The sequence below is a fragment of the Cervus canadensis genome, chromosome 3 (genome assembly GCF_019320065.1).
Source record: "Cervus canadensis isolate Bull #8, Minnesota chromosome 3, ASM1932006v1, whole genome shotgun sequence".
Classification (NCBI taxonomy): domain Eukaryota; kingdom Metazoa; phylum Chordata; class Mammalia; order Artiodactyla; family Cervidae; genus Cervus; species Cervus canadensis.
Genome location: NC_057388.1, coordinates 56,207,465 through 56,267,504, shown reverse-complemented (window position 1 = coordinate 56,267,504; position 60,040 = coordinate 56,207,465). Strand labels below are relative to the sequence as shown.

The 60,040-nt window shown below is 38.5% G+C and overlaps 2 protein-coding genes across 3 annotated transcripts; one reads left to right on the top strand and one right to left on the bottom strand.

Moving 5' to 3' along the window:
* Positions 1-33,828: 33,828 nt before the first annotated feature.
* On the bottom strand, positions 33,829-41,863 carry THAP5 (THAP domain containing 5). The gene is made up of 3 exons (XM_043463184.1): positions 41,636-41,863; positions 38,244-38,436; positions 33,829-37,741 (listed from the first exon to the last, which is right to left on the bottom strand). Exons 1-3 carry the CDS (start codon positions 41,713-41,715, stop codon positions 36,827-36,829), a joined length of 1,188 nt encoding a protein of 395 aa, XP_043319119.1. The 5' UTR covers positions 41,716-41,863; the 3' UTR covers positions 33,829-36,826.
* A 150-nt stretch (positions 41,864-42,013) lies between these two features.
* DNAJB9 (DnaJ heat shock protein family (Hsp40) member B9) lies at positions 42,014-46,651 on the top strand. 2 transcript variants are annotated; one of them, XM_043463182.1, is made up of 3 exons: positions 42,014-42,196; positions 44,013-44,239; positions 45,138-46,651. In XM_043463182.1, exons 2-3 carry the CDS (start codon positions 44,023-44,025, stop codon positions 45,590-45,592), a joined length of 672 nt encoding a protein of 223 aa, XP_043319117.1. In that variant the 5' UTR covers positions 42,014-42,196; positions 44,013-44,022; the 3' UTR covers positions 45,593-46,651. The 2 variants fall into 2 exon arrangements, with proteins under 2 accessions (XP_043319117.1, XP_043319118.1); XM_043463183.1 differs by lacking the exon at positions 42,014-42,196 and adding an exon at positions 42,224-43,056.
* Positions 46,652-60,040: the final 13,389 nt, after the last annotated feature.

The following is a 60,040-nucleotide window of genomic DNA, read 5'->3' as shown; positions in this document are numbered from 1 at the left end:
GACAAGGTGCCAAGAATATACAATGGAGAGAGAATAGTCTCCTCAATAAATGTTGCTGGGAAAACTGAAAAAAACCACATGCAAAAGAATGAAATGGGACGCTTATATTGTACCATGTGCAAAAATAAGCTCAAAATGAATTAAAGACGGATTCAAGATCTGAAACTGTAAAACTTTTAAAAGAAAACATAAGGAGCAAGATGCTTGACAGAGGTCTAGGCAAACATTTTTTTGGATTTGTCACCAAAGGCAAAAGCAATAAAAGCAAAAATAAACAAGTGGGACTTCATCGAAATCAGAAAGCTTCTGTACTGAGAAAGAAACCAGCAATAAGATGAAAACTTTCAGGATGAAGAAAATATTTGCCTATATTTATATATGTCTAATAAGGGGTTAATATCCAAAATCTACAAAGTACTCACACAGCTCAATAGCAAAAACTCAAACAACTCAATTAAAAAATGAACAGAAGTAAACAGACATTTTTCCAAAGGAGACATACAAATCACTAACAGTTATATGAAAAGTTCTCAACATCACTAATTATCAGGGAAATGAAACCAAAAACATAATTAAATATTGCCTCACACTGTTAGAATGGCTTTCATAAAAAAAGAATAACAAATGTTAAGGATGTCGAGAAAAAAGAACTCTTGTGCATTGTTGAAGGGAATGTAAATTGACATATCCACTATGGAAAATAGTATGCAGTTTCCTTAAAAATAAAAATGGAACTATTAGATGCAGCAATCTAATTACTGATTTTTAATATCTAAAGAAACAGAAAACAAGATCTTAAAGAGGTATTTGTACTCCCATGCTCGTTGCAGCATTATTCAGTGACAGTCAAGATATAAAACAACCTAAGTGTCCATCAACATATGAATGGATAAAGATGTATCATATATATATATATTTATATGTATGTACATTTCCTTGGTGGCTCAGAGGGTGAAAACGTCTGCCTGCAATGCAGGAGACCTGGGTTCCATCCCTGGGTTGGGAAGATCCTCTGGAGAAGGAAATGGCAGCCCACTCCAGTATTCTTGCCTGGAAAATCCCATGGACAGAGAAGCCTGATGGGCTACAGTCCATGGGGTCACAAAGAGTCGGACACGAGTGAGCGACTTCACTTCACTTCACTTCACATTTACAGGGACTAGGATGGTGGGGAAAATAGAGATGTTGGTCAGAGGGTACATATTTGAAGTTATGTGAGTGTGAATAAGTTTAGAGATCCAAGGCACAGGTATGATGACTATACTTAATACTGTATTAAACAGTGGAAATATGCTGAGTGTAAATTCAGGTGTACTTGCCACACCCAAAACACGGTAACTATGATATTAATACTAGCTTGATTATAGTAATCATTTCACTATGTATATGTATATCAAATTGCATGTTATATACCTTAAATATATTTAACTTTTATTTTAAACATATTTTAATTATAGCATTAACTTTTAACTTCTGTCATTTAAAAAATACTATCAATACAAACTTTTTCAAAAGGAAGAGACAAACATGTTCTTTATTTTGACACTAGATGGCAGCCAAAAGTAACAATTTGTATCTGCTTTTCAAAGCTTTGTTACTTGAGTTTGAAGCTTAATTTATTTTTGAAAAGGGGATGGGGTTGAGAAAAAAAGAAAATGAAATAACAGTTTTATAGGGCTTTTGAAACTGTGGTAGATTCTCAGGGTTTTTTATTTTTTATTATTAAAAGGGATATTTCAGAGTAACTTTTCCTGTGGGAAGTCGACTGAGAAGATATTATTAACATATAACTCTTTAGGTATAAGAGCAAAAATAATACTGAAAGCAAATATTTGGGCTTAGGTCATAGATATTTTCATGCTTTATTTAAATAACAGTTGCTGTTGTTCAGTCGCCCAGTCGTGTCTGACTCTGCCACACCATGGACTTCAGCACGCCAGGCCTCCAGGTCCCTCACTATCTCCCAGAGTTTGCCCAAGTTCATGCTCATTGCATCGGTGATGCTGTCCAGCCCTCTCATCCTCTGATGCCCTTTCTTCTGCCCTAAATCTTTCCCAGAATCAGGGACTTTTCCAACAAATTGTTTGCATCAGATAACCAAAACACTGGAGCTTCAGCTTCAGCATCAGTCCTTCCAGTGAATAATCAGGGCTGATCTCCTTTAAGATTGACTGGTTTGATCTCCTTGCTGTCCAAGGGACTTTCAGGACTCTTCTCCAGCATCACAGTTCAAAGGCATCAACTTTGGTGTTCTGCCTTCTTTATGGTCCAGGTCTCACAACCATTAGCTGCAACTAATTTTTGAACCCATATTATGTTGATTCTTGCAAATAATTTGTAGAATAACAGTTGTTTTTTATAGAGGATTGAGATTTAGGTGACCTATTATTATTTTTTAATCAATGCAACTTGCGTAGTATTTGAATGTCTTTAACACAGGATTTCAGGAAAATTCCCTACATCTTAAATCCTGAAAAGGCTGGAGCATAGGAGGAAAAGTATCTTACTGACCTTCCCTTTCAATGACAGCCTTTGATTAGCTCAGGGAAACTTTTATTCTTCTGACTTGTAAATAGTGTGATGAAGTATTTCTCCAAATTCTATGCTATATGATTTATAATGGCTGAAACCTATATCAACCAAAAATAAAAAAATAAATTAGGAAAGAGAAAGCAAATTAATTTTATCCTCTCTGGCCCAAGGTTGAATATGTGGTGTCCACTGGGTGCCAAGGAAAGAGAAGTGCTCATGAGGATTATTGATGTGAAAGCTTGTTTTGTGTTGTTTTAATAATATCAAGCATTCTCAGAAGTTATAAATAGAACACAAATAGCTTCTTTTTCTGAACCATTTCAGGGTAAGCTGCTGACTTGATGCCCCATCTTCCTAATATTTTAGTGTGAATTTCCCACAAATAAGACTTTTATCTCCCATAAGTCATTATACAACCTTAATACAAAATCAGAAAATTGATGTTGGTTCATTATTACAATCTAATCCACAGATCCCATTTAATTATCATATTTCTTCAGTCTCTTTCACTCTGGAGCAGTTCTTCAGTTTTTCCTTGCCTTCCATGAACTTAACACAAACAAGAATATTTTTGTAATTTGCCCCTCAGTTTGCGTTTGTCTCATGATTTAGTCCAGTTCAGAGGCTCAGTCATGTCCAACTCTTGTGACTCCATGGACTTGCAGCACACTGGGCTTCCCTGTCTATCACCAACTCCCGGACCTTGCTCAAGCTCACGTCCATCAGGTTGGTGATGCCATCCAATCATCTCATCCTCTGACATCCCCTTCTCCTCCTGTCTTCAGTCTTTCCCAGAATCAGGGTCTTTTCCAATGAGTCAGTTCTTCACATCAGGTGGCCAAAGTATTGGAGTTTCAGCTTCAACATCAGTCCTTCCAGTGAACCCTCAGGACTGATTTCCTTTAGGATAGACTGGTTGGATCTCCTTGCAGTCCAAGGGACTCTCAAGAGTCTTCTCCAACACCACAGTTCAAAAGCATCAGTTCTGCGGTGCTCAGCTTTATTTATAGTCCAACTCTCACATCCATACATGACCACTGGAAAAACCATAGCTTTGACTAGACAGACCTTTGTTGGTAAAGTAATGTCTCTGCTTTTTAACATGCTATCTAGGATGGTCATTACTTTCTTGCCAAGGACCAAGTGTCTTTAATTTCACGGCTGTAGTCACCATCTGCAGTGATTTTAGAGCCCCCCCAATAATGTCTGTCGCTGTTTTCATTGTTTCCCCATCTATTTGCCATGAAGTGATGGGACTGGATGCCATAATCTTCGTTTTCTGAATGTTGAGTTTTAAGCCACTCTCCTCTTTCACTTTCATCAGGAAGCTCTTTAGTCTTTCTGCCATCTGCATATCTGAGGTTATTGATATTTCTCCTGGCAATCTTTATTCCAGCTTTTGCTTTATCCAGCCCACCGTTTCTCGTGATGCACTCTGCATATAAGTTAAATAAGCAGGGTGACAGTATACAGCCTTGACGTACTCCTTTTCCTATTTGGAACCAGTCTGTTTTTCCATGTCCAATTCTGACTGTTACTTCTTGACCTGCATACAGGTTTCTCAGTAGGCAGGTCAGGTGGTCTGGTATTCCCATCTCTTGAAGAATTTTCCACAGTTTGTTGTGATCCACACAGTCAAAGGCTTTGGCGTAGTTGATAAAGCAGAAGTAGATGTTTTTCTGGAACTCTCTTGCTTTTTCAATGATCCAGCAGATGTTGGCAATTTGATCTCTGGCTCCTCTAACTTTTCTGAAACCAGCTTGAACATCTGGAAGTTCATGGTTCACATACTGTTGAAACCTGACTTGGAGAATTTTGAGCATTACTTTGCTAGCATGTGAGATGAGTGCAATTGTGTGGTGTTCTGAGGATTCTTTGGCATTGCCTTTCTTTGGGATTGTAATGAAAACTGACCTTTTCCAGTCCTGTGGCCACTGCTGAGTTTTCCAAATTTGCTGGCATATTGAGTGCAGCACCTTCACAGCAGCATCTTTTAGGATTTGAAGATGATGATTATATCAGATTCAGATTACCTATCTTTGGTAGTAATATCACAGAAATGACGTTGTTTTCTCATTATATCTCATGAGGTGGTCCTTAGTATTAATTTGTCCCATTAGTGATGATATTCACTTTGATCACTTAATAAAGGTAGTGTCAGAATTCCTCACTGTGAAGTTCTTTTTTCTCTTTGTTATAAGTATTTTGTGCCAAAGTATTTTGAACCTATGTGTCATCCTATTCCTCATCAAACACTGGCTAACTATCATGAAAATATGTTCACTATCACCGTTGCAGAGAAGTAAATTCTGACTCTATGTTGAAACTGTTTCTTTGACTTGGTTTTCATTGCTTTTGTTATTATAATCATGCATAACAGTCTGCCTCAGAGGACTCTGCCCCTCAGCCTGACTGTAAACAGAAGTGCCTTTGTTCAACTCATGGAGAGATAATCTGACTCTGTCCACCTGTGAATAGCTACAACAGAAAGAAGAGATTAACTAACTTCTTCCAATCCTAGAGATGTTTTGGAAAAGTTAAGACTCTTTCACTTTACCTCCGTACTCCCTCTTCCTCTGTAGGCTGCCTTTTGACTTTAGTTCCTTATATCTTCTCTCTCTCTGACTCTATAGAAGAATCTGGCATCCAGCCCCGACAAGATGGTTACTCTGAGACATTAGTCTGCCATCTTCTTCAGCCAGCTTTAGGAATAAAGTCATATTCCTTGCCCCAACATCTCAGTCTCTTGGATTCATTGGCCTGTAATGGAGCAAGCTTGGACTTGGTAACACCACTAGCATTCAAGTAAAAGCAAATAAGATAACAGAAGTTTTTATCATAAGATTTTTTTGAAGTTTGATAAAAGTCTCTTGATGATGAAGGTGAAAGTCAACATTGTTAGAGGGCTTTATTAGTACTGCTTTTTGGAGTGCAATTTGGAGATAATAAAATAAGCTTTAAAGGTATACATTTCTTGGTATAGTAATTCTATTATATGTTGGTCCTTTAAAAAAATGTGTCTGTCAATGCAGGAATTCTATGAGTTAACTGAAAACAAAGAGAAGTATATGTTTTAACTTAGAAGAAGACCTCCATATTATTAAGTAGGGGAAAAGAAAGTTGGATCCCTTCTCCATATCTCACGCTGTATGCAAATATCTAGTCTTTCAGAGGATCCTGTGAAAATATATCCTGAATCCAACTACTTCTTATCATCTTCATTATTCAGTTCAGTTCAGTTCAGTCGCTCAGTCATGTCTGACTCTTTGCAGCCCCATGGACTGCAGCACGCCAGGCTTCCCTGTCCATCACCAACTCCCAGAGCTTGCTCAAACTCATGTCCATTGAGTTGGTGATGCCATCTGTTGGGGGAGTGTGTAATTTTCTCGGTTCTGTCTCACCACAGCAAAAATTTGAAGCTACGGAGGAATCCCTGTTAAGCTCAGTTTTATTAGGAAAAACAAAGGATAGTACACCCTCGAGGAATGAGGGTGGGTCAGCCCAAAAGACAAGAGAAGAGAGGCTTCAATCCTTCTAGGCTTCCTCTTTTTTTACATTTGTCTCTTCCCCCCTGGGCCTGCCCTATGTAAACGGGGCTAGCCAGGAGGGCTGTTTGTTTTACCTGAGGTCCTCACTCCTGTCCTTAGACCTTCCTTTGTTCTATTTTCACTGGCTTTTCCCTTTTTGTCTTTTAGCCACCACCATTTTGGACTCCTTTTTCCTATTGTAACTACCTAACACATCCAACATTTCATCCTCTTTTGTCTCCTTCTCCTCCTGCCTTCAATCTTTCCCAGCTTCAGGGTCTTTTCTAATGAGTCAGTTCTTCCCATCAGGTGGCTAAAGTATTGGAGTTTCATCTTCAGCATCAGTCCTTCCAATGAATCTTTAGGATTGATTTCCTTTAGGATTGATTGCTTTGATTCCCTTGCAGTCTCAAGAGTCTTCTCCAACACCTCAGTTCAAAATCCTCACTATTATCCTGTGCCATTCAGGGCCCAGCAATAAATACGTGGCGCCTTAAAATCAGGTAATTTGAGGAGTATATATTGAAGAGACTGTTTAAAGATATGAGTAGAATTTAGGAAACTCCACAAGGGTTAGTATAAAATCTGGGACTTAGCAGCAGTGCAGAACCCTATCACTATAGTCTAAAGGGGCGACTGATGGGAGATGTTACAGAACCAGGAGAGAGCAGATATTTGGAGAGGGCTGCCTGGGAAGAGCTATGGTAGAACAACAGCCCAACTCCTGTGACCTTGAGGGAGTGAATCTGGGGAATAAGAACCATACTCACCCTCCTCCTGCTCTCCAGTTTCCGCCTGTGTCTCCTACTGACTGAATCAAACCAGCCTTTTGGGCACAAAATACATGAAGGATTGAAAGGGATCTGGAGATGCAAACAGAAAATATCCAGCACACATCCTAATTCAAAGCATAGTCTTCTAACTGCTCCTAACTGTTCTCAGGGCTTTCTTACTTGCCCCTATTGCCATTTAAGGAGTAGGTAAAGGAATCTTTTTTTTTTTTCTTTGTCAAAGAATACTCAAACTATAGCACAATTGCACTCATCTCACATGCTAGCAAAGTAATGCTCAAAATTCTCCAAGCCAGACTTCAACAATACGTGAACCGCGAACTTCCAGGTGTTCAAGTTGACTTTAGAAAAGGCAGAGGAACCAGAGATCAAATTGCCAACATTCACTGGATCATCAACAAAGCAAGAGACTTCTGGAAAAGCATCTATTTCTGCTTTATTGGCTGTGCCAAAGCCTTTGGCTGTGTGCACCACAATGAACTGTGGAAAATTCTTCAAGAGATGGGAATACCAGACCACCTGACCTGCCTCTTGAGAAATCTGTATGCAGGTCAGGATGCAACAGTTAGAATTGGACACGGAACAACAGACTGGTTCCAAATAGGAAAAGGAGTATGTGAAGGCTGTATTTAACTTGCTTATTTAACTTATATGCAGAGTACATCATGAGAAATGCTGGGCTGGATGAAGCACAAGCTAGAATCAAGATTGCTGGGAGAAATATCAATAACCTCAGATATGCAGATGACACCACCTTTATGGCAGAAAGCAAATAAGAACTAAAGAGCCTCTTGATGAAAGTGAAAGAGGAGAGTGAAAAAGTTGGCTTAAAACTCAACATTCAGAAAACTAAGATCATGGCATCTGGTTCCATCACTTCATGGCAAATACATGGGGAAACAGTGGAAATAGTGCGAGACTTTATTTTGGGGGGGCTTTAAAATCACTGCAGATGGTGATTGTAGCCATGGAATTAAAAGATGCTTGGTCCTTGGCAGGAAAGTTATGACCAGCCTAGATAGCATATTAAAAAACAGCAACATCACTTTGTCAACAAAGTCCATCTAGTCAAGGCTATGGATTTTTCCAGTAGTCATGTATAGATGTGATAGTTGGACTATAAAGAAAGCTGAGCAATGAAGAGTTGATGCTTTTGAACTGTGGTGTTAGAGAAGACTTGCGAGTCCCTTAGCCTGCAAGGAGATCCAACCAGTCCATCCTAAAGGAGATCAGTCCTGGATGTTCATTGGAAGGACTGATGTTGAAGCAGAAACTCCAATACTTTGGCTACCTGATGTGAAGAACTGACTCATTTGAAAAGACCCTGATGCTGGGAAAGATTGAAGGCAGGAGGAGAAGGGGACAACAGAGGATGAGAAGGTTGGATGGCATCACTGACTCAATGCACATGAGTTTGAGTAAACTCCGGGAGTTGGGGATGGACAGGGAGGCCTGGTGTGCTGCAGTCCATGGGGTCACAATGAGTCAGACACGACTGAGTGACAGAACTGTACTGAAAGGAATCCTTATTTCTCTGCTCAGAATTTTTTAAAGGTGTCTCATCACAGAATAAAATCCAAAGGTATTGGCCATCTCTCCAACGTCATTTCCAACCATTCTTCTCAAGGTCAATCTCACTGATCTTCTGCTATTCCTTGAATTTACCCATCAAGTTCCAGCCTCAGGATTTTAGACTTGCTATTCCTGCCTGTAATATTCTCTCTCCAGATATTTCCATGGTTTTTGAAAGTTTTTTCAATTAAAAAGATATTTTACTTATAAGACTTCCCTGGTGGTTCAGACGGTAAAGCGTCTGCCTACAATGCCTACAATTTGGGAGACCCGGGTTCAATCCCTGGGTCAAGAAGATCTCCTGGAGAAGGAAATGACAACCCACTTCAGTATTCTTGCCTGGAAAATCCCATGGATGGTGGAACCTGGTAGGCTACAGTCCATGGGGTTGCAAAGAGTCAGACATGACTGAGCGACTTCACTTTCACTTTACTTATAAAAGTTTTTAAATTTTTACATAATTTTAAAGATTTCTTTCTAGTTGCAGTTATTACAAAATATTGGCTATATTCACTGTTTTGTTCAATATATCCTTGAGTGTGTCTTACATCCAATAGTTTGTACCTCCCACTCCTTTCCCTCTCCCCAGCTCCCCACTGATAACCACTAGTGTGTTCTTCTCTCTTTGGATTGAATGTAAGCCTTAAAAGGGGAGGAATTGTTTTTCTGGTTTGTTTACTGTGGCAAACACAGAATACAGAATAGTTCACAGCAATACATGCTCATCGAGTATCTGTTAATAAAGGAATGGATGAATTAATGAATCCTCCAGAGCACAAGTCTAAGCAAGAGTTTTTGCAATGAATACAAATAATCCACAATATACTTTTTGATATATACCTAAATAACTAAAAATAATAGCTTTTAAATTAAAGTTTTTATTGAATTACAATGTAATTATGTCACAAAGCAATTTGGTTTGTTCAATGGGTAAAATATTTTTATATCTTAGTAACCTCAAGGGATAGAATAGCTTTTCTATCATTTTTCCAACAATGGTTGCTAAATACAAACCACTCTACTATTGACAAGGGATTTTGTGTATCCAGAGAAATCAACACTTTTTAAAATGGTCATTATTATTAACTGATTTATGAATTCATATAGATTTCGAGCTTTCAGATAGAAGTAACTTGTTTATAAGCCATTTTCTTTAAAAAGTCTGCTCTGTAGCCAATGACTTTTGTTAAAACCATAGAAAAGATTTAAAAAATTGACCTTCTGAGCTAATAAGAAGGCTGGAAGTTTAACTCATGCAACTCAGTTTCCTTTCAGTGGGCATATAAGCACCATTTTATTTTCTTCATTAATCTGAACAATTTTGATAGTACCACTGTAAAGCTAAATGAAAAGGGCTCACTTTTTAGAAGCATGGCATCCATATGAGGCTCAGAGTGATTTTTAATATGCCCCAAGGAGATGATTCTTTAATGGCAACTATTTCTCTACACTATTTTTGTTTAATGAGAATGATCTTGCTTGAGCAAGAAAGGAATCAATGACTTTAGATAGTGACTGTGTTTTCTGTTGCTATACAATTATTCTTCATTAAAGAATAAAAAGGAAGATTAAAATCTCACAAGAAACATATTCAATTACTTTACATACAGTTTTCAATTAAGTTCTCAACAAGCCAAATAAGGTATTAGGCTTTTACTAAAAGTAATTTATGATCCAGAATGTTCTTTTCAAAGCACTAGAGATTTGATTAAACTTAGCACTCATTTTTGTTTGTTATGTTCATCTTTGTTGCATTGCTTATGATCCTCTCTGCTAAAGCAGCTTGCAAAGCTCAGAGTAACTTTTAAGTTGCAGAGGGCTCCACATGTATCCAACATAAAGCCTTTTAAACTGGAAAAGGTCATTTATTCCAATGCCAAAGAAAGGCAGTGCCAAAGAATGTTCAAACTACCAAACAATTGGGCTCATTTTGCATGCTAAAGTAAGGTTATGCTCAAAATCCTTCAAGCAGGGCTTCAGCAGTATGTGAACCAAGAACTTCTAGATGTACAAGCTGTATTTAGAAAGGCAGAGGAACCAGAGATCATATTGCCAACATTCGTTGGATTATAGAGAAAGCAAGAGAATTCCAGAAAAACACGTTCTTCTGCTTCATTGACTACATGAAAGACTTTGACTGCGTGGATCACAACAAACTGTGGAAAATTCTTTAAGATATAGGAATACCAGACCATCTTAACTGTCTCCAGAGAAACCTATATTTGGGTTAAGAAGCAAAGGTTAGAACCTCACATGGAACAACAGACTGGTTCAAAATGGGGAAAGGAGTATGAAAAGGCTGGATACTGTCACCCTGTTTATTTAACTTAATATTCGGAGTGCATCATGTGAAATGATTAATCACAATCTGGAATCAAGATTACTGGGAGAAATATCAACAACCTCAGATATGCAGATGATACCCCTCTAAAGGCAGAAAGTGAAAAGGAACTAAAATCCTCTTGGTGAGGGTGAAAGAGGAGAATGAAAAAGTTGGCTTGAAACTCAGCATTCAAAAAACTAAGATCATGGCATCTGGTCCCATCACTTCATGGCAAATAGAAGGGGAAAAAGTGGAAACAGTGACAGGTTTTCTTTTCTTGGGCTCTAAAATCACTGTGGATGGTGAATGCAGCCATGAAATTAAAAGATGCTTGCTCCTTGGAAGAAAAGTTATGACCAACCTAGATAGCATATCAAAAAGCAAAGACATCACTTTGTCAACATAGGCTCGCATAGTCAAAGCTATGGTTTTTCAGTAGTCATGTATGGATGTGAGAGCTGAACCATAAAGAAGGCTGAGTGCTAAAGAATTGATGCTTTTGAATTGTGGTGCTGGAGAAGACTCTTGAGAGTCCCTTTGACAGCAAGGAGACCAAACCAGTCAATCCTAAAGGATATTAACCCTGAAGATTCATTGAAAGGATTGATGCTAAGGCTGAAGCTTCAATTTTTTGGCCACCTGATGGGAAGAGCTGACTTATTGGAAGACACTGATGCTGGGAAAGATTGAAGGCAAAAGCAGAAGGGGGCAGCAGAGGATGAGATAATTAGATAGCATCACTCACTTAATGGTTATGAATCTGGGCAAACTCCAGGAGATAGTGAAGGGCAGAGAAGCCTGGAATGCTCTAGTCCATGGGATTGCAAACAGGTGGACATGACTTAGCAACTAAACAACAGCAAGAGAGATTCTTTCAGAAGCAAATGCCCTATCACAGATTCATTCAATCACAAGATATGTTACAAAGCATTCTAAAATCTGAGCTAGCTTAGTACGTTTACCAGCCACAACCTCACAGCTCAATCCTTGCCTTGCTACTCAAACATTTCCTTATACATGAAGATGTTTTTATTTTCTCTTCAAGATAATACTGAATAATCTAACCTGTTCATTATAGCACCTTGAATGTAAAAATAAGTCAGAATTAACTGAAGACCAGAAAGTGTCAATCACCTTAAACTGAAATAGCTGTGTTGGCAAGAACTTTAATAATTTTTAGAAATTATAGTCTCTTTCTTGCACTGTGGAGAGGAACAAACTTTCTTAGGATATACTACTTAATATGGCATATTTGCTGATGGCATTTTTCCGGATTCTTTCTCACCTAGTCTGAAATATTACAGCCATATTTATGAGGCCTGATAATAGAGATGTTTGCCTCTATTTATACAAGTCATTTTTCTGGTTATCTTCTTCTGTGTTACAATCCCAAACTTAGTGGTTTAAAACAACAAACATTTTGTGTACTTCACAATTTCATTGGTCAGGTATTCAGGTATGGCTTAACTTCTGTTCCAATGTCACTGACTTAAGTCACTTAGTATTGAATTCAGCTGGTGGATAGGCTGGTCTGGAGGGTTCAAGATGGCTTCACTTCATGTCTGGTGCCTTGGTAGGTATGGCTACAACAGAGGCTCAGACTATTGACTGGAGCATCTTCACATAGCTTCTAGAGCATAATAAACTCAGAGAAATCTGCCTTCTTACATGGTAACACATTTCCCCAAGAATGAGTGTTGCAAGAGGCCCAGACAGTAGCAGGACTTTTTATAACCTACCTTTCAACCTTCCAGAACATCACTTCTATCACATTTTATTCATCAAGCTAGTCATTAAGACTAGCCCAAAATCAAAGAAGAAAAGGAATGGGCTCTTTCCTCTGTCTCTTGATGGGAGTGTGGCATGCTTGTATAGGGAGAGAAGAAATTGATGGCAGCCCTCTACCATCATGATGGTACTGGAATCATGACTATGGACCAACACCAAGCAGCTCATCACCAAATGACTACTTTACCAAAAAAAAAAAAAAGTATCTTTAAAATACTGCAATCTGTAGCAGCCAGGATCTATAAGTTTCAATTCTAGGCCTGGACTATCTACTAGTATTTTTAATAAAAAATTATTCCAGTCATGGATATCCAAGACATATATGATCTGGATTTCATTATTAGTATCTTTTCATCCCAGTGATAGTTTTGAGCCTTTGTTAAATAAAATTTTGTAAGATATTCCAGGTAAACATACACATAGGAAAGCCCAATACATTGCAAACCAGAGTTAACAGTAAATCATGACACTTGAGCCAGCATGGGACATACTTCATTACTGGGTCTTATTTTCCTACATGAAAAGAATATTAAAGATGGTCCTTGACTCAAGGGTTGCTTAATAACTGGAACAAAAGAAGGATAGATATCACTACAGGTCCTATAGACATTAAAAAGGTAATTTTGTAAACACCTATATGCCAATAAATTTGACAACTTAAATGAAGTGAGGTCTTTGAAAAACATAATTTACCAAAACTAGTACAAGATCACAAAGAAAATCTGAATACCTTTGTGTCTATTTAAAAAATTGAATTTGTTTTCAAAAACTTTTTCACAAAGGAAACTCCAGGTCCAGGTTATTTTGCTGGTAAAGTCTATCAAGTATTTAAGGAAGAAAATGAGACAATTCACCATCAAAATGAACAATCTTCTAAATAAAGGACATTAAAAGAATGTGTAAAAACAAAGTAAAATTAAAAAGTGTTTAAAAATAAGTGTGAAACAAACTTCCCATAGGTTCTCTATAAATCCCACATTGGAAATGCAGTAAAACAAGTTTAGGAGGAAAAGATAATCAAAACAAACTTGCTAGAGACATATCTCAGAAAAAACAATTCCAATGTGTATTTTGTTTCATTTTGTCTTACTTAAAAAATATAAACTGCCAGAGTTTATGTGGAATTTGATGCTACATTTAAAAAAAAACACCAACAACAGGCATATTGCTAAGAAAGACAAAGCAGTTGAATTGAATTACTCCATAAAATGAATTGATATAAAATTTAGGAAGATCAGTAAATGAAGTGTGGTGTGTTACTCATGTTATGATGTGACATTAAGAAAATCCATATTGAATCTAGAACTTGTTATACAGAGTGAAGTAAGTCAGAAAGAGAAAAACAAAAATAGTATATTAACGCATATGTATATATATGTATATATATATGGAATATAGGAAAATGGTATTGATGAACCTATTTGCAGGGAAGGAATGGAGATGCAGATGTAGAGAACAGACTTGTGGACACAGTGAGGGAAGGTGAGAGCGGGGCAGATGGAGAAAATAGCATCGACATATTTGTATCACCATACGTAAAACTGATAGCTGGTGAGAAGTTGCTATATAACACAGGGAACCCAGCTTGGTGCTCTGTGATGATCTCAAGGGGTGGGGTTGGGGGATGAGTTGGAGGCTCAGTGGGGAGGGGATATATGTATAATTATGGCTGATTTGTGTTGTGGTAAGGGAGAAACGAACACAACATTATAAACCTCAAATTATAAAATAAATTAAAAAAAAAAGAAAATCCATATTGCATTAAAGTGTAGTGAAAACCACTTTTCATGTCTAAATAGATGAGTATGGTTCCCAAAACAATCATAAACAGTAAATATGTGTTGCCTTGAGGGAGTTAGCAGCAAACATCCTATGGCAATAAGATCAAAGGTCAGTTTCTAAGTCTCAAAGTATACTTATTTCACTCCCTGTTCAATCATGAAAATTGTGACTAGTTAAAATATTTAAAAATACTTCTAGAAATAATATATCTGTGAAGGTACAGAATAAAATGCAGCTGGAGCTTAAACTTTATAAAATAAAATCCAAATCAAGAGAGAAATCATTCAGGATGAAGATAACTGTCTAGAAAAATATGAAAGGCTTGCCTTAAAAATCTCCATTTAGGGAGTTCCCTGGTTTCCCAGTGGTTTGGACTTGGTGCTTTCCCTGCAATGGCCCATGTTCAATCCCTGGTCAGAGAAGTTAGATCCTGCAAGTTTCTCAGTGTGGCCAAAAATAAAGTTTTGTTCTTCAATTAGAATTTAGATAAGTCCAACATAAGGAAGATTTAGGAGTAGCCAATAAGTCACCTATAGTATCATTGGGTTTTAGACTTTCAAATTTTATTTATGTTGTAAACATTGTATATAATGCCATTGAAAACAGAAGTCTTGGAGTAAATAATTTGTGACTTTCTGAGTGATGCCTCAAATTTTTCAGTTTCAATTGATAGTTACATTTTTAAACTATCTTAAACTTCTTTACCCCAATTTAAATCTTTTCTAAGATTTTCATCTCTTTGACATTCTAATTTCTATAGCCTCTTCTCCATTTGTTTTTAAAAGGTAAATCTGAGATATACATCATAGCAAAAAAAAAAAAAAAAAAAAAAAAAAGCCAAGACTGAGTTACCTAATAGGCTTTGAGATTGAGTAACTTAAAATTTCTATTAAGTTCTATGGTATTTAAAAGGTAACTAGATCCAAGTATAATGCAATATATTTTATCAATCATCTATCATTCAAATACTGCCACAAGAGATGGCATATTATCTTTCCCTGCAATTTAATTGAGGATTTATTAGGTGCTGAAGGTGTTCAGATTATGATACCCCAAAATATACACTTTGACTAAGGATTGTTTTGAGCTGCAGACAATTGAAAGGAAGCAGATACATTAAAAAAAACTGCCTACTTTCTTTCTGCTAGGAAGGGCAGGATGATTCTTAATCACCAGAGACAACTCCAGAACGCTTACCAGCCTCAGAGGAATCTATAAAACAAAACTTACTTAAAGAGTCTTTACCTGCCATTATTCTCTCTTAGAAGAGGTGACTTTTTAAAATTTTATTTTCTATTGGGGTATAGCCAATTAATAACATTGTGATAGTTTCAGGTGGAGAGTGAAGGGACTCAGCCATACAAAAATTATCCATTCTCCCTTAAACTTCCCTCCCATTCAGGATGCCACATAACATTGAGCAGAGTTCTGTGTGCCAAACAGTAGGTCCTTGCTGGTTGTCCATTTTAAACATAGCAGTGTGTACATGTCTGCTCCCAAATCCCTAACTAACCCTTTCCCCCGTTGCTTCTCCCTCAACCATTAGTTAGTTCTTTAAGTTTGGTAGTCTGTTTCTGTTTTGTAAATAAGTTCATTTGTATCACTTTTTAGATTCCACATATAAGGGATGCCATATGATATTTCTCCTTCTCTGTTTGACTGACTTCACCAACATGACACTCTAGGTCTATCCATGTTGCTGCAAATGGCATTATTTCATTCTTTTAATGCCTGAGTAATATTCCATTGTTTATATATATATGCCATATCTGTTCACAGACAGAAGAGTGGATCAAAGTCGTCTAGTGAAAGCTATGGTTTTTCCAGTACTCATGTATGGATGTGAGAGTTGGACTACAAAGAAAGCTGAACGCTGAAGAATTGATGCCTTTGAACTGAGGTATTGGAGAAGAAGCTTGAGAGTCACTTGGACTGCAAGGAGATCAAACCAGTCAATCCTAAAGGAAATCAGTCCTGAATATTCATTGGAAGGACTGATGCTGAAGCTGAAACTCCAATAATTTGGCCACCTGATGCGAAGAACTGACTCACTGGAAAAGACCCTGATGTTGGGAAAATTTGAAGGCAGGAGGAGAAGGGGACGACAGAGAATGAGATGGTTGGATGGCATCACCGACTCAATGGACATGAGTTTAAGTAAACTCTGGGAGTTGGTGATGGACAGGAAAGCCTGGCATGCTGCAGTCCATGGGGTCGCAAAGAGTCAAACACGACTGAGCGACTGAAATGAACTGAACTGAACTGAACTGAACTGTCGATGGACATTTAGGTTGCTTCTATGTCTTGGCTATTGTAAACAGTGCTGCAATGAACATTGGGGTGGATGTATACTTTCGTGTCATGCTCTTCTCTGGGTATATGCCGAGGAGTGGGATTGCAGGGTCATACGGTAGCCCTATTTTCAGTTTTTCAAGGAACCTCCCTAATGTTCTCCATAGTGGCTGTACCAGTTTACATTCCCATCAATAGTATAGGAGCCTTCCTTTCTCTCCACACCCTCTCCAACATTTATTGTTTGTGAATTTTTTGATGATAGCCATTCTGACTGTTGTGAGGAGATAACTCATTGTGGTTTTGACTTGCATTTAAAAGTTGACATTTAAACCTGTTCTTCAGTGATACATAGGGCCAACCAAACCCCTTCTCTCCACTCCTTCCCCAAAATAGTTGGAATAATTCTCCCACTCATTAGCATATGAAATTATGCAGCCTATAAAAAGCAACAACCACATTCCACTGCCACCTGACTTACCCTCTGTGATGACCCACACCTTGTCTGCTCTGAATCTGAACAAATCCACTTCTTACCTATCACTGTGTCTATCATTGAATTGTTTCTGTGATGAGACATCAAGAACCTGAGCTTATTAGGTCCTGAAACCAGGTATCGAGTGTTTTGGCTGGGTTAGAGTGACAGCCAGGTGGGTTCAAGTCCCAAGCAGGCTTTTGGTCAGGTTCAAGTCCCACCACATGCGTTCAAGTCCCAATCTGAGGTAAATGGTTTCAATATCAAATTACTTCCCTTTAACACCATACACAAAAATAGACTCAAAATGGATTAAAGATCTAAATGTAAGACCAGGAACTATAAAACTCCTAGAGGAGAACATAGGCAAAACACTCTCCGACATAAATCACAGCAGGATCCTCTATGACCCACCTCCCAGAATATTGGACATAAAAGCAAAAATAAAAAAATGGGACCTAATGAAACTTAAAAGCTTTTGCACAACAAAGAAAACTATAAGCAAGATGAAAAGACAGCCTTTGGAATGGGAGAAAATAATAGCAAACGAAGAAACAGACAAAGGATTAATCTCAAAAATATACAAGCAACTCCTGCAGCTCAATTCCAGAAAAATAAATGACCCAATCTAAAAATGGACCAAAGAACTAAACAGACATTTCTCCAAAGAAGAAATACAGATGGCTAGCAAACACATGAAAAGATGCTCAACATCACTCATTATCAGAGAAATGCAAATCAAAACCACAAAGAGGTACCATTACAAGCCAGTCAGGATGGCTGCTATCCAAAAGTCTACAAGCAATAAATGCTGGAGAGGGTGTGGAGAAAAGGGAATCCTCTTACACTGTTGGTGGGAATGCAAACTAGTGCAGCCACTATGGAGAACAGTGTGGAGATTCCTTAAAAAACTGGAAATAGAACTGCCATATGACCCAGCAATACCACTTCTGGGCATATACACCGAGGAAACCAGATCTGAAAGAGACACATGTACCCCAATGTTCATTGCAGCACTGTTTATAATAGCCAGGACATGGAAGTAACCTAGATGCCCATCAGCAGATGAATGGATAAGAAAGCTATGGTACATATACACAATGGAATATTACTTAGCCATTAAAAAGGATACATTTGAATCAGTTCTAGTGAGATGGATGAAACTGGAGCCCATTATACAGAGTGAAGTAAGCCAGAAAGATAAACACCAATATAGTATACTAATGCATATATATGGAATTTTAAAAGATGGTAACTATAACCCTATATGCAGGACAGGAAAAGAGACAGATGTATAGAACAGAATTTTGGACTCTGTGGGAGAAGGTGAGGGTGGGATGATCTGAGAGAATAGCATTGAAACATGTATATTATCAAGTGTGAAACAGATCACCAGTCCGGTTGGATGCATGAGACAAGTGCTCAGGGCTGGTGCACTGGGAAGACCCAGAGGGATGGATGGGGAGGGAGGTGGGAGCGGGGATCGGGATGGGGAACACGTGTAAATCCATGGCTGATTCATGTCAATATATGGCAAAAACTACTACAATATTTAAAGTAATTAGCCTCCAACTAATAAAAATAAATGGAAAAAAAAAAACAAATTACTTCCCTTTGCTTTTTTATCATTTCCTGAATTAATGATACTAAACAGGTGAACTGAAAGTTGATATGCTGCAGGATGTTTCAAACCTCCATAGCACCAAATTTTAACAAGGCAAAATAAATATCTCTTTAACATATAGAACTGCCAGAACTTACACAGGACTGGGGAAACAGACTCTGGGAGGGCACAAACAGAACCTTGTATGCATCAGGACCCAGGAGAAAGGAGTGGTGATGCCACAGAGACTGACCCAGACTTACCCGTGAGTGTCCAGGAGTCTCTGGCAGAGTTGTGGGTCAGTGGTGGCCTGCTGCAGGGTTGGGGGCACTGAGTGTAGCAGTGCCTGGATGGGATCTTCATTACCTCCACCATAGTCTGGCCCCAGGTAAATAACATGGAGGGAACACAGCCCCACCCATCAACAGAAAATTGGATTAAAGATTTACTGAGCATGGCCCTGCCCATCAGGACAAGACCCAGTTTCCCCCTTAGTCAGTCTCTCCTATCAGAAAGCTTCCATAAGCCTCTTATCCTTCTCCATTAGAAGGCAAACAGACTGAAAGTCACATAGAAAACTAACCAGTATAATCACATGGACCACAGCCTTGTCTAACTCAATGAAACTATGATCCATGCCATGTAAGGCCACCCAAGATGGATGGGTCATGATGGAGAGTTCTGACAAAACATGGTCCACTGGAGAAGGGAATGGCAAAACACTTCAGTATTCTTTCCTTGAGAACCCCGTGGACAGTATGAAAAGGCAGTAAGATAGGACACTAAAAGATGAACTTTCCATGTTGGTAGGTGCCCAATATGCTACTGGAGATCAGTGGAGAAATAACTCCAGAAAGAATGAAGAGATGGAGCCAAAACAAAAACAACACCCAGTTGTGCATGTGACTGTGATGGAAAAAAGTCCAATGCTGTAAAGAGCAATATTGCATTGGAACCTGGAATATGTTAGGTCCATGAAACAAGGCAAATTGGAAGTGGTCAAATAGGAGATGGCAAGAGTGAATGTCGACATTTTAGGTATCAGCAAACTAAAATGGACTGGAATGGGTGAATTTAACTCAGATGACCATTATACCTACTACTGTGGGCAAGAATCCCTTAGAAGAAATGGAGTGGCCACCATACTCAACAAGAGTCCGAAATACAGTACTTGAATGCAATCTCAAAAATGACAGAATGATCTCTGTTCATTTCCAAAGCAAACCATTCAATATCATATTAATCCAAGTCTATGTCCTGGCCAGCAATGCTGAAGAAGTTGAAGTTGAATGGTTCTATGAAGACCTATAAAACCTTCTAGAACTAACACCCCAAAAAGATGTCCTTTTCATTATAGGGGACTGGAATGCAAAAGGAGGAAGTCAAGAAATACCTAGAGTAATGGGCAAATTTGGCCTTGGAGTACAGAATGTAGCAGGGCAAAGGCTAACAGAGTTTTGCCAAGAGAACACACTGGTCATAGCAAACACCCTCTTCCAACAACACAAGAGAAGACCCTACACATGGACATCACCAGATGGTCAATACCGAATTTAGATTGATTATATTCTTTGCAGCCAGAGATGGAGAATCTCTATACAGTCAGCGAAAACAAGACTGGGAGCTGACTGTGGCTCAGAACACAAACTCCTTATTGGCAAATTCAAACTTAAATTGTAGAAAGTAAAGAAAACCACTAGACCATTCAGGTATGACCTAACCAAATCCCTTATGACTATACAGTGGAAGTGAGAAATCGATTTAAGGGATTAGATCTGATGGAGTGCCTGAAGAACTATGGACAGAGGTTCATGACATTGTACAGGAGGCAGTGATCAAGACCATCCCCAAGAAAAAGAAATGCAAAAAGGCAAAATGGTTGTCTGTGGAGGCCTTACAAATAGCTATGAAAAGAAGAGAAGTGAAAGGCAAAGGAGAAAAGGAAAGATATACCCATTTGAATGTGGAGTTCCAAAGAATAGCAAAGAGAGATAAGAAAGCCTTCCTCAGTGATCAGTGCAAAGAAATAGAGGGAAACAATATAATGGGAAAGACTAGAGATCTCTTCAAGAAAATTAGAGATACCAAGGGAACACTTCATGCAAAGATGGGCACAATAAAGGACAGGAATGATATGGTCCTAACAGAAGCCAAATATATTAAGAAGAGGTGGCAAGAATACACAGAACTATTCAAAAAAGATCTTCACGACCCAGATAATCAGGATGGTGTGATCACTCACCTAGAGCCAGACATCCTGGAATGTGAAGTCAAGTGGGCCTTAGGAAGCATCACTAGGATCAAAGCTAGTGGAGGTGATAGAATTCCAGTTGAGCTATTTCAAATCCTAAAAGATGATGCTGTGAAAGTGCTGCACTCAATATGCCAGCAAATTTGGATTACTCAGCAGTGGCCACAGGACTGGAAAAGGTCAGTTTCCATTCCAATCCCAAAGAAAGGCAATGTCAAAGAATGTTCAAACTACCACACAATTGCAATCATCTCATGGTAGCAAAGTAATGCTCAAAATTCTCCAAGCCAGAATTCAACAGTACATGAACCGTGAACTTCCAGATATTCAAGCTGGATTTAGAAAAGGCAGAGGAACCAGAGATCAAATTGCTAACATCCGTTGGATCATCGAAAAAGCAAGAGGGTTCCAGAAAAACATCTATTTTTGCTTTATTGACTATGCCAAAGCCTTTGGCTGTGTGCATCACAATAAACTGTGGAAAATTCTTCAAGAGATGGGAATACCAGACCACCTGACCTGCCTCTAGAAATCTGTATGCAGGTCAGGATGCAACAGTTAGAAGTGGACATGGAACAACAGACTAGTTCCAAATCGGGAAAGGAGTACATCAAGGCTGTATATTTGTCACCCTACGTATTTAACTTATATGCAGAGTACATCATGAGAAACTCTGGGCTGGATGAAACACAAGCTGGAATCAAGATTGCCGGGAGAAATATCAGTAACCTCAGGTATGCAGATGACACCACCCTTATGACAGAAAATGAGGAAGAACAAAAGGGCCTCCTGATGAAAATGAAAGAGGAGAGTGAAAAAGTTGGCTTAAAGCTCAACATTCAGAAAACTATGATCATGGCATCTGGTCCCATTACTTCATGGCAAATAGATGGAGAATCAGTGGAAACAGTGACAGACTTTATTTTTTGTGTGCCCAAAATCACTGCAGATGATGACTGCAGCCATGAAATTAAAAGATCCTTGCTCCTTGGAAGAAAAGCTATGACCAACCTAGACAGCTTATTAAAAAGCAGAGACATTACTTAGCCAACAAAGGTCTGTCTAGTCAAAGCTATGGTTTTTCCAGTGGTCATGTATGGACGTGAGAGTTGGACTATAAGGAAAGCTGAGCGTCAAAAAATTGATGCTTTTGAACTGTTGGAGAAGACTGTTGAGAGTCTCTTGGACTACAAGGAGATCCAACCAGTTCATCCTAAAGGAAATCAGTCCTGAAAATTCATTGGAAGGACTGATGCTGAAGCTGAAGCTCCAATACGTTGGCCACACGATGAGAAGAGCTGACTCATTGGAAAAGACCCTGATGCTCAGAAAGCTTGAAGGTGGAAGGAGAAGAGGACGACAGAGGATGAAATGGTTGCATGGCATCACCAACTCAATGGACATGAGTTTGAATAAACTCTGGGAGTTGGCGATGGATAGGGAGGCCTGGCGTGCTGCAGTCCATGGGGTCGCAAAGATTGGGACAGTACTGAGCAACTGAACTGAACTGAATTAACATATTACTTGATGTTCCAAAAAGGAATGGATGAATGCTTTCTTATTTAATGACTTTCTGGGGATTATTTGAATAATTGCAATGCTGTCTTTTCCCTTCCCTCTTAACTTCCCCCCAAATATCTTCTCATAGTTTAATATCACATCACTGAATTGACTGATTTATTTTTCTGTGGTTGAGATATGTTCTAGTCTCATATCAGTGACTGTATTTTTACCTAGATTAAGTAAGGTTGAATGCTGAATAAAATTAATGTCATTTCACATTTATGATATTCTAGTCCACTGTGCATATTTAAAAACCATGTCTTTTTATTAATGGCATTCCTGAACCATGGACTGAAAAAAAATAAAGACTAGTCTTCCTCTGAAATTGGCTCCTGGTCTATTGCTTCTCAATTTGAATTATATTTCAGTACTAAAAAAACAAACAAATTGAACTTACACAGTATTTTATAACAATAAAAAGTAATAATTATTTAATATTTAATTTATCTGACAATCTATATAGCAATTTTCTACTTGAACATTAAAATTTATATTTCATGAAACATGAAATAACACTGGCCTAAAACTCATAATAATTCTGGGTAGAATTTACACAGCCTGCTTTTGGATATGGGTAAATTTCCTTCAGTTCGAGTTCTATTCCTGATTAATTAAAATCACAAACCTGAATCGGTGTTTTTTGTATACTCAAGTGTAGAATAGTAGCTTTCACATCTCTATGTTTCAAGATTTTTAGAAAACAAAATATGTAGAGAGTCCCATACCTTTCTAAAAAAAATGGCACAATGTAAAATGTAAGGCATGCTGCCCTGAGCAGTGCTATTTAAATTTCTGAAATCATTCTCTCCTTCCTAATTTAACAGGAATTATGGGTTCTTTTTCCAGAAAAATGCCTGCACACAAAATTTTGCATTCGATTTTAGGGTATTCTCTATTGACTGTCCTAGGGGCTTCCCAAAGTCCTCCAAGTTACAAAACATTAGTCTGGAAGGAATGTTACTTTGCCTTTACTAGGTACTGTTTATAGCATGCTATAGAAGTTTTAAAGTAGTTTATTTACCTTACAATTCACGTTAATAATTTAACAGAGCCTGCTTGAATAGTGGAGTAATAATACACTCATGGAGCTACAAACTAGTTAATTTATTTGGTAGTTGTCTCACTGTGGAGCTAGAATTAGACTTGGCAAATAGCTCCTGAAATATGGTTTAGCAGGTGCTGTTATTCACTTGACAAATATTTATGGAGCTCCTACTATGTACTAGGAATTGTGCTAGGCAATGAAGTAAAAAAACTTGTTAAAAACACACACACACACTAAGGGTATGAAAACTTACATTGGGGTTATGAAGACAAGAGCAATAACGATACTAGATGATAGGTATTATGATATGGTAAGTAAAGATGTCTAATACAGTAAATAAGAAGGGCATCTGGAAGAACAAGTGAAGGCTTTCCAAATAAAATAAGGTACAGGTCAGTTCTGAAGGATGAATAGGAGTGAGCCCACACCTGTGACACATGTGCTTAAAAAGTCAGCCTTCTATGAGGCCTGTTACAAAAACTGCTGTCTTTCATTTCCTGCTCCCTGGAGTTAACATCTTCCAGTGATACACACTGACTCTGTGTATTTATCTGTGCATCTCAAAACTAACACATTTAATTTGCATTTCAAAGAGTTTTCATTTAGGTGTTATCTTTTGACATCCAACTGATGAAGACTTTGCTCTTTTTAATCACCTCATCTTCCAATCCCTTGCTCCTGGCCTTAGCACAAACCTATGCACATGTACACACATCCTCCCACGCCTTACCTCATCTTCCCATTTTGTCAGTATTTACATTATGTTTACATTATTTTGACCATGTAAATACAGTTTTGTTGAGGGAGGAAAGGAACAGGCTGAGCTGACTCCATCTTGAAAAAGAAGAAAACTCCATCTTGCACTTTCAGTGAGCTTTGGACTATGTGCCTAGTAGCCACAGGGATAGCATACCTATGGCTAAACTGGCCTCCTGGGCTGATAAACACAAGATTCCATACCAAGGTTTTCCATCGCCAAAAAGAATGTAATAATCCCCTATGTAGTCAATCACCTTTGTAATCTTTATGGCACCCATTTGTGTAGGCTACAAGGTATAATCTGTTGACCCTTCTGATTATGATTCATGGCTGTAACCTGATTGTATCTCCCTTTAACATTTTCCAGGCTAGGTTTAAGGAATTTTGGGATGTGGGCTTGAGCACTTATACACTTATATACTTAAGGTATAAAAGGTTTTCACAAAAGTCGGTTGGGGTCCTTGGCTAAGAGGAGACTCTGCCTTGGGTTCGCCGGTGTAATAAACTGCACTTCACTACCTGCATTGTCCTTCTGAGTGAGTTTTGTTTCCCAGAACACGTGGCTACAACAATGTACCAAGATACAATGGCCTAATCATTGCTATACATTTTGCATCAATATTTGTCTGATTTGTATGTAGTTTTCCCTGTACTTGACTTCCCTGGTGGCTCAGACTGTAAAAGTGTCTGCCTACAATGGGGGAGGCCCAGGTTCGATCCCAGGGTTGGGAAGATCCCCTGGAGAAGGAAATGGTAACCCATTCCAGTACTCTTGCCTGGAAAATCCAACGGACGGAGGAGCCTGGTAGGCTAAAGTCCATGGGGTCACAAAGAGTCGGACATGACTGAGCGACTTCGCTTTCACTTTTCCTCATACTTAGTATTATGTCACCTCTAAATGCTACCCTAGATATGTAAGTTTCCTCTGAAAATGTTCAACACATTATTCTGTCAATGTTCATCTCTATCTCTGAGCTATCTGACCTACTTCAATTTGGATGGGTGGCTCTCTAGGTCTGTAGTCCAGCTGTCATGTTGGAAGTGCCCTTTACCAACAACTGGGATTTCAGTTGCATGAAAAATTATCATCTAGGAAATCATTCTAGATTTGATTTTCTTTTATGGCTTAATTTCCCTAGGATACATTTTCCAATGTCTTCCTTGGAAAGGGTACAGAGGAGGCAATATTTTGAGACTTTTGATATAGAATTGAGAGGGTAACAGGCAGGAAGGCCAGGGTCTCCAAATGGAGGAAATAGGCTGCAAGTGCCTGATAGTTTTTCTCTCTCTCTTAAGTGGCAGGAGGAAACAAACAAATGTTGAGTTTTTCCCCTTCTCTATATAAATTTAAAAAGAGGTTTCTCGTAAAATTCTGTGTTGCCATGATGACACCTGGCTCCACCTGAACTTAATTTTTCTCAAACCTTGAGCTAACCAGTGCATTTTTCTTATGGGAATGTTTGTCTTAAGCTATGTTAATGAACTATGTATTTGCCCTAGACTCTGTCTTCAAGTTGGTTGTATGTTTTACTCATACATTGTTCTCCTAATCTATGTTAATGAAACTCTATATTTACTTGGAAACCTGCTTTTCTTCAAGATTCATGTCAATGGCTTTATGGCCTGGGATAACTCACCTTTTGCCAATGTTATCTCAAAATGCATGTTGTGGGTGAGGGGCCTGGTGCCACTCAGTTTTGAGTTTTGAGACATCTCCTTTCTATAATTAACAGCTTGCTAGTAGCTATGAACATCTGGCTAAAGATAAGTAGGGGTGCACTCTTTCTGCCCCCTTCTGATGTCTATGTCAAAAGCTTTCTGTATCTCTTTTATACTTTAATAAAACTTTATTACGCAAAAGTTCTGAGTAATCTAGCCTCCTCTCTGGCCCTAGATTGAATTCTCCTCTGAAGGCCAAAAAGCCCAACATCTTTCTTGGTTTAGCAACAACCTTTCAGAATTTGGTCTTAGAATTCTCTTTTTACCCTCATAACTTTCAAAACCACTGATTACTTGTCTTCTTGATTCCAGGGTAGCCATTCAGGGGTCTGAAGCTTTCTAGTCTTGAAACTGTGTACATATGCCTTCTTGCTGAAAGTCTATAAGATCCTCTTTTTTGTCTAAAGCTCTGACCTTTAAAAATGATCTGCCTTGGAGTATCTATTTTCATCTATTATTCTCAGCACATGATGGGTCTTTCCATCTGGAAATACATGTTCAATTCTAGACTTTCTTGTACTATTTCTTTTGTTATGAGGTTTTTTTTTTTTTTTTATTTTTTTTTATTTTTATTTTTTTATTAGTTGGAGGCTAATTGCTTCACAACATTTCAGTGGGTTTTGTCATACATTGATATGAATCAGCCATAGATTTACACTTATTCCCCATCCCGATCCCCCCTCCCATCTCCCTCTCCACCCGATTCCTCTGGGTCTTCCCAGTGCACCAGGCCCGAGCACTTGTCTCATGCATCCCACCTGGGCTGGTGATCTGTTTCACCATAGATAGTATACATGCTGTTCTTTTGAAACATCCCACCCTCACCTTCTCCCACAGAGTTCAAAAGTCTGTTCTGTATTTCTGTGTCTCTTTTTCTGTTTTGCATATAGGGTTATCGTTACCATCTTTCTAAATTCCATATATATGTGTTAGTATGCTGTAATGTTCTTTATCTTTCTGGCTTACTTCACTCTGTATAAGGGGTTCCAGTTTCATCCATCTCATTAGGACTGGTTCAAATGAATTCTTTTTGACGGCTGAGTAATATTCCATGGTGTATATGTACCACAGCTTCCTTATCCATTCATCTGCTGATGGGCATCTAGGTTGCTTCCATGTCCTGGCTATTATAAACAGTGCTGCGATGAACATTGGGGTGCACGTGTCTCTTTCAGATCTGGTTTCCTCAGTGTGTATGCCCAGAAGTGGGATTGCTGGGTCATATGGCAGTTCTATTTCCATGAGGTTTTAAAACGCTATTATTTCGAAAACAAACCTCCTAGATGTATTAGTTTTCTAGGATTGCCATGATAAAATATCAGAGACTGAGTGACTTAAACAACAGAAATTAATTTTCTCACAGTTCTGGAGGCATGATCACAGTATCAGCAGGTTTGGTTTCTGCCTTTTCCCTGTATCCTCACATGGTCTTTCTGTGCTCTCAAATCCCTGATGTCTCTATGTGTGTTGAAATTTCTTATAAAGACTCCAGTCAGACTGAATTAGGGCCCATGCTAATGGTCTCATTTAACGAAATCACTTCCTTAAAGGTCCTATCTCCAAATACAGCCCCATTCAGAGGTACTAGTTTTTAAAGGCTTTACAGATGAATTTGGCTGGAGTGGGAAGGGGAGTGCACAATTTAGGCCATAACACTGGATTTGTTTATTTGAAGTTTACTGTCACTTTTTCATTTGTAATTCACATGAATCAACCTTTTCCCCCTCTTTATTTCCATACCTAAGCTCCTCATTCTTGACCATCCTAGTCTGATCCTGGTGTATATCCTCTTTTTCAGAACTTTCCTTTCACTTTTTAGCTATATCTGTCAAGACAAAGTGGAATAGAAAGATTAAAAAAAAATAGTTTTGAACTGAATACTTTAGATCTAATACATGATCAAATTCCACTTCATTTTTACTCCCTAATTTCTCTAGGCTTTATTTTTAGCTTTAACCCACACATACATTCATTCATCATTTAGAAATCTTCACTATAGATTTTAATTGCTGGTACATATAATATTGGCACTGTTTCAGTATGTCTACCAGGTTAGAATGCCAAGATGCTATTTAGTGATCATTAAAAACAGTCAAATTTATTGACTATTTAGAAACAACAGATTCTTTAACATCTTCTTTCAAAGGAAAAAGTGGTAAACATATTAATGCCTAAGATGCAAATGATCACATTTAAGTCATTTTTAAGGGCAAAGTGTTGTTTTGGGGGCAAAATCCACATCACTCTTAATCCACACATCATGAAAAATCCACTTCATAATCAATGCAATTTTTCTGCCCTTTTAAAAGGGCCACTAGTTGACAGTTTTAGATACATTTGCTCTAATTATTTATCATATATTTTCTCTTAAATATCAAAAGCATACATTTCAAACATACCAAAAAATGCATTTATTAATATAGCACCCTTGTTTATCAGATAATTAAAAATTAGTTTTAACATTTTTATCCCCTTAGGTAATATATTTTGTTAAAAATAACTCAAGTAAGGGAATGTTAGTAGTTTACCCAAGATAAGATGTTTTACTAATTTGCTCCATTAAGTTAAAAGTTGTTAATTAAAAGAAATCTATAAGAACATTTAAAATACAGTTCATACATTTTAGAATCTGTAGGTCATTCAATGACCTTACACTGACAAAAATACAACAGTGTATTACAATGCCTGAAGAGGACAAAACATAAAGAGAGCCATATATGTAGAGTGTGAAAGTGTTAGTTTCCCACTCATGTCTGACTCTTTGCAATCCCATGGACTGTAGCCTGCCAGGTCCTCTGTCCATGGAATTCTCCAGGTAAGAATACTGGAGTGGGCAGCTATTCCCTTCTCCAGGGGATCTTCCTGATCCAGGGATCAAACCTGGATTTTCCACATTGCAGGCAGATTCTTTACCATCTGAGCCATCAGTAAAACCCAGGAATATAAAAGCTAACACTAATAAAATTAACGGCACAGACACACAAGATAGTGGGGTTTCCCAGGTGGTGCTGGTGGTAAAGAACCCACCTCCCAATGCAGAATTAAGAGATGTGGGCTTTTGTCCAGAGTTGCAAAGAGTTGGACACAACTGAGCATGCACAAACACATACAGGAGATAGTCAATACCATGGCCCAAGACTGGGCTGCAAGGCAATCTGTAGCCCTTGGCATAAGAGTGTGGGGTTCATGAAAGGGGTCAAAGACAGAAGGGGAGTCTGAAAATAAATATCCATCTGCGATCCATTTGAGAGAATGAATTCTCTCTAGTATAAAAGTATAAGAAAATGTTTCTCTTCCATTATCCAGAAGGTGTCGGAGTGATTAAGTTCATTAGTGATGTAGGAGAACAATGGGTCACCATATTTAATTAGACACTGCACACTATTTGTAGCAAGCTCAATAACACACCCAGAAGTGCCAGGCTTCCTTCCTAGCTCGGTAAAGAATCTGCCTGCAACGCAGGAGACCTGGGTTTGATTCCTGGGTCAGGAAGATCCCCTGGAGAAGGAAATGGTAACCCACTCCAGTATTCTTGCCTGGAGAATTCCATGGACAGAGGAGCCCGGCAGGCTAGGGTCCATGGAGTTGTAAGAGTCGGACACAACTTAGTGACTAAACCACCACCAGCACTATTTGTATACGTGCCACAGAGGAGACTATTAAAAACCTGAACCTTGGAACCGCTCAAGTGTTGGTGACAAATTAATGACAGGTTGTCCTTAGGGTTTCTCTGAGATTGTGAGGTGAGATTATTGTTTTAAAGTTCTTATTAAAGTATTAAATATGATAATGTCATATTAATATCCTAGGTTATTTCAATTGGGGAGGAAACAGCTCTAAATTTATATTAAAACAATTTAAATATTTATATTAGAATTAAACCCACTCTCTCATAAAGATTTTTACATTATCCTCTCCAGTACTGCCTGGTTCTTATTTTCTCTGGGAATAGAGAAGTGGGCCAGTCTGTTATTACAAGCTCAAGGAGAGACATGAAACTGGAATGTGCTAGCAAGTGGGAAAATGATATGCAAAATGTCATCCTCATTTGGCTCATATTTTACTGCTGCAGAGAACTAAAGAAGTTTGTGACCTGCTCCTCCCTACCCCATCCCATTCCACTTTAGCCACTTACTAAAAAGGGAAATTGCCCCTTTTCAAAGAGTTAGTGAGGAGCGGGTATTTTGCCTAGCACAGTGCCTAACTTCAAATCCAAGTTTGCATGCTCGGCCACTTCGGTCATGTCCGACTCTTCGTGACCCCATGGACTGTAGTTCCCCAGGCTGGTCAGTCCATGAGATTCTACAGGCAAGAATACTGGAGTGGGTTGTCACTTCCTTCTCCAGGAGATCTTCCCTACCCAGGGATTGAACCCGCATCTCTTATGTCTCCTGCGTTGGCAGGCAGGTTCTTTACTAGCACCACCTGGGAAGCCAAACCCAAGTTTATTGCATCCAAATCAAGTCTTTCACTGTAAACCCCCACTATTCCTCAAATGTTCTTAAAACAAAGAACAGCAACCCTAACAATCATAAGCACAATATTTAATCAGAGTCAACCTTTGGTTACTTTAATAAGCCTAACACAGTCTTCTGTCATTTCAACTAAACCATGTAATTTTCTTAAATTAAATTAAATGAACGTCTTAAAAAACAGACCTGTACCTATTATTTAAATAGGTAACAAAATTTTGTCATCCTTATTCAGCTCCTCATTTTTCTCTTTTAAAGGAATAACACATAAAATCTCTCCACCGTCACCCCTTCTTTCCTCCTGAGAAGTAATCATCATCCTGAAATTGGTGTTTTTTGTTTTTTGGTATGTTTCTTTTATGCAGGAATGTAAACATAAGCACCATGTTCCTGTTTTGTGTATTTTAAAAATTTAATTAAGTAGTAGACTGTTCCCTGGGTTGGGAAAATCCCCTGGAGGACATGGCAACCCACTCCAGTATTCTTGCCTGGAGAATTCCTATGGACAGAGGAGCCTGGTGGGCTACAGTCCACCAGGTCACACGATTTGGACACAACTGAGTGACTAAGCATAGCACAGCATAGCACACAGTAGACTGTTGTCAGACGTTTTGCAACTTACCTTTTTCACATAGTTTGGGTATTTAATCATGTTGATACATGTACATGTAGTTCATTCAACTACTGTATAACAGTCTATTTTGGTTTATAGAGGTGTTTCTGATTTTTTCTTTTTCAGTGAAGCATGAGATGGGATCCTCACCTTGGGAGAGTAGGAAGGGGTAGTTGGAGGGGAAGGGAGCAGTGTGAGGGAGAATCAGACTGGAGATACAAACTCACTTGAGAAATACAATAATGCTGCTGGGTCCACTTGGGGTTTCTGGATATGAATGTGGAACTAAGCCTGTCCATTGGTGTGATATCCAGCTAAGTCTAACTACTCTGATGTAGAAAAAGGCAGAAAGGTTTTTGAATTTAACTAGAGGACTCTTGCCTGGAAAATTCCATGGATGGTGGAGGCTGGTAGGCTGCATGCAGTCCATGGGGTTGCTAAGAGTCAGATGTGACTGACTTCACTTTCACTTTTCACTTTCATGCACTAGAGAAGGAAATGGCAACCCACTCTAGTGTTCTTGCCTGGAGAGTCCCAGGGACGGGGGAGCCTGGTGGGCTGCCGTCTATGGGGTCGCACAGAGTTGGATATGACTGAAGCGACTTAGCAGCAGAGATGGAGTTTAGGCAAGTGAGAACAGTAGACAGGGGATCAATGTTGTTTAAGGTTTTACTGGAGAGTAGTTATGATGGTTCACAGCATCAGAGTAAGGATGGAGGTGAATATAAAAGGGGGATAGTGTTGGTTATCTATTGCTGCCTGTAACAGTTAATGTGTCAACTTGGCTGGGCCATAAAGTGCCCAGATATTTGGTTAGATGTTATTCTGGGTCTATCTGTGTGTGTTTCTGAATGATATTAACATTTGAATGAGTAGAGAGTAAAGTAGATTGCCCTCCCCAATATAGGTAGGCCTCATTCCCTGGTGGCTCAGATGGTAAAGAATCTGACTGCAATGCGGGAGACCTGGGTTAATATCCCTTGGTTGGAAGACCCCCTGGAGGAGGGCTTGGCAACCCATTCCAGAATTCTTGCCTGGAGAATCCAGGGGACAGAGGAGCCTGGTGGGCTACAGTCCATAGGGTTGCAAAGGGTCAGACATGACTGAGCGACTAAGCCCAGCACAGAAGAGTAAGGCAGATTCACTCTTGGCCTGCCTTTGAGTTGGGACATTGACCCTCTCCTTCCTATAAATTCAAACCTAGTCTAGAACTTATACAATCAGCTCTCCCAGTTCTTAGGCCTTCAGATTTGGACTAGAACTACACCATGGGCTCTTCTGAGTCTCCAGCTCATCAGCTGCAGATCTGGGAATTTGTTTCTCTGGAAAACACATCCTAAAGCACTTCCTAACAATTCACCCTAAAAGGAATTTAGGAAGAGCTCAGCTAAGAGATTGTCTCTGCTGCATTTGAAGCCTGGAGTGACGGGCTTGAGAATCAATTTCAAGGTGGCTTCTTCACTCCATGTCTGGTATCTCACTTTCCAGTTTTTCTATGTGACTGGTTTTTCCAGGATGATCTCAGGATAATCACACATCTTACATGGCACCTGGCATCCTAAGAGGAAGTGAAGCTCCAAAGAGGAAATGAAAGCTGTCAGGCCCATTACAGGCTGAGTTTGGAATTGGCAGTGTCACTTTTACTATACTCTTACCAATCAAAGCAGTCATACTCTTTTCCAGAAAATTGTAGAGAATTAATCTCCACCTCTTGATAATGGAGTGGTAAGGTCACACTGTGGAGAATATAGGATGAGAGATATTTTGCAGCCATATTTGGAAAAGATAACCTACTGCAGGGATGATGGACCATGGAAAAGGGTTGGTTGCAATGTAAGCTGTTCCAGTAACTATGCTAAAGAACAGAAGCTGGTGGTCAGAATGAAGAGCTTGAAGTTGACAATTTTCAAAGGGGATGCAACTACTGGAAATTACAAAGGTCTACCACTTACCATGGAAATGAGGTGGCTGAGAAGGAATGGAGGAAAAGTGCACTGGTGATGAGGTGGTCAGGCAGCCAAAAAATCAGAGGGTGGTGAATAGGTTAAAAATGATAAATGAAACAGACCATTCCTTGAAGAAAGTTTCTCTAACACAGATGTATCTTGGTCAGTATCTCCACCCTGACCCTTCTCTATAGCTTTTCCCCTGACAGTTGTGTTTTAACCCACTCACCTCATCCACAGAAAAACAAAACAGCATACTCCAAAAAAGAAAAAAGCATGTACTTGAACACCAAATTAGTTGACAGAACTGTTCAATTTAGCTAGTAATATAAAAATTCATCTGCACATCAATATTCTAACTCTTGATGCATGACTGATTTTTTTCATCAAAAGTATACAGAAAAATTTCCTGCTTGATGTTTAGATCAATGCCATGTATTATTTATGATGACATCTTTTTAAATTTGACTTACCAATCTCCTAGAAGTGAAGGCATAAAGATATACAGCTTCTTAATATCCTTTAATATCCTAGACTTAATATCCTTTCTAATTATCTGGGATAGAAAGGAGGAAAGTTTGTGGTGGGGATAGGCTTCTACAACAAAAATCAATTAAGCAGATAACTGGTAAATTGTACTGTCCACTGGAAACATAGAATGTTTCAAAGACTATATGAATATCAATATCCTTCCCTAAACATTCTCAAGGTATGAAGGACATATTTGTTAAGAAGGTTCTTTATTTTAAATAATAAGAAATTCTAAGTAGGCGAATTCAGAATATTCATCCAAACCTTTATTGAGTGAACATTACATAGTCAGTGAAGCAAAAGTGAAGCTGAGCCCTGGTGATGAAGCCAGGGATGCTCTTGTCTGCTTTTACTTCTTACTTCATCACATTACCTTCCCCCAGCCCATGTGAACACGTCTCTTTGATCCTTAAAAGCTGTATTTTCATTTATTCAATAAACACTAGAATTTTTAAAAAAAAGCATAGTCAAGTCGAACAGAAAGCCATAACATCATGATATAAAAAAAGGATGAACAAAGGCAACTATACTCCAACGAAAATGAATTTAAAAAAACGCATAAGCACTGCTACAGTGTTATAATACAAGCCCCGTAGAAACAAAGAAAAGTAATTTTGATTGGTAAAAGTTGAAATGCAGTTTTAACTGGTTGAATTTAGAGAACAAAATAAGCAGAAAGACAAAGTTAGCATGTTTGAGAAGTGCTAAGATTCCAGTATGGCTAGAACACAGGATGAACAGAATCACAGAGGATAATAAACATGATGGAAACAAGTTTTGATTTATTCTGTAGGTATTAAAGGGTGATTACCGATTTCTGAGCTAGGACAGTTAAGTGGCACACAGGTGATACAGCTAGATGTATAGTCTAGGTAAAAAACTTAACAGCAGAGTCCAGGAAGACACAAAAGCAGGAGATCCAAAATATACGTACTACTAGTTAAGAAGTTCCTATAATAATCCAAGTAAGAAATAAAGTTGGTCAAAACCCCCAAATAAAATTTAACAGTTAACTGAGTTAGGTTGGAACATTCTGAACTGAATATACAAAAGTCAAGAGTATCTTAGATACGTGTAATATAGTAATTAAAAAAAATACAATTAGTTTAAATTATTCTTGCTGCTGCTGCTAAGCTGCTTCAGTCGTGTCCAACTCTGTGCGACCCCATAGATGGCAGCCCACCAGGCTCCCCCGTCCCTGGGATTCTCCAGGGGAGGACACTGGAGTGGGTTGCCATTTCCTTCTCCAATGCATGAAAGTGAAGCTGCTCAGTCGTGTCCGACTCTTTTTTAGTGACTGTATGGACTGCAGCCTACCAGGCTCCTCCCATGGGATTCTCCAGGCAAGCGTACTGGAGTGGGTTGCCATTGTCATCTCCCAAATTATTCCTGAGTAAACTAAAAATAGAACATAATTACAATGTACAACACTTTAAAATGACTTAAAAGGGCTATTTACATTTAGAGTATGTATTTTCAATATTATCAAAATGGAACTTAAAAATAATATATCAACTTTATTAGTTATATGTACATAATTTATACAAAAATGTTAAGGATTTCCCCCACCAAGGTTATAAGGACACCTCTGATCAACTTGTTTTTATCATTAGGTGACACACATTCATATAATATTATTTTATTAGCCTAAAAAACTAAGTGAAATATGACCCCAAATAATCACCATCCACTTAGAAAAACAATTAAAATACTATCTGCTATGTAGTCAACTATTTATTGAGCACATCCTATTTTCCAGCACCAAAACACATTTACTACCTCATAGAAATAAAAAAACCATCCTTCATCTGTTTCCTACTTGTCTCCCTAAGGTCATTACCACGTGTGCGTGCTCAGTCGCGTCCAGCTCTTTGCAACTTCATGGGCTGTAGCCTGTCAGGCTACTCTGTCCAAGAAATTTTTTAGGCAAGAATACTGGAGTGGCTTGCCATTCCCTACTTCAGGGAATCTTTCCAACCCAGGGATCAACCTGCATCTCCTGCATTGGCAGGCAGATTCTTTATCATTGCACCACCTGGAAAGCCATGGTCATCACCACCTATCTATAATTTCTTTTAATAAAATACACGTAAGTGGGAAGGTATAATAATAAGTATTATTCTATTATTCTGGAATTTTAAAAGGACACAAGCACATGTTTAAAGGTTATACATTTTAAATAGATACAAACTGTTAATTCCTAAAAAATATTTAAAAAATTAACCTCATTGAAATTTTTGGTTTATAAAAATAACTTTAATTGCAGGGTGTCAAGAAGTTTAAATAACTCTGTATTATGATGGTCAGCTACATATAAGATACATATTCTTTCAAGTTTAAAGTACCTCTCCTAGGAATTAGGCTAATGGTTGATTCCTTATTTTAGTTCAACTGGAATAAAACCTAACAGGAGTATTTTCCGGTAAAATACAAAAAATATTAGTCACTCAGTCATGTCCGACTCTTTGTGACCCCACAGACTGTAGACCTCCAGGCTCCTCTGTCCATGGGATTCTCCAGGCAAGAATACTGGAGTGGGTTGCCATTCCCTTCTCCAGGGGATCTTCCCAACCCAGGGATCAAGCCTGGATCTCCTGCACTGCAGGTGGATTCCTTACTGCTTGAGCCAACAAGGAAGCTGTATAATACAAACAATTACAGCCCAAAGGTCAAGCAACACAGAATTTTGAGACGATTCCAACAGGTAATAGAAAATTCTAGCCAGCATCCACTTTTGTGTAAGTATAAGATTATCATACAGAAAACTTGTTCCATTAAAAGTATCTTCTAAAAAAGGAAGAAACTACAAAGAAACAGACTATGTAAGAGATCTAGTTAAGTGCCCTCCTTCTACAAATTAAGAGACTAGGACTCAATAAGTAACTTGTCCAAGACACATCTCAATGGTGGAATCACGACTGATTCCGGAATCTGACTTCTATTCTGGGCTCTTGTTTACCATATCTGTGTTCTCTCATTTTATGACTGAATCATATTACTTATTCACTATATTTTTAAATTTGAAAAATTAACAAGCAATGAAATGTCATCTACCCAACAACTCTCTAGTTGTTTTCAAAAAATGAGCATAACAAGAATAGGATGCAGTTCATAACATTAGAGCACTTGCTGAGCTTCACTAAGGTTAAGAACTTTACACAGGAAAAAGTTCACTTTACACAGAATTTGGTTTGGCTAACAGAAATCTTACATGAAAGCCACAAACTTGAAAACCTCTTAATCTATATCATAGTAACTTCATATGTTGTGAAATGGTTTTCTATAATCTTGACATTTTCTTCAGATAGCCAGTTTTCCTGTTTTAGCTGCCTTATAAGAGCTTCCAAAGACTTCAATCTCCCTAGAGTTTGTTGTTCCTGTAACTCAAGAAGAGTTATCTTTGAATGTAGTTTAGACACTTTCTGCCAAAGATGTTCCTTATTTATATCTTGTCTGCAGTAAGAATGCTCAATCTGTAAAACTTCTGACTCATAGTCTTCATCCTTATATGAGTCTTCAATGTCTATATCTTCTTCCATTTCCACTGTTTCTTTGGGGGCAGGTATAAAAGAATTAATTGCAGGTTTGGAATTTTCTGTAGGTACAAAAATGGCAATAACGGATTCTTTATCAGTGTTTAATTCTTCAACTGTTTGAGTAACTGTGCTGAATATGAATGGATTTTCCTGTGCTGACTTAATTTCCACAGAATTATTTGTAAAGTGTGGGCTAGCAAGATGATTAGTAGTTATTTCAATCACTTCTTGGGTTTCTAAAGGCTGCTGAATACCCTCTGAATTTGAAGTTGTCAAAGTAATAGTTGTAGAACTTAGATTCTCAAATGATGTGTGAAAACCACCTATACCCATGTCTTGGTTAACTGATGTTTGCAAGGTAGATGCTGGTTTTCTGGTATCTTCTTTAACTAGACTAAGAGTTAATATGTTATTTTGCACACTTTCTGCTTTTGGATCTGGTGGCTTTACCAAGGCAGATGATTCAAGTAATTCTGCATGTTCAGGGAGGAGATCTGTATTAACTGGATGCTTCTTTGGCTCATTTGATGAAAAAGATTCTTCTGACTTGGCTTTTAGGCATACTTCTTTCTCACTTTTCAATTTTTTCTTCTGAGATTTTTTTTTGGAAGGATCTTTCTCCTATAAAATAACATTTTTAAATTCTAAAAAAGATGTCCTTACTAGGCTTTATCCTCTTATTAGTTAGTGCTATTTCAGCATAACTTTGAGTAGTATACTGGCCAAACAAATGTATTCAGTTAAACAATGTTTTCAGTATGTAACAGCTCAAAATATATGTGAAAGCATTTTTTAAAAACATTATGCATATTCAATATATAAAGAAAAGTCTCAGATCATTCACAAGGCTAGTAAAAAAATATTAGGTCATTACTTTACATTAAAAACTTAACCTGAATTTATGTATGTGTTATCTTTGGCTCCTCTTAAGCTATGCTTCAGAATGGTTTATTAAAAAATTATCACTTTCAGTAAAAGTACACATTAGTTTTCCTTTCTCAAGTATGTGTTTTCCCAACAGTTATTTTTCACTCTCCTCCCCTCTTCCTGACTACCTGCCACCCTGCAATCTGCCACCATACTCAGCCTTAGCCCCTTCTCCCCTACTCCCTGCCTCCAATACCTGATTGTCTTCAGGCAAAGAAAATATTGTTGGAATTGCAGTTTGTTTCAAATAGCGAATACCCCATCTGATGTCAAGAGAGTCAGGAGTAAAATGGTCACTACACAGGAACTGGTATTTACTTGGAACCCATGAATCTCGTTTCATATTCTTTAACCATTTTTCAAGTCTTTCTTTGTCATGTAGAGGAAACCTGAAATTAAAAAAAGGAAAACTTTGCTATTATTTTAACAATAATGCCAGACTCCAGGCCTGTATATATAGGTAACCTAAGGGCCACAAAAACAAGACAACCATTCCTCCCATACAACAGCATCTTCATGACAACTACTGCCATATCTTCTCTGCAGCAAAGAAAGCCAAGATATGAGATGTGCAGCCAAAGCTTTTGTCTGAGAAGACTGGTTTATAAAACATAACTCAGGGTCCCTTCAAGTAAAACATATATGTTACTACAAGGATAAATCTATTCATATTTTCTCTGGATTATGTTTCTTTTTCATTCTGTTGTATAGTCTGTAGAACTAGTGAAGAGTTTTGTTAACTAAAATTTCCTATTCAAATATATTTCATAGTAATATAACAAATCAAACCGTTTCCTGTCTATAAGAAGCATTAAACCTAAGGCTTTCATATTAATATTTTTAAAATAAGGGTATGTTAATTCAAAAAATGGTTTAGCTAACATAAAAAGAATACTATATCTTATAAAACTACTAATATTCCATTCTCTTTACTGGAATCAGCCTCAATTCCAACCATCTGTAATCTAGTCCAACATTTCTAGTCTTCTTTAACCAGTGGATTGGGAACTCTGAAATTCAAGTATTCAAGTTCTGAAAGAGAACTAAGCATGTTAAGAGGGCAGACTCATATTTTATAACAGGAAACAAATAGAAAAGACAGAGAAAGGCAAGACAGCTCTTTATACGTGTTGTTCCTGTACCAAATAGTCTGGATATTCAGAGCTGGCTCTAACACACTACACCATGTTTTAGGGTAAAATTTGGACTTGCTGCAGAATTTGACAGAAAACTTTATTCTACCAGTGTAAACAGGTTTGAATTAAACTGTATTAAATAACAGTGATTCACACATCTTTTGAAGATTTTATAGGAACACAGTCCAAGACACATACTAGATAATAATTTCCTATTTTTAAAAAGCAGTAAAAGGTTCTCATACAAGAAGCAGCTGTTATACATTCCTCCCAATCACAACCATTTATGCTTTGTAGTGCAAGATCTTATAAAAAAATAAATATTGTTAACTTAGTAAGATGCTAGATGAAAAGAGCCTGGGTGCTTGGCAGGAAATAATTTTTAACCCAGATATCGTTCCATAGAAAAATCAGATTATCTGCTTTTGGAAGGTTTTTACCATTGATACGATATTCATACACAGTTTGAAAAGTTTTTAACCTTACATATATCAATAACTTACAAATATGATAAGCATAATAAGAAAAGGCATTTCATGGCAAAAAGAATTTTACTTTCAGAGGACTTAGAATAATCACTGGTATAAACTGAGCACTATATTCATTGAATTTTCTAATTAATATAAATTTATTTTCCAGTACGCTACAGTGTTAGTAAGAAAATTCTCCAAGTTGGATGCTATTAGGGGACTGAAACTAACTCAATTTTTATTTTGCAGATTACACATGAAATTTTAAAAAGTCAATAAAAAGTTCCATTTTCAGTAAATTCACATTTTGAAGAATAAAAATTTATAATTGACTTTCTATGGCATTATTATTTTTCCCTCCTTAAAAATAATAACTATGCAGTCCACAAGACTGAAGAAGTCCGAGGTTATGAGCCCCACAAATCCAAGGCCAAATAAATATGGGAAATATAGTGTTAAGTTCAACATGATTCTTTGCTACAAACCTCCTCAGAGCCAGTGACATTCATATACCAGAGTATGTTTATCCCCCTAAAATATCTCTGCAACCTGTGGAAGGGCTTCAAGGAAGATAATTCTGGAAATATGGCACATAGTGCAAATCATTCAGAGTTATCAGTTTTTTGTTTTTTTTTCATTAGGTAAGATAATGGAAAGCAAGAGTCATTACTGAACGATGAGCTTTAGGTCTAAAGTCAAAAAAGCTTCACAAAATAGCTAGTGAAACTTCTAAAAAACTTAAAGACACTCACATTAGAGCTAAATTATTTAGAATTCCATGGACAGAGGAGCCTGGTGGGCTACAGTCCAAGGGTCGCAAAAAGTCGGACACGACTGAGCGACGAACACTTTCACATAAGAAATAAAGAAAATTATAGAATAGTCTAAACACGTTGATTTTTCAGAAACACGAAGCATGTTATGAATGCCAAGTGCTATTTTATGTTTTTAGACGCTACGTGTGAATTCGGTACTATTAACGTGTCCACTTTACAGACGGAAGGTCTTAGGTAGCAGGGTTAAATAATTTACAGGTCGTTCACCTACAAAGTGATGGAGCCAGGATTTGAACCTAGATCTGGCTTTGGAGCCGTGTCTCTTACTAGTAAGTAGTACACAATACTTCTTCCCTATTGTTCCAAATAAAAATGAGCACTTTTGGGGTTCCACAAAAAAATATTTCGTGGCTATAGTTATTTGGAATACAAACAGTAATTTAGAATAAAGTGGTATATTCCCTACTTCTCCAGAGTTCACTTTCTGCCACTTCAATTTTAGGAAAGTTAGGTCTAACAGGTATTAGGGCCCAAACAAATTTTCCGCTTTTACGAAATAAAAGCAATTGTTTCCTCGCTTCGGAAAGGCTTCCTAGGAACGCTCTACGTTGGGAGAGCGGGGAAAACCTGTTAGCCCTTACCTACCTGCTCTCTGTACGAATGAAGAATTATCTAGAGCCCTGAGCAGGTGACAGATTATAATTCCTCCTCTGCCACAAAACTTTCAAGGTAAGTTACCTGATCTTTTCTGAAAAGCCTCAGTTTTCTCACAAGAAAATGGAATAACATCTACGCGACCTAACTCACAGGAGGTGTAAGATAACCTGGAGGGCACCTTCCCATTCGGCACGTTTGATGCATCTGAAGTGATTAGTGTTCCCAAAGAAATGAGGTCAGGGGAGGTGGGGAAATGCTCTAAAACCAGAAGCATCGCTCAAACTTTACCGCTTAAAATGCCCTATTAACACCCCCACCAGATCCCTAAACCTCGCCACACGCCCAGCGTCCTCCCTAGAAATATCAGAACATTTCCAGATAGACTCAACTCGCGCCTTTGCCCCCTCCTCCTGCGCAGAAATCAAACACTCCCGGAGAACCGAGGACAAATTTACGGAGCAGACAGGAGGGACGCCAAACCCTAACCCCATATGGCACGGGACTGCGACCCAAAGGCAAGCTGAAGCTTCCGCGTTAGGGGCAACTTACGGGTAAAAACTAAGCTTCCGCTCTTTATTATTTCGTCCCCGGCGGTTCTTACAGCAAATCGCTGCGCAATAGCGGGGCATCGCTGCCGCGTAGCCACAGGAGACCCGAGCCGCCAAGGGGCGCAGGCGGGGCTTCCTCACCGAGGCGGGGCTGCAGGTCCTTGGCCCCCGAGGTACCGCGCCTGCGCCAGGCGCGGTGGACTGGGAAGACTCGGCAACTCTGAACTCACTTCCCTTTCCGCCGGCTTCGGCTCAGCCCTTTCGGGGGTTGGAGCCGGAAGTGACGCATGGGCTGATCAGCAACAACAGTTTTCCACGTGCGCGTAGGGCGCCAGGGTCAGGTGGGGAGGCGGGAGCCAATAGGAAAGCGTTTCGTGTAGGTCTTCTCCTGAGGTGTAGGCGCCCGCAGCTACCCGCCAGCCAGTGGGGAGCGGGCTGTGCGGGAACGCGGCTGCAAGAGGAGTGTGAGGTCGGCGGACGGGAGGCAGTGGGCGCGTATCGGCTCACGGAAGCTGCTGAGGCCGGGGTGAAGGCCGAGCAGAGCGGCCGTGTGGAGTCGCTGGTTAGTGTCCCGGTTAGGAGCAGCAGCAGCCGGAGGTTGCGGACGACAGACGAGGCCGAGGTCTCGGGGAGGGGGTTTAGGCCTCGGTGTCCGCTACGATCGCAGCTAGGGCTTCGGGCTGCCCGGTGTTCTTGAGGAAAAGAGTAGGGGAAAGGCAGAAACAGCGTAGTGCGATTTGTCGTGGGGTTGTGCCGCTGGCTTTTTCGGGCGTCAGGCAGCTCCTCTCACGGCCGGACCCCGGGTGGGACCCCGAGCCCTACAAGCCAACGGCTACATCTGGTCTGCTGGGGCGAGTATGGGTGAGGGCTGACGGTTTAGGCCGAGCAGTCACCGGCTCTGGGGAGAGAGACCCACGGGACTGCTCGCCGGGTCCCTCTTAGGAATGAGGAGTCAGTTTAAGGCAGTCAGTCTTCTAGGAAAGTATGGCATATTCACCTTGAAACTGTGAAATGAAGTTATTAAACCAGGAAGGTACCTCTCTGCCAGTGTTAGACCCGCCCTTTGGCTAGAGAACGGCCTCAGTACATGCTCGGTTTGTGTTCGTTTAACCAGGAGTTTGTACTTGATCCTTGATACCCGTGACTGTGACTAACTCTGGAAAGAAGTGATCTGTCTGCTAATTACGCTCCAAACGGGCCACAGGAGAGGAAGGCAGGCGGTTTCCACAAACCAGAGTGCCTTTCGTCAGCCGTGTTATGTCATCTTAGGTTTTTAAGCTCTCTTATATTCAAAAAACAGGATCAATTCTTTTTGAATCGCGAACCATTTAATCTGTAGTCTCGAGAATTTCAAGTTGTATTCCAGGTGGAAACTTCATTGAGGTTAGAGAAATACTTTAATGACTCCTGAGAAGTTTGAAAGTAAGTTTACCTTATCTGTAGTACAAACTATGAAATTTCTTTCTTTTTTTTTTTTTTTGGCACCCTTAGCAGAAATCCTAAATTTTGTTAATTACGAGTTTTAAACAAAACATGAGATCTTAGTTTTTTTTTTAATAGATTACATTTTGTTGTGTTGAGGTGTCAATATTATTGTGATATTGAGATTCTCTAAGTGCAATCCTTGGCTCCTTTTACCGAAATGAAAACTGAAAATTTCTTTGTTGCTGTTCAGTCACTAAGTTGTGTCGGACTCTTTTGACACTCCGTGGACTGTCGCTGTCTAGGCTTCTCTTTGCCCATAGGATTTTCCAGGCAAGAATTCTGGTGTGGGTTGCCATTTTCTTCTCCGGGGATCTTCCCGACCCAGGAATTGAACCTGCGTATTCTGCTTGGCAAGCTGATTCTTTACCACTGAGCCATCTGGGAAGCTTATTTCTTAGGGAGGGAAAATTACTGCTAATTTAGACATACGGGGCTATTTACCTTGGTAATGAACTTTTTTCCCGATAAATTTTTTTAAACTCCTTTAGAATATACATTCTTGAAGATTACGATTCTTTCAAAAAGTATTTTGATTTTCCATCCTTTTTACAAGGCTTGCATGTAGTGAGGCTTTGATAGTAACTGATCAAATAGCAGTTGTTGAATATTTTTGTATCTAGTATGTTTATGGCCAGAGTGTTAGTGGAAAGGCAAAGCCATGAAAGATTTTTCTCAATTTGGTTGAATTATATTTGCTTTCAAGATTAGTACCAATTTACGGAGTGTAAAGCCTGTACAAATGAAATAACAGGGAAACAAGTACAAGATACATTATATATGCTTAACATTTTGGTACTGCATTAGTGTACTTTAAATCCTAAAAACTCATTCAGTTCCTTTTAAAAGAAAAACCTAAAGATTAGTTCCATAATTTTTTTTCTTTTCTTTTTTAGGATATTAGAAATGGCTACTCCCCAATCAGTTTTCATCTTTGCAATCTGCATTTTAATGATAACTGAATTAATTTTGGCTTCCAGAAGTTACTATGATATCTTAGGTGTGCCAAAGTCTGCCTCAGAGCGCCAAATCAAGAAGGCCTTTCACAAGTTGGCCATGAAATACCATCCTGATAAAAATAAGAGCCCTGATGCTGAAGCAAAATTCAGAGAGATTGCAGAAGGTATGTAAATGACTATCTCCAAGATCTCAAAGGTATTAAGTAGTAAAGGAGAATGATAGGTAAGAAGTTTGTATGCATTTGAAGGTTTTGTGGGAGATGAGAGGTAAAGTGGGATGTATACTTAAATGTAGTGAGAGTCTCAAGGCTGTTTTCTTATAACATTTTGATCCTGGATGTATGGAAGTATATACTTTTTTGGGCATTCAGATCTAAAAATGTTGAAAGTGTACTTTATAAAATCGCTTATTGTTTCTATGTTAGAAGGAATTTTAGATAGCTCAAATTTAAAATTTTTATGAAGTATGGAGATTAAATATAAAACTATTGAGCATAAAAAAATGCCGGTTTTTTTTTCCTTCTTCACTTGGTCTACATCTCAAAGCCACATTTGTCTTTAAAGGAAAAGTGTTAAAACAAGTTTTGACTTAATACTAATTCTGAAACAGATTGCATCTCCTGAGCATTCAGTAGTTAATGTCGGGTGGTGGTAACTGGGAGTTGGAGTTAAATGTTTACTTCAACTAGTAAGGAGGTGAAAAATCTGAATTCCTCTTAATTTGCTCATTAAATTATTTAATGCAAGCAGTGATTTTACACAAATAGTATGAAGAATAACTCTGAAATTGTTGCCCATATAATTCTTTTTAGTAATGGTAGCATTTATTTAACATTTATTGTATAGATACTAGAGGCAGGTATTGTGCTTACTGCTGATAGCATACAGTGGATAAGACAAAAAGTCTCTTCCTTTTGTGACTCTTAACTTTACTGTTATGCTTGTAGGCTTTGGTTTTATTTGTGCTGTGAAATCTTTTCATAAAATAGATAAATTTAAAAGGTTTGGACATATGTAATTTTGTTTCTTTTCAGTTACTAAAGTATTTTTATTTCTTTTCAGCATATGAAACTCTCTCAGATGCTAATAGGCGAAAAGAATATGATACACTTGGACATAATGCTTTTACTAGTGGTAAAGGACAAAGAGCTAGTGGAAGTCCTTTTGAGCACTCATTTAACTTCAATTTTGATGACTTATTTAAGGACTTTGATTTTTTTGGTCAAAACCAAAATACTCGGTCGAAGAAGCATTTTGAAAATCACTTCCAGACACGCCAGGATGGTTCCAGTAGACAAAGGCACCATTTCCAGGAGTTTTCTTTTGGAGGTGGTTTGTTTGATGACATGTTTGAAGATATGGAGAAAATGTTTTCTTTTAGTGGTTTTGACACCACCAACAATGGACATACAGTACAGACTGAAAATAGATTTCATGGATCTAGCAAGCACTGTAGGACTGTCACTCAACGAAGAGGAAATATGGTTACTACATACACTGACTGTTCGGGACAGTAGTTGGTTCTTTTTCTGTTCTCATTAAACCCAATTAGTTGACTCCTCTTCAGTATCTTTGATGCAGAAAGAATTTTTTTGTGAACTATTTTGAGAAGTGCATGATTTCACTTAACTTAACATAGCTATTAAGTATATTTAAATTGTTTTTGACAATTCAGCAACATTTAATTAGGATACCAATAGCTAATTAATTTCCCTGATTAGACAAGTTTCTTTAAAAAAAGATATTATAATTCTGCCTGGTCTTTTTTTATCTACTTGTCCTTGGGCTTATTAACATGACCAGTTTCATTACCAAGGAAAGAATTGAGTTTGCCTGATAAATATTTAAAGGTTAAAGTTTAAAAGTTATTCTACATTTAAATTGTGTGAACATGAATGATTCTTTTGGAGTGAAGCTTTTGCTAAATTAAAATTGCATGCTCTGTAGCATCTCTGACTTAGGTTGCAAAATGTATGTGAAACTGTATAATTCAGTTTTTCAGCAAAGGATGGCAAGCAGTATCTTGTTTAATTTCCACTGAAAACTTGAGAAAAATATGGTTTAATATTTACCACAGAACCATGCGGAAGAATTGGAAAAGGAAATGATTGTGTTGCTCATAGTCTTTAAGACCAAAAGAAGGTTGAAAACTTAAGAAATATTGCCAAGAGATTGTTACCTGTTTGATCCCTGGCTAATGATTTTGTAGTGTTGAAGTCATAGCTGCTTTACACATCTTTTCACATTTCTTTCTTAGTTGTTGGCCCTCTAGGTCTTAGTGTGGATTTATGTATTTGTTTGTATGTGTGGTTTTTCTTCTCTGCACTCATCTTTAGAGATTGACTAATACCTCATTCTGTTTATAAAAACAGTAATTTCTGTGCAACCTTATTATGTGCAATATTTTTAAATCCTAAGAAATGTGTGCTTTTGTTTTCAGATGGACTTATTTCTTTAGTTCTGCACTTGTTCCATGTTGTACTCCATATGAGTACTAATCCTATGGATACATATTAAAACTAGCAAATATCTCATACAGCTTTGTGAGTGAGAGAAATACAATATTTACAATATGATCTCTGTTGTCATTTTATTCTTAAAAGTTTATTCTGCAGTTCTGAGGGTATATAAGCAATTGAGCTGCTAATACTGATCATAGACCGTATTCTAGAAGTTTGAAGATTTTGTTAATTGTGGTATATTTGCTTGCTAGGAGCAAGTATTCGTGCCACTGGTTCTTTCCTCTTCAGGCCTGATTGGGAAAAAGCAGACTGCATGAATCTATATTTGTTAGTAATCATCCTTAATTTGAAATCTGTGAAGAAAAGGAATGTATTTATATACCTTTATTAGTTCCTAAAAGTTATACATACTACTTTCATTTGATGATAAGAAAATCGCCTGCCTTGAATTTTGGTCTAAAAATTTTCTGTGGCCTATTAAACAGAACAAGTGAGGCAAAAAAAAGGCAAAAGACTTCAAATCACAAACATGAAGGATTATTTTACCTGGTTTTAAACATTTATTTGAACCCCCTTCCCCCCTTTTTTTTTAAACCTCCCATTTGGCTCTTTGGCATACTTTTTGCAAGGGAAAATGCACGATGAGTCATACACACTTAAGATAACAAGCTAAATATAAAGAAAGATGCTTAGATAATCTATAGGGGTGTGTGTGTGAGTAATTAGCTGTGTAAGCAACTAGAAATTAGACCAGTAATCAGTTTCCTCCGTAATTTAAGGGTTTTTTTCTTTATAGTTTGTATAGGTTGAATGTGCAAAGAGAATGGTGAACTCCTGTAATTATACGATGACCAATGTGATAGCTTAATCTATACTCCTTATATAAGTCAAAACAAAATCTGTCACTTTTTTTCCCTCTACATAAAATAGTAACATCAAATGACTTTATGTTTTTCTGGAGCTAACGTGTAATTCTTCAAGTTTTTGGGATAGAGTATGTCTTGCATTAGGTACTGTAGTGCCTGTGGTAGGTGTGAAGTTCTTTTGGTGCTCTAAATTGGTAGGCAGTTTTGTGTTCTAAATTTCAGATCCAATTCTGAGATCAGTTCCTTGAAAATTTAGGTTGCCTAAGGTCAACTAAGAATTTGTACTTTCATGAAGTAGTTATTTTAATTTTTCAAAATAAAAGCTCACTGGGGGAAAATGAGACCACTGTTGAACAGAATACAGAAATTTGTATCAGCAGTAGGTTTCTCAAGTTTATATTGTTCATGTTAATGCTGGCACCTTTAGTTCCATGTGACATATTGAATAAAGTCAGTCATGGTTGTTTCCTGCCTTGGTTCCAATGACAAAATATAATGAAGCCATAGTTCAGTTCAGTCGCTCAGTCGTGTCCGACTCTGCGACCCCATGGACTGCAGCATGCCGGGCTTCCGTGTCCATCACCAACTCCCAGAGCTTGCTCAAATTCAGCGTCCATCAAGTTGTTGATGCCATCTAAACATCTCATCCTCTATCGTCCCCTTCTTCTGCCTTCAATCTTTCCCAGCATCAGGGTCTTTTCAAATGAGTCAGTTCCTCGCATCAGGTGGCCAAAGTATTGGAGTTTCAGCATCAGTCCTTCCAATGAATATTCAGGACTGATTTCCTTTAGGATGTACTGGTTGGATCTCCTTGAGGTCCAAGGGACTGTCAAGAGTCTTTTCCAACACCACAGTTCAAAAGCATCAATTCTTCGGTGCTCAGCTTTCTTTATAGTCCAACTTTCACATCCCTACATGACTACTGGAAAGACCATAGCTTTGACTAGACGGACCTTTGTTGGCAAAGTAATGTCTCTATTTTTTAATATGCTGTCTAGGTTGGTCATAGCTTTTCTTCCCAAGAGTAAGTGTCTTTTAATTTGATGGCTGCAGTCACCATCTGCAGTGATTTTAGAGCTCCCCAAAATAAAGTTGCTTATTTTCATTCTCCACTTCCCATGAAGTGATGGGACCGAATGCCATGAACTTAGTTTTCTGAATGTTGAGTTTTAAGCCAACTTTTTCACACTCTCATTTTCATCAAGAGGCTGTTTAGTTCTTCGCTTTCTGCCCTAAGAGTGGTGTCATCTGCATATCTGAGGTTACTGATATTGCTCCCAGCAATTGTCCAGCTTGTGTTTCATCCAGCCTGGCGTTTCACATGATGTACTCTGTATATAAGGTAAATAAGCAGGTAACAATATACAGCCTTGAGTACTCCTTTCCTGATTTGGAACCAGTCTGTTGTTCCATGTCCAGTTGTAACTGTTACTTCTTGACCTGTGTACATGTTTCTCAAGAGGCATGTAAGATGGTCTGGTTTTCCCATCTCTTTCAGAATTTTCCACAGTTTATTGTGATCCACACAGTCAAAGGCTTTGGCGTAGTCAATAAAACAGAAGTAGATGTTTTTCTGGAACTTCCTTGCTTTTTCAAGGATCCAACGGATGTTAGCAATTTGATTTCTGGTTCCTCTACCTTTTTCTAAATCCAGCTTGAATATCAAAGTTCACGGTTCACGTACTGTTGAATCCTGGCTTGGACAATTTTGAGCATTACTTTGCTAGCGTGTGAGATGAGTGCAATTGTGCAGTAGTTTAAACATTCTTTGGCATTGCCCTCTTTGGAGTTGGAATGAAAATTGATCTTTTCCAGTCCTGTGGCCACTGCTGAGTTTTCCAAATTTGCTGGCATATTGAGTGCAGCACTTTCACAGCATCATCTTTCAGGATTTGAAATAGCTCAACTGGAATTCCATCACCTCCACTAGCTTTTTTCGTAGTGATCCTTCCTAAGGCCCACTTGACTTTGCACTCCAGGATGTCTGGCTCTAGGTGAGTGATCACACCATTGTGATTATCTGGGTCATGAAGATCTTTTTTGTACAGTTCTGTGTATTCTTGCCACCTCCTCTTTATATCTTCTGCTTCTGTTAGGTCCATACCATTTCTGTCCTTTATTGAGCCCATCTTTGCATGAAATGTTCCCTTGGTATCTCTAATTTTCTTGAAGAGATCTCTAGACTTTCCCATTCTATTATTTTTCTCTATTTCTTTGCACTGATTACTGAGGAAGGCTTTCTTATCTCTCCTTGCTATCCTTTGGAAGTCTGCATTCGAATGGGTATATCTTTCATTTTCTCCTTTGCCTTTAGCTTCTCTTCTTTTCTCAGCTATTTGTAAGGTCTCCTCCGACAACCATTTTGCCTTATGCATTTTTCTCTTGAAGATGGTCACTGCCTCCTGTACAATGTCACAAACCTCAGTCCATAGTTCTTCAGGCACTCTATCAGATCTAATCTAAATGAAGCCATGAACATGCTTATAACATAAAAGAACATCCAGGAGTTTTGAGGCATGATATAAAAGAAAGGGTATAAAGCAAACAGGTTGAATTGAGAGAGAGGTAAATCCGAGAACCATAGTTAAGGTATCCTGGAGAAGCTTTTAAGTGTCAGATTTTTAGTGAAGAAATGGGCCAGAGCTCAACTATGTTAATTCATTGAAGAGCTTCATTGGGAACCCTTGCCCTTTTTCATTCAGGTAAACTGTTGACAGCTTTTTCTTAAGGTCAGAGACTCAGTGTAGTCTTCAAAGAAAAAGATTATTTCTGGGCAGGCTCCACAGTTGTGGGCATTGAGATGACATGATAGGTTGAACAGAGGTGAATTTTTACTCGGTGGTGGAGAGGGTGGTGGTGAGTAATACTAACACTCCACTCCCAGAGTAAATAAAACCATATTTTGACGTGTAGGGAGCAATAATTTCTGCATCCTGATTAAATACTTAACTGCAGTTGCCTGCAGGTTGAAATGCCCTGACAACTTACAAGAAACGATAGCTCCTATTGAAAAAGGAGCTGTAATGCAGGCATACGTTACTGCTGAAGAAACTGATTTTCTCATCTATCTGTGCAAATTGAATTCCTTCATAAACACATACATATGATCAAGGAATTCAGGCATTTAAGGAAAACCAATGGTAGGGAATAGAAGCCTGGACATCCAACCCTGTATTTACTGGTTGTCTGTGTAGGCCTCATTGAGAAGGTGAATTTGCAGACTTGAGTTATGTGTGTGAAAGATGGAAGCGTGTAACAAGTTCTAGGAAAAGTGGAGAATCCAATATAGCTGGAGGTCACAGATAAGGCAGAGTAGTTGGAGATGAGTCTATAAAGATAGTGAGGTAGGTGGGCAGGACAGATCCTGCAGGGCTTTGTCAGCCTTTGTAAAGATTTGGAATGTGATAGCTGAGTTTTGAGCAAATAAATGACTATCTTTCATAGATTTTAGAAGGATCATACTGGCTGCTGTGTTGATAGTAGACTATAGATGGGCAATGGTGGAATAGAGAGACTAGTTAGACTATTTCCATATTCCTGGATGAGAAATTAATGCAGCTCACATACTGCAGTGGGAATGGGTTGGAAGTGGTTGCCAGTAGGATTTGCTTAACAACTGGATACAGGCATGAAAGAGGATAAAAAGATTATTCCAAGCTTAGTGTTTAGAGAACCAGAAGGACAGTTGTTAGCTTAAGATGGGGAAAGCTGCAAGAAGACATTTAAGGGGAAAGATGGGAAGTTCAGTTGGATATACCAATTTTGAAATAATGTATATACAGGGTTAGAGATAGGCCTGGAATTTGGAGAGAGCTGAGCTGAAGGTGCATATTTCTGAATTGTCAAAATATAGGGAATATTTTAAACCATGAATCTAAATTAAATCACCAAGGGAATATTTATAGATATAAAAAGAAACAATCCATGAACTGAGCCCTCAAGTGCTCTAAAATTAAAGGCAAACAGCCCCTCTTAATACACAAAGATATCTCAGAAGAGGCAGCCAGTGAGTTAGGAGTTTTGTGTCTTGGGAGAAAGTGAAAAAAAGTTTATCAAGAAGTAGAAAATGGGGCTTCCCTAGTAGCTCAGCTGAGAAGGCAATGGCAACCTGCTCCAGTTCTCTTGCCTGGAAACTCCCATGGACGGAGGAGCCTGGTAGGCTGCAGTCCATGGGGTCGCGAAGAGTCAGACACGACTGAACGACTTCACTTTCACTTTGCACTTTCCTGCATTGGAGAAGGAAATGGCAACCCACTCCAGTGTTCTTGCCTGGAGAATCTCAGGGACAGAGGAGCCTGGTGGGCTGCCGTCTATGGGGTCGCAGAGTCAGACATGACTGAAGCGACTTAGCAGCAGCTGCAGCTAGTAGCTCAGAGGTGAAGAATCTGTCTGCCAATGCAGGAGAAACAGGTTTGATCCCTGATCTAGGAAGATCCTGCATGCCACAGAGCAACAAAGCCCGTGTGCCACAACTATTGAGCCTGTGCTCCAGAGCCTGGGAGTCACGTGCCAGCCTCAGTAGTTGCAGCACGGGGGCTCAGGAGCTGCAGGCCGCAGGCTCTAGGGCACACAGTCTCAGCAGTGTTGCTTGAGGGCCCTAGAGCTCATGGCGGTAGTTGTGGCACTCGGGCTTAGTTGCCCCATATGGAATCCATGTCCCCTGCATAGGCAGGTGGATTCTTAACCACTGCACCACCAGGGAAGCCCCACCATTAGAGATTTTTAAAGAAGATTGGGCTTTTCTCTTTGTACTCCGAAATGATAGCTGAAGTTTTGAGTTAGGAACCAACCTCGTCTTAAATGTTATAGAACCTTGGCATTGGTAGGTTTAATGTTTGTGACTTCAGCTATTTGGGACAGACTCCAAATTTCTATAATATAAGAATTTGTGATTTTTTGAGGTGTAAAATGGAATTCCATACCATGCTAGTGTATTACTAAGTAGTAAGTAGATCTAGCCACCTATCCAATATCTACAAATCAAAATATCTTTGAATAGTTCGTATTTATCATTATGTAGGCATATAAGAAGGAAATCATATGCTAATGGCATTCACTAAATTAAATAGAAGTCTCCTTCTTCAAAGTTGAGGCTATTGTATTCTTTTTCATGTGAAGATTGGTTGTTACCATGATTCATTTACCTGATCAAATCTTTTGCACCCACTGCTTTCTATTCTGCCCCATCCTCCTCTGTCAAACCTCACTTTCCCTCATTTATTTGAATACCTGTTTTGAATTTTAACTACTGGCCTGGAGAGAGTCAAATCTACACCTGCCAACTCATTGTTTTCACCTTCCCCCCACCAATCTATGCTGCTGACATCTCAAAGAAGCCCATGGTAGTCTTTTTTGGGTTATGACACATTATATAATTATCACTCACTAAATTAGCAGCTTAAAATAAAAAACTTTCCACTATTTAGTTTTTTAAACATAATTTCTTATTATTCAAATATAATTTCAAGTAATAATGATCACTTGAAAAATTACATGAATGATTACATATATTAGAGAAAAGTCATTAAAATCATTCCCTGGTATTTTACAGTTTACTTTTAATGACAATGAAATATATTAATATGTTGGTATTATTAAAAGAGCAATAACATTTTCTTGTTTTGAATGAAGTTTACTATTTTCTACATCATGTTTCATAATTAGAAATGGAATGAATTGGTGTTTGCTAATGCATAATTATTTGGTTATTTGTATTCATTCTTATCATTTAGATAATACTGATTCTCATTCCCTGACACATACTTCAGGATAAAGACCCACATACATTAGAGATATAAGATACAGAGAAAAACATTTTTCCTTCCTTTTCAGAGAGGGTTTTTGTTCCTTCACTCCGTTTCTTTCCCTGTTTAGGTAGAGGTGTTATGTTAGTTGGAATAGGCTAGTCTACACTGTAATAATATATCAGTCACATTCATTTTCTTAAATATTGGAATAATATCAAAATAAATATGCCTAATGACTATATTATTTAATGCTATATTAAAAGAAAAGAATGCTATAAACTGTGTTATTTGTGTGTTCAATGAAAATAAGTATGGGAAACACTAGTTTTCTTTATTCCCCTAAGACTTCTCAAAATTTTTTTTTACATGGATAGCTCCGAGAGGCAAATATTGTTTGAGGCATTTCTAAAATCTATGATCAAAAAACCCTTTTTCTAGGAGCATCTCTCTGGACCAATTAAGTAAAAGAATTCCATGTAACACTCTGGAAACTCTGGACTACCAATACCTTTAAATCTAATTAAAGAACATACTTCTGTGGAAAAGGCAAACTTTTAAAAACTTTAAAAGTTTTCCATGAATAAGTGTTAGGATTAATGTCCCTTATAGCACTACTATGGGCAGTAGAGAAAATTTATTAGAAGAGTGATTTGAAGACAGAGTCATGTCATTGAAAGTGTAAAGCACATGTATATAGTATTACTTTGCCTTTCTTTGTTATAAACATTACAAAGCTCTGGATTAACGTTAGATTTTGTTCATCATGATAGAATACATATGCTTAAGAGATACATTATACATAGTAATGCACCTTAAGGGATACGAGCCTAAAAGTCCTCTTTTTCTTATTCTCAGAATGCCCATTGACATCTCTGTGTTGGTTTGCCACCTGGAAAATGACATGAAAAATATGCACATAATAAACTAGTATTGGAAAAATCAGAAAATTCACCTGGATGAAAAAAAAAGTGCAAAGATAAATGCATCCATGCTCATTTATAGTTGGTAATTTTCTTTCTTCACTGAGAAAATGGAAGTATTCTGAAAAGAACTCCCCAAGTTTCCCATCATCTTCTATAGAGGCTGGTCCACTTCCTCTGCCTTTCTATGAGTCCACTATCATCAGTAAACTCCTTATGTTCCCTCCTAAAGCCAACCCCTCCGCCATAGACTGGATCACATCTCTCAGAACATTAAAAAATATTCTTTAGAAATTCTTCCCTCTTGTTCCTGTTATCAGTTTTTTGCTTTCTGTTCAATAATTCCTACTAGGAAACAAACCTATTGCTAGTTCTCCTAGGTTTAAAAAACCTTTTCCTCTTGACCCTACTTTTCCAACCAATTGCTGTCTCATTTCTTTGCTCATCTTTGTAGCAAGACTTCTCCAAAGAGTTTCCATTCCCACCAGAACTCTCTACCAGAACTCCTCTCATCAGGGTTACTGATGAGCTTCCACATTGCTCAAATAACAAATAACAAACAGTCAAATAGCAAATAAATTGGCCACTTTTCAGTCCTCATCTTACACACAGTTCAACAATCTCCTCCTTAATATATATCTTGGCTGAGCTCCCAGAACACCAAACTCTTGGTTTTTCTTGTCCCTCATTGACTGCTTCTTAGTTTTCTTTGCTGATTCTTTTTTCTCTCCTTTGTGTCTTCTCAGTCTTGGTTCTTCCCTCTTCCCTTTCTTCTTCCTCCCTCTTCTTTCTTCCCTTCCTTTTTCTTCTTCCCTTCCCCTTTCATCTGTTACCTCTCTTCTCTTCCTCTTTTTGTGATTTTAAAGTCATCAGTATAACTGCCACTTTCAAATTTCTATCTTTAGGCCAACTCTGTGCTAAACTCAGATTCATATATTCAATTATCTACAGTTCTCTTCAGCATATCTAAAATAGAATTCAAGATATTCCAACTCAAGTCTGCTACATCTCAGCTGATTGTTAATCCATCCTGCCAGGTGCTCAGGTTGATTCTTGGTTTCTTTCTTGCTCTTGCAAGCCTACCCCATAGCCAATTCTACTGGCCATACCTTCAGAATATTTTCAGAATCTCACGACTTCTTATCACCCTAATATCAATAACACACGTGGATTAGTGAGTCAAGGTGTTGACTAAAAAAGATGTACAGCTTGTGAGTTGCAAGTTAAGTTTTATTTGGGGCAAAATAAGGACTGCAGCCTGTGAAGCAGCATCTCAGATAGCTCTGAGAGACTGCGCCAAAGCAGAAGTGGGGGAAGGTTAACATATAAGGTTTTGGTGAAGGGGGAGTTCAATACCATGAAGCCGTCATTTTACAAAAGTTTTTTGTTGTTGTTGTTGTTGTTGTTGTTAGTCATGAGGATCTGATGTAACCATTAAGGGATTTAGTGCTTCTCTAGATATGAGGAGAGGGAAGGATTGAGATAATAAAATCTGTTCCTAAAACATCCAACTATCTAAAGACCTGTCCCACTAGGGATCCAACCCATCCATCCTAAAGGAAATCAGTCCTGAATATTCATTGAAAGGACTGATGCTGAGGCTGAAACTCCAATATTTTGGCCACCTGATGGGAAGAACTGACTCATTGGAAAATACCCTGATGCAGGGAAAGATTGAAGGCAGGAGGAGAAGGGGATGACAGAGGATGAGATGGTTGGATGGCATCACCGACTCGATGGACATGAGTTTGAGCAAGTTCCAAGAGTTGGTGATGGACAGGGAAGCCTGGTGTGCTGCAGTCCATGGGATTGCAAAGAGTCGGACATGACTGAGCAACTGAACTGTCCCACTAGATTCCCTGGAACACAGAGTGCCTCACGCCACCCTGAATTCCCTCAGGGATTGTTGAAGGTCAACAGCCATAGCAGCCCTGGGTTCAATCTTCGTAGAGGCAGATGGCAAATGCCTCTGTTTGTTCAGTCGTTGGCAATGCTCTTGGTAAGTGCCAATTTGTAGTTGAAAAAGGTAAATTTTCATTCTTTATTCCTTGTAGTGTGTCATCAAATCAGCAACTAAGATTATCCTTTTAAAAGGTAAGTCTGAACCTGGCATTTCTCTGCCTAAAGTTTTCTATTTACTCCCTTCTCATTCACAGCAGAAGCTAGTCGTTGTTGTTTAGAGGCTCAGTCATGTCCTCTTCTTTGTGACCCTATGGACTGTAGCCTGCCAGGGTCCTCTGTCCATGGAATTTCCCAGGCAAGAATACTGGAGAGGGTTGTCATTGCCTTCTCCAACAGTAGAAGCTAAATCCTTTATAACTGTCCACAAGATCATACACAATCAGCCCACCCTCCTCCTTAACTCACTAATTTTATCTTCTACTCCTTTTCCCCTTGTTCACTCTGTTCCTGCCAGGCTGGGCTTCTTAATCTTTCAGAAACAGGCAAGGCACACTTCCGCCTTAGGGCTTTTGCACTAGCCCTTCCCTCTCTTTAGGGCTTCCCTGCTGGCTCTGACGGTAAGGCATCTGCCTACAATGCGGGAGACCCAGGTTCGATCCCTGGGTGGGGAAGATCCTCTGGAGAAGGAAATGGCAGCGCACTCCAGTACTCTTGCCTGGAAAATCCCGTGGACAGAGGAGCATGGTAGGCTACAGTCCATGGGATCGCAAAGAGTCGGACACGACTGAGTGACTTCACGTTTCCTTTCCTTTTCCTCTCTTTGGGCCACTCTTCCACCACACAGACGACCCTTTCACCTCCTTTCATTCTCGGCTCAGATGTCACCGTTTCATTGGAACCTCCTGGGCCATCCTATTTAATACTATGAAGTGTCCCTCCTTCACCATCCCCATTCCTTTCCTCTCTTTTTTTTCATTTTTTAAAATGCCATCTTATTTGCTTACTTATTACGTTGTCATTTTTCTTCTTGATAGAATATAAGTTCTATGAGGATAGAAATCTTTGTTTTGTTCACTCATATGTCTTAAGTACCTAGGCCTGTAGCAGGCATAGAGTGGATACTCAATATTTACTGAATGAATGAATTAGACATCTCAATAAGATGGCATATCACAGCAATTTGATTCTTGGAAACATTACAGTATCTTTCATTTATCTCGTAGAAAGGGGTTAATCTGAATAGGGACATTTTGATTATACCAGATAAATGACATCTCGTTCATAAAGACATTGAGAATCTAACATAGTCATCCAGCAGATTTTTTTCCCCCACAAAAAGAGATAACATCTCTTTTGCTATTAGTTTTTTCTCATTATTTTTCTTTCAGACATTATAGTGTTAGAAAGTAATATTCTGTTCAAATACCATAGTCTCAGCTGTCAGAGATAATATCTCATAAGAAATTATTTTTGAAAGGAGACAAAATTAGTTTATATATTAATACTAGTGGATCTTTAGATACTCAGAAAACTAGGACATGACTCCTCACTTATAAGAAGATCAAAGGGGAACTTTAAAAGAACTTTTATTGAGCTAGGAAGTTAAAATCAGCTGTTAACTCTTTTTATATAGACACTCATTACTGAATGCGGATATGTGAGTTTTTCTTTCAAAATCTTTGAAAATGATAAATCTTCCTTCTCGAAACCCCTTTGAGCTGTGTGCACAGGGACATAAATGTGCAATTTAAACTTTACTTTAAAGCTATAATAATGGTGTACTGAAAATAGCCCCTACTTGGTAATTAGAAATAAACAAAAGAATTCTATCGTTTTCAACACTTCTGGAAAATTTTAAAATTGATCATAAAATAAGTCAAAGGAAATCTCAGTGAATCTATGTTTGGAAAATTTATAGGATGTGCTTTCAGCTGAGACTGTTAACAGGAAAAATGATGTCAACCTCATGCTGACAAGGGCTATGTTATGGAAACAGAGAAAGGGCTTCCATAGAGGAAGCTTAGATAAACAGATCCAGAGTCATTTATCCCTGGATCCAGCTATGCCTAAAGCCAATACTTCCCCAGGGGTCTTCGTTATGCAAAAAAAAAAAAACAAAAACAAAAACAAAAGTCTTCTTTTTATATTAGTTAGACTGAGGTAGTTGAGGTCTAGCAGCTGTCACAAAAATCCTTCATTGAATGTCAGGAGCAGTGAGGAATCACCTTGGGTTGTCCCAGAGAAGGAAAGGGGAGGACAGGAAGACAAAGAAAGCTTCTGTGTGTGTGTGTGTGTGTGTGTGTGTGTGTGTCTGACTCACTCAGTTGTGTCTGACTCTTATGCTTAGATAAAAAGGTGAATGTGTGCTAGCCTCATGGAGAGAGGGATCCTCTGAGACTGGAAGGAAGCAAGTGTGGCAGATGAAAGATGGCAGAACTTCCCCTCCCACTTAATTGTTCTGGAAGACTTCATGGAGACAGCATATGCAGGTCTGTGGTTTGATCGCCTTAATAATGTTATTAATCTCAGTCTTAATGGCATTATTGTAAGCCCTGTGACCAGTCCTGCAGTCAATGTAGACTGCTTCCCCAAAATTGTGCTGAGGCATGACAGGGTTAGCCAGTTGCCCCAGTATGCTATCAAATATTTTCATTTTCACTGAGTTTCCTGATATAAAAAAGAGGTTTGAAAGCACTAGAAAGGATTACACTGTGGGACTTCTCTCATAGTGCCTGTAGTAGATAGAATAATGGCCTTCCCAAAATGTTCATGTTAATTCCCAGAACCCATGAATATGCTCAGGTAGGTGACAAGGGAGGATTAAGGTTGAATATTGAATTACAGTTGTTAATCATCTGACTTTTACCTAAGGATGTTTCCTGGGTTATCTAGGAGGGCCTAATGTAATCACAAGGGTCTTTGAATGGGTCAGAGAGAAGCAGAAGAGTAAGAATCTGCGACATGGTGTCCTGAAAAAGACTCGATTTGCCATTGCTGGCTTTGAAGGTGGAGCAAAAGGCTATTCATTAAAAATTGAAGGCAGTTTCTACAAGGTTTGAAAAAGGCCACAAAATGGATTCTCCCCTAGAGCCTCCAGACTAGAACGCAGGCCTGCCAACTCCTTGATTTTAGCCCAGTAAAGCCCATTTCAGACTTCTAACCTCTAGAACTATGAGATAATAGATTTGTGTTTTTAAACCACTAAATTTGTGGTAATTTGTTCCAGCTACAGTAGGAAAATAATACAGGGTCCAGCAGAGGACAGAGGCTCAGTGCTTGATGGAAAAATAAAGCAGCAGAAGGTGGATGATGAAGACAGATGTGACTAAGGGCCAGCTCTGCCCCATTTTGCTGTTGCCATCTGAGTCCTGGGATTCTCATACATTTCTCAGAGGATGGCAAGGTGCACCAATAATTCTATTTACTATCCCATCAGCAGGTAGGTGAGAGATCCAAACCAGATTTAATTTTATTTGGAAAATGATGTACTTGTATCAGGAAATCGTGGAACAAAGGAAATGTTGTTTATCAATTGTATAACATCAATTTTGAATTTTGTTCATTTATACTCTTTTGAAGTCACTTTTTGAACTAATTACTAGTGTCAAGTCTTTACAGCTGTGTCTATAAAACCCCTAATTGTGCTTTTCCTGGAGGATTTCTATTGTATGAAGTTCATGCATTTCTCCCTTTTGACATTATTTTCACCAGCAGTAGCACTATTCCATCTTTGTTGATAATCATAGCTGAATTTTTATGAGTTCTTTTTTTCCCTGGTGGCTCAGATGGTAAAGAGTCAGCCTGCAATGCAGGAGACCCGGGTTCGATACCTAGGTCAGGAAGATCCCCTGGAGAAGGAAATGGCAACCCACTCCAGTACTCTTGCCTGGAAAATCCCTTGGACAGAGGAGCCTGGCAGGCTACAGTCCATGGGGTCGCAAAGAGTCGGACATAACTGAATGACTTCCTTTTCTTTCTTTCTTTTCCTTTTTCAACTTGCACCCACTTTGAGCAGTAGCCTACTAGTTGCAAATCTCATCTCTTCTTCTTCTTTTTTTTTTTTTTTTT

Excerpts from the sequence above, each read along its gene's own strand:
- DNAJB9 (XM_043463182.1), top strand. The coding sequence starts at position 44,023 with ATGGCTACTCCCCAATCAGTTTTCATCTTTGCAATCTGCATTTTAATG. Across the intron at positions 44,240-45,137 it reads ATTCAGAGAGATTGCAGAAG|CATATGAAACTCTCTCAGAT; the intron begins GTATGTAAATGA and ends ATTTCTTTTCAG.
- THAP5 (XM_043463184.1), bottom strand. The coding sequence starts at position 41,715 with ATGCCCCGCTATTGCGCAGCGATTTGCTGTAAGAACCGCCGGGGACGA. Across the intron at positions 38,437-41,635 it reads CGGAAGCTTAGTTTTTACCC|GTTTCCTCTACATGACAAAG; the intron begins GTAAGTTGCCCC and ends TTTTAATTTCAG. Across the intron at positions 37,742-38,243 it reads CTTTGCCTGAAGACAATCAG|GAGAAAGATCCTTCCAAAAA; the intron begins GTATTGGAGGCA and ends GTTATTTTATAG.